The sequence below is a fragment of the Patagioenas fasciata genome, chromosome 1, assembly GCF_037038585.1.
Source record: "Patagioenas fasciata isolate bPatFas1 chromosome 1, bPatFas1.hap1, whole genome shotgun sequence".
Taxonomy (NCBI): Eukaryota; Metazoa; Chordata; class Aves; order Columbiformes; family Columbidae; genus Patagioenas; species Patagioenas fasciata.
In genome coordinates, this window is record NC_092520.1 from 18,788,677 (window position 1) to 18,849,624 (window position 60,948).

The 60,948-nt window shown below is 40.2% G+C and overlaps 2 protein-coding genes across 3 annotated transcripts; both read left to right on the forward strand.

The window, feature by feature from the left end:
• Positions 1-6,083: 6,083 nt before the first annotated feature.
• Positions 6,084-18,359, forward strand: RAB39A (RAB39A, member RAS oncogene family). The gene is made up of 2 exons (XM_065831558.2): positions 6,084-6,680; positions 15,120-18,359. The coding sequence occupies exons 1-2, from the start codon at positions 6,358-6,360 to the stop codon at positions 15,544-15,546; spliced, it is 750 nt and encodes a 249-aa protein (XP_065687630.1). The 5' UTR covers positions 6,084-6,357; the 3' UTR covers positions 15,547-18,359.
• A 6,946-nt stretch (positions 18,360-25,305) lies between these two features.
• Positions 25,306-58,083, forward strand: CUL5 (cullin 5). Of its 2 annotated transcripts, XM_065831547.2 has the most exons (19): positions 25,306-25,659; positions 31,681-31,790; positions 34,073-34,172; positions 35,547-35,723; positions 38,746-38,887; positions 39,949-40,094; positions 40,171-40,251; positions 41,440-41,533; positions 44,303-44,433; positions 45,148-45,255; positions 46,057-46,121; positions 48,253-48,385; positions 48,910-49,041; positions 49,693-49,816; positions 50,564-50,739; positions 50,858-51,019; positions 51,685-51,803; positions 53,128-53,251; positions 54,430-58,083. In XM_065831547.2, exons 1-19 carry the CDS (start codon positions 25,636-25,638, stop codon positions 54,622-54,624), a joined length of 2,343 nt encoding a protein of 780 aa, XP_065687619.1. In that variant the 5' UTR covers positions 25,306-25,635; the 3' UTR covers positions 54,625-58,083. The 2 variants fall into 2 exon arrangements, with proteins under 2 accessions (XP_065687619.1, XP_071659907.1); XM_071803806.1 differs by lacking the exons at positions 25,306-25,659; positions 31,681-31,790 and adding an exon at positions 31,854-31,927.
• Positions 58,084-60,948: the final 2,865 nt, after the last annotated feature.

Genomic DNA, 60,948 nt, shown 5'->3' on the forward strand with positions numbered 1-60,948 from the left:
CCCTGTTCTGCAAACACATCACATACAGATGAGACCTTCAGCCCCACCAGTCTAGCTTAGACCAGTTCTATACCAGTAACCCCAGAGGAAGAGGTAACTCATTCTTAGTGATTGACATGCTGGGCCTATGGATGACAGCTTAGCTTCTGTGTGTCGCAGTTCTTGGGCTTCAGCTTCTACATGGTACTGGATGACTACATATGGTGGTTGCCCCCAAAGGGATATTGTCTTAACTATTTATTACTTTTTATATTAGATCACTGATATAAGCTGTCAACGGCTCTGCTAACCACATAGCCTGAGGCCAAATCTCTTTGACATCCTCCATACCTGAGGCCAATTAGGAGTTGCCACTGCAGTTTCTGTAACCCTCCAGCCTCCCACCCAAGTGATTTACAAGAAAAGAAACATTACCTGTGTTCTCAGCTCATACTGGTTTCATCTAGTCATAGTCCAAGCTTGGCTGATGTGGTCACAGCTCGTTTGTCTGGGCAATTCCTCCACGCAGTCTAAACTCAGTGGCATCTGCCATACGCGGAAGATCATTTAATGTTTGCAGACAGTACAGGGAGGCTTGTCTGCCTGTCCTGAATTAGCTCAGCAATTACATTTACTTATCAGTGTCTTCTCTGTCCTTTGTGAAGCCTGCAATGGTTTAAAGCATGAGAAGAGTTGCAGGCACTGGATAGGACAGAGACATTGGGAAGGCACTTAGAAATAATACCCCTGTTAAGAAATTATCAGAGATTGCATTTGGAGCAAGAGTGGGAATATGGAAAAAACAGATGACCATGACAGTGGGCAAGAATTGTAGGGCTCCTGCAGAGATGCAATGCTTACAGAAAAAAAGTACCTCTTTGATCAACATGCTCAAAGGGTTCGTGGCACAAAGCTCAAGGAGTGTTCTTTATTAGCAGAACTCTGCATTGTTTCACACACCAGCATTTCCCAAACAGAAAAGAGATGTAGGAGATGGACTTCAACACAACAAAGAATGCAGAGAATCCTAGAAGTCATTCCAAATGACAAATGGAAGAGTGAGGTGAAAGACTGACAAACAACGAAAAGGAAGGCATGAGAACAAATACTTCACTTGTTTTACATAGTAGAATAAATTGCCATTTTGTGTTTGGCTCTTAATCTCACCTAAAGGCAACCTTAATCCTGGTGAAAGACAGATTCTTACGGAGTTCAGGCATTAACTCTGAAATGTCAATATGCGTTAATTCAGTTCAGTACATATTTTAGTGGAGCAGGTTGCAGGTTCCTGTATTTTCCTGACACTTCACTCAGTTAGATATGCTTCTGTAACTGTGGCTATCTAAGATGCCACCTTGGATGTCTAAGATGGCAAGATTTGCAGAGATACATACCATCTCTCACACTTGGAGTAAACACAGAGGAAAATACAATTATTGTTGTACATCTGACCTAGACACAGCAAATATCAAGCTGGGAGTGGTTGCTCTGAGTATAACATAATATTACTAACACTTTGGGGGAGGAGCTTGTTGGCAAAGAGGGGTGAAACAATGATGGGCCTGTAGATCAGATAAAGGTTGTTTACTTATGTGGAACAAGGATGGCTTAACAGTTGATAAGACATGAGGAAAAGTATAAAAATATTTAATGGTCACAAAATGTTTATTGAGTAAATTCTCAATCCTTGACTTTTAATATTCTGAAAAATTATGACTTTTAGTTCCCAGGTTTGTCTTTGAAGTTATGTTGTAGGTCCTTCTGGAAGATCAGGCCTGAGGAGTTCAGAAGTTTTTCTTGTCCCAGCTGAGTGTTTCTGTTTTTCACTGACTGCCTCTGTGATTTCATTCTGCTGTGGAGTAGTTTCACTTGCATCATCTCCATGGAGCCATTTTAATGCCTCATGAACAAAGTGTATCTGTAATGTACGATCCATGGATTCTGATGACTCAGCTGTGCAGCTTTTTTTTTTTCAGTGTTTATACTGATGTTCTACCATGCACGTATCTATCTCAACAACATAAGGAACACCCTCATCAAACAAGGACATCTTCCAAGAGGTCAGAGTGTACTTTTGAATGAATGACCACATTACAATATAGAAACTTAGGACACTATAAAAATACCCTCACCAACCATTTATTTGTTTAAATCTATATAGAAAATCACTAATAATACCATAAACTGAGAGATGCTTATAACTCCTACCATGTTTTCCTAGAATAGTCCTTTTTCCTTCACCAGTGAAGAGCTCCAGATGTTCCAAATGCAGGATCAGAATAAACTTTCAGCAACAAATAACAAATGCAGTAAGGTGATGCTAAGCAATAAACACAAAACTTTCCAACACATTTCCCTTTTCTCAGGGCTTTTTTCACCATCTTGCCAGGTGAGTATTTGCTCTGTACTTCTTTGCTATCCAGTCACTTCTTACCACTGTAAAACTGGCACATGATGTGGAGCTGTAGCTACAGTCACACAGTGAACTCGGAGGTGAACCCTGGCACCTGGCTGCAAGATCAAGAAGTTGAACGTGGGCAGTTGGAACATCCCATTGCTCCTGTTGCCACTGGTGAGGATTTCTGTGGACCATGGGGTTAACAGGCCTGGTGTCCTACAGGTTTCCTGTCCTACCCAATCGCCTTTGGTGTCTGGGGAGACACGAGATTTTAGTGCTGTTCTGCTACTCAGGTACTATTTTTATATATGTGCATGAAAGAAGTCTGCGGAAGAAGCATTACCAGAATGTTGTTTAAGAAATGTCCTTTCCCCCATCAGGTGAAACATACCTGGCTTGATGACGTCTTAAAAGAAGGAGAGCCATTGCTCATTAGTAGGGAGTATCCCATCTCCAGTATTGGTCTATCAAAAAAACCCATGATACCTGGCAGCATCTTCCAACAGCTTACATCATATTGAAACTTTACCTGTGATAAAATGAGTTTCAGTATCAGCCTCCAGAGCAATAGCATAGCCAATTATAACTGGCATGGAGGGCATCTTGTTTCCACACTGGTCCCTCTTAGGTTCTTGGGTGGCAGCAGAAAGCATAGTTTCTCAGTCTCAGGCTTATTGAGGTTGAGAATCAATTACTTTTGTCCATGATTCTCTAAACTTCCCTGTAATCACATGCGCACATTATTCAAGAGCACTCTGGTCTATGTAATCCCTGGTGAAGTACACACTTACTGAAGGTTGAGGAAAATCCATGCCAAGTTAAAAATGGGAAAAGAAATGAGGAATTTTTAGAATCCACAGTCTTGGATTTATGGCTTAGTGCAGTCATCTAGCTAATAATGCAGTAGATTTGGAGGTCTGGGTTTGTTTGGCTTTTTTATCATTTCCCAGAATTTAGGTTTGATTCACCTTTCCTGAGAAGAGCAAATTCAAGCTGCTAGTGCCCCAGTGGTGAAAACTGAGGGAAAGTCAGGTTCATGTTGCTGCTTTTACACCTCTGCTTTAACCGTTCCAGCTCCTGCTTTTGCGTACTACCTGACTTTGATGGCTTCTGACTGCTGGTCAGAGATCTTTGTGATGGACTGTGTGCTGTCAAGGCCTCTGTGCTCACTGGTAAACTAACAAAAACTGCATAAGTCCTTGTTCACTCCACAGCAGACATGAGAAACGCAGGTTCCCTAGGTAGCATTTAACACGTGACACTCAAAAGCTCCCAAATGAAGGTATAAAGCTGTATTTGGATTATATGTGGATTTGTATACTACTCTCATTCTACAATCACAAGCTTAGCTAGACAGACCAGACTCTGGAAGCCAGAAAATATTTGCAAACATATTCAGCTCAACTGTAAATGCCACAGGCAAATTGACTTTGCTCACCTGTTAGGAATGAAATGAGCTGTGTAACTCGTTAGTGTGAGGTTCTTACAGCCCAGATGTGCACTGGACAGCAATCTGCTGTGCATCTAAGCTAGTGAGCACATACTTGAGGCTTAGAAGACCTGTGGGTGTTAGCCAGGGTGGTGATCCACGCACTAATCTAGGTATTATACAGTGAGCAAAGTCCACTTAAAATTTTGCCCTATTCACATTTGGCAAGTATCAGAGCTACTAATATCACATACCTCCTATCTCTATTTCATATGCCAATACTTCTTGTATCTAAGTGCCACTTTTGTCAGAACACTTAGAAAAGATCCATAAAAATCATCACTTGTGATCATGTCCCATGTAGAACTGCAAGATCTGGACTGATTTTGTCCCTCTGAACACTGAGTGTACATTGCTTTATTTTACTTGTTATTCAAAGGAGCAACTAGTCAAGTACAAGCTGTTATTGATTTTTTTTTTTTTTACAAGAATAGCTGGTGAAAGTAGGGGAAGAAATGTGCAGCGTTCAGGAGGAAACACACTCAGAGACACATGCAGACACACAATCACTAAGTCCTGCAGACTGACTGCCCAGCACAAAAGGTCCCTGGAGAGCTCAGATTCTTGGAGCTGGTGGCATCCTGCAGCTTCAGCTCAGCATGCACAGCAAGATAAATCCCTCTGGCAGCTCCTGGCTGTGCCTTTTATAGAGTCCGGGCTGCCAAGCCACGTTTCTGCTCGAAGCTTCTGGGGTCACCCAGATGAGTCGTCTGAGGGCCAGCCACACTTGCACATCCCACCCAGACTCATTTTGGGGCTGGAGGACATGATCTCCTGAGTGGTGCATGCAAACCCCTCTTCTGACTTCACCCTGTCCTTGGTCAGGTGAAGGGCCAAGGTGCCCGTGGTCTCACTCATCCACGCTGTGGATCTGTACAGTCTACCCAAGCCCACAGGGGCAAACACCAGTCACACTGGTGCCCATGTAACACACTGGACTAACAAAACTAGACTGAGGCAATGAAAATGCTTGTCATAACAAACTGCCCCACAGAGTTCCCAAAGAAATGTGGCTTCAGATACGCCCCTAACCAGCCTCAGGCAATTATGGTTTTAGCTGCATCTGTGCCCGACATTGACAGAGAAAAACAGCAGGCTATATGAAAAAAGTCGCTCATCTCCTCTCCCTGTCCTTTTCACTATCAAAGTGCCCATTCATATGAGCATCCACTTGCTGCTGACCTTCTGCCAGCAACAACCTACTGCCCGGCTCCTGCAACCCACTCTGCTCGGCTCGCAGGCTTTCTGCCCGTTTCCCACACCCCAGCCCAATCTGCAGAAGAAGCTGCTGTAATTCTGTTTACCAGAAGTCCGAGGATTTCTGCTTATTTGGCTCAAATGCCATTACCAGCCATCTGAGGCCTGTTAGTGTTTGTTATCCCATGTGGTTCTGTGATTTTTAAAGAAATCTGAAGAATTTATTGCTCAGCAGATTTTTCGGAACGCAATACTTAGCTGAAGATCCCAGGGGGGCAAAGAAATTTCTCTGTCAGGCATCTCTACTGATAGAATTGTTCTGTTACTGTGTGTAAAGGTACTTCCACAAAGGCCCAATACATGCAGTTTGTTCCACCGGGAAATGAAGAGTGAACGTCCCTCTCATTTCCAGTATTAAGCCTTTTCTCAAGACAGTTTGCATGGTTCTCTCTGGGAGTACCTAGTTCACTAACTCATTTTCCTTTTCGCCACTTGGCACTTGTTGGTCTGTCCCTGCCCAGCCCCTGCCCAGCTCCCACCCCACAGACAGCTTCCTCTCAGCTCCCTGACCCGTTTTCATCTGCGGATCCGGTTCCTCTGCGCTCTCCTCGGCATTTCCCTTCTGCTCCCGCTTTCCTTTCAAATCTCACGCTTTAACAGCCCGGTTCTCTCTCATCTGATTTTCCAGGCCGGCCTGGATCCCCCTGCCCCCAGCACCCACTCTCCTGGCCCACCCCAACACTTGTTGCTCTGCTGGGTGAGCTGGATACTGGGCACGGGCTGCAGCCGGAAGGCAGCGTCCTCGCACCGGTGGGCAGCCGGCAGTCCCCCCGCAGCCCCCCGCGGTGCTCGCTGCCCGCCCTGCCCGCCGCGCCGCGGGGGAGGGCCCGTCTGGCGGCGCACATGACGGCATGGTGGGAGGCCCCGGCGGGCGGCTCGGCCGCGCCACCGCAGAGCGGGCGGGAGGTGCGGCCCCGGCGCGCAGCCGGCGGCGGGAGGGCCAGGGGCAGCCGGGCGGGGGCGCAGAGCCGGGCCCGAGGGCCGGAGGCGGGAGCGGGGCGGTGCGGTGCTGAAGGGACAGCGCCCGCGGGCACCGCCCGCCCCGCCCCGCCCGGGCAGCCAGCGGGAGCCCGACGCGGCGCCCCGGGAGCGGGGCGGGGGCACCCGGCCTCGGCTCGCCCGCCTGCCGCCGCCGCCCCGCCTGGAGCGGCCGGCACGGGGGCCCCGTCCTGCACCCGCGGGAGCGGCTCCCCGGGCCCCGCGCAGCCTCCGCCGCCGCCCGCCCGCTGCGTCGATGCCGGGCGTTGGGGCGATCGGAGCGCGGTGCAGGCTCCGGCCGCGCAGGAGCCCCAGGAAGAGCCCCAAGGCGGAGCCGGGCCAGGCCGGGGCCGCCATGGACGCGGCGATTTGGATCTACCAGTTCCGGCTGATCGTGCTGGGCGACTCCACCGTGGGCAAGTCCTGCCTCTTGCACCGCTTCACCGAGGGCCGCTTCCCGGGGCCCCTGCACTCCGATCCCACCGTGGGGGTGGACTTCTTCTCCCGGCTGGTGGAGATAGAGCCCGGCAAGAGGGTCAAGCTGCAGCTCTGGGACACGGCGGGGCAGGAGCGGTTCAGGTACGGGACCCGGGAGCTTCCCCTCCACCCTTCACCCTTCCCGTCCGCCCCCAGACCCGCCGGCCCCCGGGCACACCCCGCAGCCCCCGCCGCCCCCCCCGCACCTCAGCGTCCGACACATCTTCTGGCCCAAGGGTTTTGCCTTCGCCCCAGTGCGGCTCACTGTGCACCCAGCTGACTGCTGTGCCCCGAAACAGCCCCCCACTCTGATGCCATCCAGCCTCACCGCCGCTGCCTGCCCTTGCCCAGCACCCTTGTTTCCCACTGGCCCTCTCACCCTTCTGCCCACCAGTCCACACCCAGGAGCTTCCTCTTTCCCCACCCTTTTCCTTCACACCCACCAGGGAACAGCTGCCCTTCCCCTCCCAGCTCACACCAGGGGGTAACAAGTGGCCTTGTCGTGTTTCTCCTTCCCTCTCTGATAGTTGCCCTGAAGCCCTGGACCTAGCGTAGCAATCCTTCCTCTGCCTTTATTTCCTTCTTTTCAGCAGGAGGCCCCAGCTTCACTCCATGTTTCTTACTTTGTCATCACCTCAGAATTCATCCTCCCCTGCAGTATTTTCCTCAGCCGTAACACTCCCTCCCATGCAATCTGGAGAGACCAGGCCACCTCCCTGCTCATCCTCCTCAGCACAGCAGCACCGCAAGCACCAGTGCAGCCTTGGCAGTGTAGAAGCCGCTGGGCAACCAGCTACCGTCCCTTGTTAGTGTTTTATCTGCCTCTGCACCTGCTCTGCACTGATGGTTGCCAGGAGCCTTCACTAATACCTCTGTCATTTACAGTGTAGCTCAACTAGCTAAAATGCTGAACTATTAAATCTTCTGCTTTCCTCTCTCTGTCACAAATAGGTAGGAAAACTACCCTCTTTTCGTGCCCCAAAAGAGTCATGGTCATTCCCCAGCATACATCTGGTATTATCTCATTCTTGTGGCTCTGCTCTTTCTGTAACGCTTCCCGCTTCAGGCAAGTTGTGAGTGAATTTTAGCTTGAACTTGAGTAGCTTTGAACTTGGCTTGGAGGCGAGTGCCCATCTGTCTGTTGCGATATGTGGTACCTGACCCCCACACTTGTTATGGTGCTGCTCACAGCAGGGTTGGAATGGGTCTCTTCAATGGCAAGGATCGATTCCTTTATGCTCCCTGCCTTCTGCTGCAACAGTTGTGCAGATTCTCGCACTCAGCTGAAGAGGTGGGATTTCACTATCTTGGCAGGGGACACAAACACTTTCTTTTTTTTCAATTACGAGCATTACACTTAAACAACAAAAAACTTTCCTGGGCTTGCATGAGTCACAATTTTATACGTATTTTTGCAGGCAAGCTTCTGAAGGGAAATTAACAGTGATAATGGCAAGCTCTTAGCATTTTTCACCCTCCTTGTACATTCCAGCAAAGAATGTAAACTACAAGTAACAAGTGACTAAGAATGTATAATCTCTTTATTTTGAATTTGCTGACAAATAGCTGGGACAGCCAATGACAAGGCACTTGACTGAAAGGAATGCAAATGAAGAGAGTTTTGCATACGTTTTACATCAAATGATAGCTATCCTTTGACCCAGGAATGCTCAGGGGATATACAGTGATGAGTCATGCAGTCAGTTGCTTCTGCATTTACCATTAGTATACATCTGTGTTTTTTCTACTACCCAGAAGATACAAACTGAAGGAAGTAGCTTTAAACATCTGTGTTTGTTTTTCTGCTAAGAGTTTATTATCAGTTGGTGTACCAAATATCGTAGCATTTATTGTATAGCCTGTTTTACACTTACTCAAGTAAATTATAAATATTTTACTCAGTTACACACCACAGGTTTAAATCTTGCGCATTCTGTTCTCTGCTAATGGAGACGATTACAAATCAGAAGCAAAGATGGTCTTGGGGAAGAACTAATTATTCCAAGAAGTAATCTAATTTTGTGGAACACCAAGCAGTTTGCAGTTCCGATTTCCAATTCTGCTCTTTTTCACTTGCATTGGTACTTTAGAGGAGGTAAAACCTGGCTTTAAAGCTCCCTGGGGAGTTTCCTGCACACAGGGCAAACTTCTGGCTTCATAACCACCCCCTTCTTTTGGTCCCTGGCATTAGGGACATTCCCAGGGGAAAAGTAAAGTGTAGCACACCTGCCACCACACTCTCTTGAAAGAGAGCACTTATTTTCTTGGAGAAATTGTTTTGGAAAAATTCAGGAGGGGTACACCTTAGGTTTCTGTCTGTGTTAAGATTAGTTGTAATTTAGAGCAATCTGCTGCTTTGGCTGTGTTTCACATTGTCTGCTTTGCTATGATTTTGTTTGTTTGTTTAATTTTCCTGTATTTAAATCCAACAATATATTTAAATCATGAAACTTTAAAGGCTATCAAATGCTTGGTCGTGGTACTAAGATTGAGAGTTCATTTCAGTAACATAGGGGCACAATATTGTGGGGATGCCTCGGTTATATCAATTCACTTTTTAGTAGACTACGATATTAGATACATTCTGTTTCTAACACAGGGCTTGAAAATAAAGCATTATCCTTGTTCTTTTTGAGTAAGCAATATGTATTTTCAAATTTAATACCATGACAATGTAGTCTTTAGTCATAGTATAAAAATAAGTCTTCAAAATTAGATAAAGCTTTTAGTGAAAGTTTGGTTCATCTGGTAAAGATCAGTAAGATCATAATGAGAAAGAAAGACTGACTGATTTAAAGTCACCCTAAAGCCATAGTCTGATGTGATTAATAAATCTTCTAATTCATTTTCAGAAATAATCCTTCAGTGGCCATCATTTTACCAAGGCTTTTCTTGAGAGTATTAATTTGGATCTTACATCTTTAACCTAATATTTAGATTAAGCTAAGAGTATGACTTCTGTTCTCAACAGCATTTTGCCCTTCCATTATGGTAGTTTAGGCAGAATTAATTAGCGGAACCAGCATATACTCTACGTGGGAAGTAATAATTTACAAAAGAACTTAGGATCTTCATTTAACAAATATTCCCAATTAAAACTAAAGACTTCAAAGTTATCCTTTGGAAAAGCTTTCTAACGTATCATTATTGTAGATCACAATGTATAACTTCTTGAGAAGCAGTCTCACCTCCAGCAATTTCAAGTACAGAACCATCTGGAGGAACCTTGCAGCATTCAGCATTAAAGTGTTGTGGTTCCCTTTTAATACTTACCGCAGTCGTACCTTTTTAGCATATTCTAATAAGGAAGAACTGATTTTCTCCAACGCTTTATCTGTATTTACATTTCATTTATTACAAATGCCAATCATTATACAAAACGAGCAAAAATATTATTCATACAATTATTGTTGCTGAAAACAAATACTTAGGATGATCTTGAGGATGCCAGGACAGTCTGTATTCAACAACAGCATAGATAAAGAGCTTTGTAATCTCTGATTTATGTATATGGAGTGGGAGAGAAAATAAGAATTACCTTTTCAATAATGCTTCTGTCAATTTTTGTTACTCTCAGGTAAAGATGGTGTAATAGTTCACACATTTAGCGTGGACTGACTGGAGGCTGTAGCACACCCATCAGTGGCTGGCGTGACACACAGACTCCAGCCTGTAAGAGCAGGAGCTGCACAGACACGTAGGCTCTGGTCACCAAGTGCTTACTGTCACCTCTATTAAGGAGGAGGGTCGTTTCCTTTCATTTTGTGTAGCCATGGCAAGCTGGCAACACCCTCCTGAAATACCAGCTTGCACCTTGAAGAAAGGCCCAGGCAGACAGGTTGGTTTGGGCACTTCCGTGAGCTGTTGCTTACAGATGGGTTCAGAGTCTTCTGTGGAAGAGAAGCTGAGAAAGGAGGCAGCAGGGAAGTACTGGGCACAAAGGAATAGAAGAAAAACACAGTGTTTTAGGCAGAGAGGTAAGACATGTGAATGAAGACAGATTGCAGGGATGGATTTAAGAGTTCAGTCCCTCTTTCATTTCAAGTCATGGGCAGATTTTCCAGATTCTACATCTGGAAGAAGTTCTGCTTCCCACTTCCAACCAGCATCTCCTCTGAGCATTTTTCTGGAAGGAGATGCCAGGCTTCAATGCTGTCTACACAGTTTTAGAAAAAAGGCCTTTACTTTTTTACCCTGCTCCCACCTTGTCCCTATCTTCAGGCTTTCCCTCTTTCTTCTAAAGAAAGTTATTACTCTCTCCCTCCTTCCCCAGAGAAAATTAATCATGGTGCTGCAAGTAACACACTCCCTTCCATAATGTTAGTTTAATGTCATTAATTACCTGTTTACATGAAAAGCCATCTTCTGAACAAGAATTTAGGATCTGTAAGGGGGTAATTTGAGAAATGGAAATTTGAACATCCTTTATGAATAAGCTGGACTACATCAAATGTGACCTGTCACAAGTTCCTCATCCTAACTTGAAAAACTTGCAGGACCCTAGGGTTTTTTTTTCCTTCTGTTCAAAAAGTCACAACAATGAGGGAGTTAAAAACTTCATTTTGCTTTTAGAGTCTGATCTTGCAGCGCCGAAGTGTGTATAAATGTAGAATCACAGAATGGTTTGGGTTGGAAGGGGTCTTAAAGATCATCTAGTTCCAACCCCCCTGCCATGGGCAGGGCACCTTCCACTAGACCAGGTTGCCCAAAGCCCCATCCAGCTTGGTGTTGAACACTGCCAGGGATGGGGCATCCACAGCTTCTCTGGGCAGCCTGTTCCAGTGCCTCACCACCCTCATGGGGACAAATTTCTTCCTTATATCTAATCTTCCTCTCTTTCAGTTTAAAGCCATTACCCCTTGTGCTGTCACTACGTGCCCTTGTAGAACATCCCTATGCAGCTTTCTTGTAGGTCCCCTTTAGGTACTGGAATCATGTGAGTTGATTCCCTGCTTGTGAAAGAACACAAGAAAGGCCAGTCTGAGTAAGTCTGTGGTCCATAGTCAGATATCCTGTCTCCGATAGAGTCTTTGAATTCTCCTGAGTACTCTGCTAGCCTGTACTTTCAACTTGAGGGACTTCTGGAGACTGAAGCTCACTCAGTCTCTTGTTCAGTACTTGTTCACTGTTCCATGGAGTACAGATAAACTCTTTGCATTCAGAACATCTTTCCCAAGGAGATTGACAAGTCCACCAGCTGTTGCATGAAGAGCCTTTTACTGTCAGCCCTCCTTACCTTTTGCTAGCTGCCATGCACTCTCATCATCAAGCTTTTCAGTGAAGTTGTGCAGTACATTGACATGGCCTGTGAAGTCTATAAAGTTTTACATCTTCTGAGGAAAACCCCTTCAGCAGGCTCTGTACCATGGGCTCTGTGAACACTGACCTGTGCCTTGTGAAGAAGCGCATGAGGAACCTGTGTGAAAGACAGGTATCTCCACCATGCTAAAAAGAGAAAGTTCCTCTGCATTTTCAGAGGAGCTTGAACCCACCAGAGGGTGTTGGTGTGCTTTTGGGAAACCATCCCAAGCAGAACCCTTCTGGGCACTCACCTGGAGCAATGGTTTGTTTTCGGCTTGGACTTGAGCTATGAGGGATGGCCGGGTTGTCCCCACTGAGCAGTTTGCAGCCTGGGCAAAGCACTCAAGTCCCCAGGGAACTTCTTCAGGAACCAGGGGTAGATACACAGTGGAGTGGAGCACAACTTTCAGGTGTTGGTGTTACAGTTCTGCCTAAACCTTATTGAAGGCACTTAAAAGTCCTATTATCTTTGGCAACAATATTAGTAAGAGGTAAAAATTGCCCTTGCATATAGTTTTATAAAGCAAAAACCAAACCATAACAGAGAGACCTACCAGAGCATCTAAGTCAATGCCCTTTCATTCTTTCTAGGTGTGATACAGGGCGTAAGTGACCAGAAGTACATCCACTTCACACAGTTCATTTTCCAAATAACTCTAAGCTGTCTACTAAAAATATATGTCTAATACTTAATCTACTCTGATTGTTGTATTTAAGTCAAATATTTTGCATCTGTAAGATGTTTCAAACCTTGTTGAACAACCTACCACATTCACATGCCCAGACATTTTTCCCATTTGATGGTTTAAACTTTTTGCTTCGAAATTTTGTCGTATTTGTCAGGAATACTTTATTTTGAAATATAACTGCAGATAATAACTCACCTTAATAGTTAATTTATTCAAATATTTGTAGACCATATTTTAACAAACATCATCCTTTTCTCAGAGTTAGGCAATCACATTACATGACATCATATGTAACTTTAAAACTTTTTGTGTTGCTTTTTTCTTTTGTTACTGTTTTCAAGAGCATCTCTAGTATATAAACCCTTTTTTGTAATGAGAAAACTAATTTCAAATTATATATACCAAAATTATAGAAAAAGGACTCAGTTTTTGTGATGTACAGCCCCAAGTTACAGATGCTTTTTAATCATCCCCGTTACAGGCCATACATACACATAATTAAATATAATGGCTTAGATCATCAGCTAGTGTAAATTAGCATATCTCTGGAGAAGTGAGTTATTATACAACAGATAAAGGTACTGACTGCTGTGGTTAAGAGCCCAGTAACATATAAAGGGCTGTTTTCAGTACCCCAGTTCATAGATATATGACATTGTTGTATATAGAAATGCTTGGTAAACGACACACTGCATTTTCAATACTAACTTACTTTCTTCCCTGGCTAATGCGCTTCTTTGGCATAATTGTTTTCAACATTTTTTAAGTGAAAATAAGTTGCATTTGCTTCCACTTCTCCAAATTGATTCGCATGTTGTCACCCACTTTTGCTCTGTCTAGAACCACCTGACTTATTTTAATGTACTCATTTGTGTTTGCAGTTGCTCTACAGCAAAACAAAATGCTTGAGAAAACATGAAATGGATCTTTACAGCATCTTTATTTAATACTTCACAAAATGTGATACCTCTCATTTATGGTCTTAAATAATTCTGTGATACCATGTGTCATTTTTCATATCCAGGCTATTTTAATTAATCTGAGGGTAAGATCCTGTTTTCTTCATATTCAAACTGTTCAGAGAGATACTGCATGGACTCTATTGCTGGGAATGTAGAAAAGTTATTTAATTTAAACATTAGGGAAAGCAATCCCTCCCTGTTATCTAAATAAAGCCATTTCAAATAGCATTCGCTGTGGCTAAATGAATTTAGGTATGCCAAGGAACCTAAGCCTTATCTAGCTGTGCCCTTACCTATCTGTAATATGACTACTGCTGCCAATGATACAGTTATATGTTCAAATTGTCATAAAACACTGTATGAAATGCAATGAACTGAAAATCAGAGGGAGCTACTGTTATGGAAAGATACTTTACTGTGTACAGTTCATTCTGATTCCAAAATTTCAAGGCTGCATCCTCTTCATAATCATGGAATTAATTATTGGCTAAACTATAATTTCAAATACCGACTGTTAATAGAGATTGTTTATCTCATTTCAGCTAGAGAATACTTATGTATACACTAGCTATATATTTATGTTGGTAATGAGTGCTGGTGTCCACTCCTTGGTAGGCTGTCAGTTCCTTTAAAATGTCTCTTGTCACCTTCTTCATCCTCCCCTGTTGGTCACGATTAGAGACTTGCGATCATTTTTTTGTTCCTTTGTCTTTCTCTCTCTACATTCTAACAAACCTTTCTTTTTCTTCTTCTAGTGCATATTAATAATCTTTTCAACCAGAGGAAGACTTTCCTCCTTCCTAAATTCCTTCCAGTGCATGCTCTGGAACACAGAGGGCTCAAAGTAGAAAGTATCTGTTTCCAGTGCAGGAAGTCTCATGCCAGAAAGGAGTAAATTCAATTATAAAGAGCTTCAGAAACTCTGCATGAGAGAGACGCTGGGGGTAGAAGTGTTACTTGCCAAGGCTGTAACGTGAGTGTTTGCCCAGCTCAGTTACTTTTGGACAGTTTTGTTTAGGGAGTTTCCTTTCTTAGTCTGTTACCTGTTGGCTTCTGCAAGCACAAAGAGTTATGATTATCTCTACAAATTTTACTATCAAAGAATTTTTCTGCAAGGAATACAAAAGGAAACACTTATACCTTGGCAAGCTTAGGCTTCAGATTTCTCAAATCTGCCTACATATTTCAGTTTGAAATAAGTGAAGTGCATGTTTGTATAACACTGAAGGACTCAGACTTCAACACTAACAAGGTTTTGACAAATAAATATACGTATTCTGTTCTGTGAACACGTGGCACAGTTTGGTAATAGAGTACTTTGCAGAATAATTCAGCATTCCAAATCCACACTGGAGATGTTGGCTTCAAGAATGTTTAGAAAGTGACTTTTGAACGGAAGAAAAAAGAAAAAGCAACATTCTTGTGTGTACAAGGTAAATTAATAAATTATAATTAGTTTTTAAAAATCAAAGATATTTCATGAAGCTTATAGTAGCTAAGCCCACATTGCCACATGGAAAAGTAATCTATTTACAAATAAAGTGAAAACGTATTTTAATTTATCTTTTTCGGTTTTTTTTCCTTCGCAGATCAATAACACGATCTTACTACCGCAATTCTGTGGGTGGCTTACTAGTATTTGACATCACAAATCGACGATCTTTTGAACATGTGAAAGACTGGCTAGAGGAAGCAAAAATGCATGTGCAGCCCTTTCAGATTGTGTTCCTGTTAGTAGGACACAAATGTGACTTAGTGTCACAGCGTGAGGTTACAAGAGAAGAAGCTGAAAAGCTGTCATCTGACTGTGGTATGAAATATATAGAAACTTCAGCAAAAGATGCCACGAATGTTGAAGAGTCCTTTACAATTCTTACACGAGACATCTATGAACTTGTGAAAAAAGGAGAAATCTCAATACAAGATGGATGGGAAGGTGTCAAGAGCGGCTTTGTTCCAAATGTTGTACATTCGTCAGAAGAAGCTGTAAAGCCCAGAAGACAGTGCGTCTGCTGAATTTGTAGCATGCCAAAGAGTGCATCGGATGTTCAGAAGATGATGCGAACGTAAATAACAGAATAATAATTTTGAAACAATTCTAGATCATGACATAGCTGAATCATAGAATGGTAATTTGGTTTTTTATCCTTCTGTCTAGGTCATAACTTCATAAAACTTTAAGTGCTTTTCTTCTTTTACAGAGTACAATAACTTTGTGTGGTCTTCAGGAAAAGAAATGATATATTGCTAAAGGAAAAACCAATCCTGCAGCAAGACACTGAGAAAGCGCAATAATCATTGTGACATCTTTTCTTGGGCTTTGTATTTTGGATACTGTTTAAAATCAAGGCTTGCTAGGTGAAGATCAGATGAGCTCAATACTTTTGTTCATCTTGCCTTAGTTTTGGACAAGAAAATATTATACCTTATACTTTTTTAATGTGATTATTTACTCAAATGCAGGGTTGCTAAGGACCGTTAAAGTTTAGAATGCTGTAGAGTTTCATAGTAAAGGTAACTCTAAAGAAAGCAAGCTGAAAGATTGCTCCAGTAGCAAACGCTTTTGATATGACTATGAATACAAGCCTTACTAAAGAATGTTTTAGAAAAGATGATTTATTTGTATATGAAAATGGGAAATAGAAGCAATGAAATTTATTACTAAATATTTTCTGAATTGCCAGTGAAACTAAATGTAACATCACATGTGATCCAGCTGTTATTTGACTTGTATGCAAAACAGATTTCCTAACCACTGGAGTTACATTTTGGAGGCTGGATCCTCAGCTGGGTGATGACCATAGCCACACTGATGCCTAGGGAATTATTTTAATTTACACAAACAAATTCCATATTAGCTTTAAAAAATAAATCTACTTCTAAGTAGAAGTAAAAGTAAGTTTAGAAGTGCTGCAACCCATGGGGACCCAGGCCTTAAATCTGAATAGAGCAAGGATTGTTTTATTCTCAGCCAGCAAATGTTAGTTTGTTGTCTAAAAAATGAAGGCTTTTAAACCAAAACTGTTATGAATAGAGTGTTCGGAGAGAGGAGAGAATTTCTAAAATAATGCTTGGCTACAGAGAGCAAAGTTGGAGAACCCTATTCGAAGAAAGCAACACATAATATCTCTTTAATTACAGTAATAATCGGAGAAATCTGTGATCATGTTGCATTTTACTGAGCTTGAGGTCATCTTCCTACTCCTCTGAACATAACACACTCTAGCTTTCTACAAACTGCCCTCTATGTCTAACACTTAAATACCAAATAACTCTACTTCTATTTTATTGTAGTAGTATAACAATATGACTTGATCTCCAGAGTTGATAAGCATCTACAATTTACATGGGCATACTCATAACCTCCAAACATCAAGCCATTTATCTGCATATAAAGGTGTGTTACTGTGTTCTCCATCTTCAAGACCAGGCAACAAGTCTATCTAATCTAACTTTTCTCTTCAACAAACATATAATTGGTTTTCCGTCAGGTTATATTTATGTCCTTTTACAATCAAATTGTAAATATTCCATAGTATAGAGATAGGTTGTTTAGTTCCAGTTATTTTATTCATTTAAGGCCACTAAAATAATTGGCTTCAAAGGGAACTGAAAGGTTAATTTTTTCAATAGTCTGAGTCTCACTTGCACTGAGACAAAGTTACACTTTCATAGAAAGATACAGCGGCCTTAATATAAACAAGAATCAGCCTTAATTCATTAGCAGTTAAAACAGCTAGTTAATTCTAGTCTCAGCATGCCACAAAGTAATTGCTGTTAGTCTGATTCTCTGTTAAACTACATATGTTAGTCACTCACACCAAATCAATTTTCATTTAAGGGCATTTTAGGCCCTCTTTATGTAAATTTAAGTGACCACAAATGCCAAAAGGTAGTGCAGAATCAGGCTGTGTGCATTGACACTGATTCCCCTGCAATACCAGGCCCTTGTTCTTTATCTCAGAAGTTCTTCTCTTAGTTGTTTAAGAGGACAGAATGGGCCAACGAATAAATCAGTGGCTGGAGAGTCAACAGACCCAAAGTCTATCACTGCTTCACTGTGTGTTTCTGAGCAAGGCATTTATGTTTTCTGTGCCTCACCTGTATCTCCAAAATAGAGATGATGGTTCTTCCTCGAATTCACAAAAACTGCTGAGACCTGATACGACTGGATGATCTTCAGTCTGGACTCTTTTCTCCGTGTGCTGGGAGAGTTATAGAGTGTTTAGCACCATGGAATGTGGATACTGATTTCTTCTGCCATGCCAAAAAAAAAAAAAAAAAAAAAATTAAAACAGCTTTATAAGTATCAGGTATTGCTACTACTATGAATCTGCATTTCATTACATATTTCATTACTTTCAGGTTAAAGTCTTTTATCTTAAACTTTTCTTCCTGAATACTCCGGAGACAATGAGCTTTTCCTTCTATCTGAAAAAAATTGCGTGTGCTTTTGTGGAAGGGACTGGGAGAGGAAGGGAGCGGGAGGGAGATGTTCACAGAGAAAGAAACACTCGTCAGAACAGAGCCTTAATCATCTCTGCTGTCAGTGTCGTACCCTTAGCGTCACATTTATCACACTGGGAATAGAGCTTTTAACCAGATTCAACTGTGTAAGGAACTGGTGTTGTCAATGCAACTGGAAAAGAAGTTCACTGCATTTTCAAGTACTGTGCACATAGCTGTCTTATTAGTAATTTCTAAAAATGTAGATTAACATGTACATGCAAACATTGTCTATCTTGATGATATATTAAACCACTACTGTACTTTCTCACTACACATTTGCAGTTAATAGAGATGTCTGATAAACAGAAGATTTGCTGAAATCCATCATTTTGTTTTCAGATGCTTTGCAGTACAGTATATAAGTAACAGTTTGAACAGGCTGCAGAACGGATTATAGTCCAGTGCATTTATATTCTTTTTTTGTGCCAAGGAAGGGCAAATATTGATACCAGATTGAAATTTCCAGAAATTACAGAAATTAGAGAAATCTCATTTGGCAGCCAAATTAAGAAGTAGAAATTATTTAAGAAAACACCACAATTTTGCAAATTAAAGTTTAGTAAATCCCAGTTAGGAACAGGGAAAAACTGTTGAAATAGTGAAGAGTTTGTATTTGCATTCATAGGCCTGGCAAAAGAATGCATATAAAGTATTGTTTCGGACTCCTAAAATGTTTAAACTTGTGTTGCTTTTATTTTAAGTTTGATAAGAAAAAACATACCTTCCTCTATAATTTAAATGTTTTATGCATGAATTCTAAAGATATTTTGGCTGGCCTATAATTGCATCTGTCCTGTGTAAGAAGTAGAACCTAGCCACACACCCTGAGAACGAACCAAGGAAAAAAACTGAGGTAGTATATGCTCATACTATTTATTTATGCCTCTGCTATGGATTAGATTTACCAATCTAACTTAAAGCTGGTGACTGTCCTGGGCTCGCAGAAAATAATCCAGGCTTGACTGAGCGCCCAGGTGCTGAGACCCCATCTGCCACAGCCGAACTCTTACTGGTACCCGAGCTGCCCCATTCACAGCAAAGACAGGTGGATGCACGGTGCCCACAAACATTTCAGTCTCAGTCTTTCGGCTCCATTGTAGAATACACGCTTCACTGCCCTCTTTGTACAGAATTAGCACCCAGGGAGCGTGCTTCTTCCCCAGCTGTGGACCCTGCCACAGGATAGCAGCTCCTCCAAATCTCCTGCCTTGCCCTTCACCCAGAGCTGGCACAGCAGTCTCAGCAACCTTCATTCGGCCTTGGAGAAAAAGAAGAAGGGCTGAGGGTTTATACTCGATATGGGTGTGGAACCATACCACAAACATGCTGGACTGTTTAAGAAATCATTAAATAGTGAAATACAATTGTCAATTGCAAACATCTGCATTGCTCATTTCCCAGAGTCCAAAGACAATTTTTTAAATAAGTGAATGAAATTAAAATTCTAGAAGAGGAATCCATAAAGCATAAATCTCTTTAAATGCCTAATGGATAGGACTGCACAACAAAATAAACAGATTCTTTAGAAAAAAAAAAAGCAAAGGATTTGTGCAATGGGCCTTTGCTCTAGTACTTAACTGTATGCAGTATGCAATGCCTAAGGTTCTTAAGGATCATAATGGTATCATTGACTCTATTTAAAACTAGAAGAATTCAACCAAAAGTTCATCTGCCTGATCCTCAGAATTAGAAAATGACTATCTCATGAGTGCATGCATATTTACTTCCCAGCTCATTTCTCTCAGTAGTAATTTGATGTCTGGGTTTAGTGCAATGTTCCATGAGGCTCTCCTCTGAAAACCGACTACCTACATATGCTGTCATTTTCCCCAGCAACATTTCCTCCTCTGCGAAGCAAATACAGCTGTGGAAAAGCTGAATTTTACTTTTGAGCACAGCAGAGTTGTTTATCGTGTTTCAATGACTGTGCAAACCTAATGAAAGGAACGTGTCTGAAGACATGCCAGTTGAGCTTAATATAAAGACAATGAAGTTGTACAGGTTCCTGAGGACAATTTGCCTTGCATAATAATTAATTAATGGGAGTGTGGCAATTGTGTGATGAAAAGTAAACAGCAAACACCACCACAGCACTTGGCACAGTGTCTCCTCCCATGATTGCCCATCAGCTGCTGTGGCCAGGCAGGAACAGGGAACAGTGAGCTCTTCATGTAAGTGTGGCTAAATCTTCATGTAAACTCAAGAGGAGGAATCCAAAATCCCAGTACTGAGCTCTTAGTATGGATCACCATCTTTGAAAGCATTTCATTCACTAATTTCTCAGAGAAAATCATGTTTTAGGCTAGGCCTGAATTACTCAGGGATGGACACTCGGTGTGTAATCTGCTGAGAGGCTACTACTGCGTGGGAGCACCAACTTTCCACAGCCTCACAGGCTACAAGGGCAGCTCAGACTGAGAAGAACCCTGATTACTCTCAAAGGCTGCTGAAGGCCTACCTTGCAGCTAAAGAGCTGCTACAGAAATGTAAGAGCAGAAATAACAAGAAGAAATCCTATGCATTGTAAATTAAATCAATACTTAGGTCACCAAGCTGAAGTTTCAGTTATAGTTCAATGACTGTGATTCCTCATTGCTGGGGCCTCAAATCTCCTTGTGTGCAAACTGTTTTTTCCTGCTCCATGAAAATTGTGGAGGGACAGACTGAGCCTCCTGCAGCGATAAACTTGGTTGCCAGGGAAATAAATGCACAAGAGAAGGATGGAGAGGAAGACAGATCCCCTGCACAGCACCAGGCGAGCAGCGAGACTAACCACAGCCCGAGCTCTTCAGACCCTACGTGCATTTCCATCACTGTTATGGGACTTGTGGGATGAAGGAAAAAGAGCAAGCTGTTCCAGGACATAAGTTTAGAAGATGCAAGTCTCAATTCTGGTCAGTCTGACCACTGAAATTCACAGCAACACTGTTCATCTTATTAGAATTTTTCTTTGCCCAGTTCTCTGTGGAAAAGAGTCTGATTCTCAGAAAAACTTTTAAAACAAAAGAGAGACAAAGCTTACTGAGCACTGAAGAAGAGCAACGTATGTGAACAACTGTCAGAAGAGCAGCAAATAAAATTACAATTTTCCATGTTATGTCCTCTTTCACTCCACCATGCTTCACAGACCAACTTTAACTCCTCGAGTACACAGAATGAAAGGAACAGTAACTCTCTAGCTGTCTGAAAAAGGCTAGGAGAGGAAAAATTAGATCAGCTGTAATTCCCTGCAGTGGTTCTCTGCAGCTCTGCCTGGGCATGGAACAATGGCCACATTTTGCCTAATGCACACCACATGCTTCTCCGTGTCCCAGGAGGAATTTGGCCTCAGCAAAACTCTCCTGCAGGTTCTGCCTGCAGACAGTTGCCACCCCATGTCATCCTCAGTGTAACTCAGGGCAAAAAGTGCAAAGTTTTCCACCAAGGAAACTGTGAGGGGAATAGCACTGTTGTCTAAAAATACATCAGAGAAGAATAAACATCAGGGAGAGAGAAGTTATTTTAGCTAAAGGACAATGTTGGCTTAAGAACAAACAGGTCATCGTGAGATGCACAGGATAGCTGGTTCTGATGATGCTGAGATAACAAAATTTTAAACAACTTCAAGTGAAAGCAACAGTAATATTTACTGTCACACACAGGCAATTTCTCCAGAATGCTATTAACTGAAAGGGTGACACAAAGTCCAGATAGTAAACACCAGAAATAAAAGTGTTCGCTTTCTTGTTGAAATAGAAACAAACATAGAAGAAAGTGTTTGATGTGAAAAGTTTGATCACTGATGGTGCTTTTTTCCCCCAGCTACAGGTAGCTAGCTGTCCGTTTGTCCTTGCTCTTTCAAAAGGATTGTCTTCAGAGACTCTCATGGCACAGTTTCTGTGTGGGGTCATCGTGACTGACTCTGGCAGTTAAAAATAAGACTTTCCCACTGAAGGAAAAAGCTTAAGTTTTATTATCCCTACTGAATAGATCTAGTTTGATTGGAGAGGAGTCTAAAACTGACCAATCAACCATCAAATGTTTTTTTCCATCGTGGACTAAGTGAAGATTAGAAGAAACTATGTATGTCTGATTTGTAGCCGGTGTTTCAGGGCATTAGAAGAGAACACAGCAGCACATATTTCTCTCTGACGCAACTCATGCCAAGCAAACAGCTTTTTGCCTGGAATCAATTAACTCTGAGACATCTAGGATATTATGCACAGTATTAATTTAACCAATCATTCAAAATCTTAATGAGCTGTTGCTTGCAAATCACTGTGAACCCATGGACAGCTCTGGGATTAAGTGACATTCACTCTGTCTTTTACAATCCATGCAAAGGATATAAAACTAGAGGCCAATGCAGTACCATATACTAATCACAGAATCACAGAATCACAGAATTGGCTAGGTTGGAAAAGACCTCAGAGATCATCAAGTCCAACCCTTGGTCCAACTTCAGCCCATTTACTAGATCATGGCACTAAGAGCCATGTCCAATCTCAGTTTAAAAACCTCCAGGGACGGTGAGTCCACCACCTCCCTAGGCAGGCCATTCCAATGCCTGATCACTCTTTCCGTAAAGAACTTCTTCCTAATATCCAGCCTAAACTTCCCCTGGCAGAGTTTAAGCCCATGTCCCCTTGTCCTACCAATAATTAATATCTTCATTACCATCAGAATTTAGTAATAATCCATTTGCAATAGAATTAAAGCTAATAAAACAAGATTATGTAACACTGTGTACTTCCAAAACACCCTGAAGTGGTACTAAAATACCTCAGAACCTCGAAGTTCATAGATGTTGTAGAAATTTATAGAAAATTAATGTGTAGATCTTTAGGGGGGAAAAAAAAGGGCAGTTATTATGTAAGCCAAGCAAAATGAGATGTACTTTATTGCTAATATCAGAAAAAAATATCACTGTTTCCTTGTCTCACTGCTTCTCAGGTGTTCAAGTTCTCTTTATTCCTTGGTTAGCACTACTCGCAACTCCTGCACAAGAGCATGTTCGGGCAGAACACAAGAACTCTTGGACTCAGTACTTTCATTACTACCCCTACCAGGCTAACCCCATAAATGCTAAAGGATTGACTACAGGGTATCTCAGCACACTCAGAACAGACAAGACCATGGCAGGTACTCAGATACTGCTACGTCCTGTGTACTATTAGATTCTTGTGGCAAAAATAATAGACGCAATGGAAATTGAACAAAAAATCTAAAATAATTGAAAATAATCACATTTTAAATGGGTTTGGGAAAAGGGGGGTATTAATAAATCAGTTCATGGAATAGTGGCTCCCAGAAGTTACTGCCTCCATTACCAGTCAATATCAGGAGTGTCAAACTCATTTTCACCAGGGGCCACATCAGCCTCACGATTGCCTTCAAAGGGCCAAATGTAATTTTAGGACTGTATGAATGTAACTACTCCTACATTTATCCAGTCCTAAAATTACATTGGCCCCTTAAAAGGCAACCGTGAGGCTGATGTGGCCCTTGGTGAAAATGAGTTTGACACCCCTGGTCTCTAGAATATTTGCCTGTATTGCAGCGTCTCTGTTACTCACATATCCATAATGCAATATGCAGACTGTGGAGCAGAGTGGCTGGGTGCACAAATACACAATGGACACATTTTACTGATCCTGCTGGAGGCCTCATAACTTCAGCACTGTTATAGAATATATATGCAATAGATAGTACATAATACAATTGGATCTATATTGCATAATTATATACTATACATACAACTGTATAAATGCATGCATTATACATGTAATGAACACTATATATTTAAATATTTATAGTCTAGAATAGACAATATATAATAACAGCAAATAAAAAAATTATAGATGAAGCATTCAGAAGCTGGAAACTGTCAAACCAGGAAATTATTCAGTAACTCCTTTTTACTTCTCAATCAAGAGAAGACCTTCATATGACTATCTGAATTTATTAAGTTATTAAGGCCGCACGCCATATTTAGTCAGCATTATCAAAACTTCCATAGTGTACCGATTTGCTAAATAAGTTACTATAATTTTTCTAACACTTCAGGGTCCCAGTGCTCTATAACACGACTTTATCTTCAAATCACGTCCCCCACCCTGTGCCCCAGGAAAGACGAAGGAGTTACGGTTGTCCCCACTGGCTGGTGGCCAGGCTGACAGGATGGCATCGGCTCGCAGCTTTCCCAACCTGAAAGAAAAGCTCACTGAAATTTTCTTCAAGGCGCATTTTAGACGAAGGCTAAACGTTTTAATACAAAATTCTGTCTTCTGTAAATAAAACCTGAAAGTTTACAAATCCCTCCTGAAAGGTACGTAAACCCAAACATTTCTTAATACATAGAAAAATTACGAAAACTGGCAGGAAGAGTGACAGCGGAGCTGGAGGTCGAGTCCTAGGGAGGTGACCTGGCCCTGCAGGCTGGGGTCGGTGCCGGTATGGGAGCGGTGCTGGTTCCCCCAGTGCCGGTACCGGAGCGGTGCTAGTTCCCCCAGTGCCCCTACCGGAGCGCTGCCTCTGCCCCCAGTGCCGGTATCGGAGCGGTGCTGGTTCCCCCAGTGCCCCTACCGGAGCGGTGCTGGTTCTCCCAGTGCCCCTACCGGAGCGGTGCTGGTTCTCCCAGTGCCCCTACCGGAGCGCTGCCTCTGGCCTCAGCGCTGCCAGGGCCGGCCCGCGGGCGGCGGGGCGGCTGAGCGGCGCGGGAGCCGCACGCTGGCCAACCTCCGTCAAGTGCGGGATAGATTTATTTCTCTGCTTATAAATCTCATTACTGTGCCACGCTGAATTTTCTCCTCTCTTTATGTGGCTCAGCTTCACGGCGGTTTGCCGGGGAGAAAGTGCGGCGGGTCAGGAAGGCAGCGAGGGTGTTTGCGCGGGGGGCGCGTCTACGGCGGGGATGGCCGCGGGGCCGCCGGAGAGAGCAGCAGCGCCCTGCCGCCGCCCGCCGGCTTCCCGGGAGCTGCCCGGCGGCCACCCCCTGTCGAAGGTGCTGCCTGCCAGGGCCCGTCCGCGCTGAGCCGCCATGGCAAAGACCTTCCCACGGCAGGGCCACGGCGGCAACGAGCGGGACCGCGGAACGGGACGGGACGGGACGGGACGGGACGGGACGGGACGGGACGGGACGGGACGGGACGGGACGGGACGGGGCGGGGCGGGGCGGGGAGGGGCGGGGCGGCGGGGGCTCCCCCGCGTGGCGCAGCGGCGGCGGGCCGGCAGGGGGCGCTGCAGGCGGAGGCCGCAGCCCGAGAGGCCGCGCTCGGCGGCGGGGCCGGCTCCTCAGCGCCGCATCATGTGGGCCGGCCCCTTCCATGGAGCCGGGGCTGCTGCCGAGCGCCTCCTGGGCGGACGCCGCCATGAGGCTCTGAGGGGCGGCTGCGTGAGGAGAACCCAGCCGGTCGCGCTGCGGAGCACCCCGAGCCTGTCGCCTGCCTCGCCCCCGGGCAGGGGAGCCCAGCGCTGCGGCTGCTGCTCGTGCCGCCGCCGCGGGTCCGGGCGGGCGGGCGGGCGGCCCGGGGCCATGTAAAGCGGCAGCGGCCGGGGGGAGCCGAGCCCGGAGAGAGGAGCGGCCGCCGCCGGCTGGGGAGGCCCCGCGGGGGGATCATGGCGACGTCTAATCTCTTAAAGGTGAGAACGGGGCCTGGCCGGGCCCTGCATGCGGAGAGAGGCGGCGGGGGCCGGGCGGCCGGGGCTGCCCCGCCGCCGGCTGGGCCCTGCGGGTGGCTGGGGCGGCCGGGCCGGCGGGGACAGGCCGCGGGCGCCGCTGCCCGAAGTTGCGGTTCCCACGCGCGGGGGGCGGGCGGCCCTCCCGCAGGTGACCGGCCCTGGCGCCGCGCCCGAGTCGCTGCGGGACCAGCGGCCTCGGCCGGGCCGGCCCGGGGCCGCCGCTGCCAGCACCCCCTCCCCCCGGTCTGCCCTCCCAACTCGCGTCGTTGGGAAACAGCTCCGCGTCGTGCTGTTGGGGCACGGTGTCGTCTCTTTGTTTATTTAAGAAGACCTAGGCATATGGAAAATGAGTTTTAAGTTAAACAAAGAGTTGAAAGATGGCTTCGCGGTGGGCAGGTGTCATTATTTGTGTTGCCGCCGTATCCCAGCTTTTTTGTTAACTACAGATTTTCTGCAGAGAAGAACTCCTGGAGGCCTTTCACTTATGTTCAGCAGCTTTGATTTTGCAGTCCGATGTTTCCAAGCACTTTCCCGGTGTGTGGTGACAGATGTCAGTCACCCCGGGCTGCTGCAGGAGTTTCCAGTCTGACAGCCCGGTTTCTGCGCTCAGGACTGCCTGTCCTGATATCTGTGGCATGTGTGTGGAGAAGGCTGTATGTGGCCTTTGAGGCCATGCCAGCACATGGAAGACGGGCCTACTTTAAACAACTGTTACTAATGCCTCCAGTGTGTGTTTCTAGAATATCGGTGCAGTTAGGATGAAAGGCCTTGGGAAGGCTCTCTGCTGAACTTTGTCAGTTAGCAATTTACAACACATATAAATATAGAACGATACATGTGTTCAGTACCATGTGTTATAGTTAAATGTGATTCTGAAGGAGGGCTGCTTACATTTCAGCAATATGACCTATTTTGGGTGTATAGATTTGGCCTGAAACTGCTGGTTGTATTGCTGAGACACTCATTGTGAAGAAATGAGAAATAATTGATAGCCTTGTTTCTTCCTGGTATCCAATAAAAAGTTTCTAGTATTAAAAAAATACATTAAATTTTGAAATGGAAACGTAATTGCAATGAATGTAATTCATTTCTCAATATTTTTTTATGCCAAAGCAGATAGGTAGTTAGATTTTTAAGCAGGTAAGCCTTAGACAAAAATCTAAAATGGAAGAATCCGAGAACATTGATGAAAATAATAACATCCCTTGAGAAGAAATGTGCTTTTTCTGCAAAAGCATGGTTTTACAGCAGGGCTCAGACAGTTTATCTCCTTGTTAACATTTTAGTCTATCTCTTTGCTATATGTTTAAGGATCTCTGGAGAGACTGATGTGTGCTTTGATGAGACATGTGGTTGTATAGCCTGTAGTAGAGAGAAGACACATAGGCATGTGCAACTTGTCAGCATTCCACATCAGCTTTTTTGGAAGAGTAATAGGCGTACAGTAAGTGCAAACAGACTCAAAGGCCTTGATTCTGTGAGATGACTCTTGCTGAACCAAAACGTTTGCATTGGCTAGTCATGTTTTTGCAACTGGCCATTGAATCACTAATATTTTATATTGACAGCAAGATAAATATGTACAGTGTGTTTTAAATAGTGCTACAGAAATACCTGTTCTAAAATAGGTCTTTCAGGTGACTTGGAGTGTTTTTGAACACTGTAACTTACTAGTGAGTGAGTTTTCCAAAGACAATGAAGTGGGAGTCCTGCATTACAGAAGGAAGTATTGTATAGTGATTTGACTTTGTTTATAATGATACCATAAACCAATGCAAGAACTGGAACTAGTTGAGGTCTTTTGTTCCCAGATTGTGCTCATTGGAGTGCTCTTAGAGAAGCAAACTGTTGATTGCAGGTTAGTGTTGATTGGCAGTGCCTCATGCTGTTTGAGGCTGTGAAACTTCTGCTTTAATGTTTGGGGAAGCAAAAAAAAGCAACATCTCAGTACCGTAAAAAAGATAAGAAAGGAGAGGTGTTAAAAATCTGTGAGGTTTTTCCCTATCTTCCAAATAAGCCTGCATAATCAAATCTAAGTTAGGTTTGGACAGGTCTGGTTTTTGCTAGGCTAAACAGGAACAAAGGGTTTTCTTCGGTTTTCCCTCATCGTTTGACTTTCTACATAGCTGAGATAATGAAGTGAAATATTCTTTTGTTATTCTAACAGATACTAGCTGAATCTAAATCTGACTGACTGTTGTGATTTTAAAGGCCATTGTTTAAACTGCACTGGTGCATAATTTTCCTAATGGTAAATTATTTTTTTGATGAGGAGCATATTCCCAGAGAGGCTTCTTTACATGCAAAATTGGAATGACCATCGCTGAATCCCGGTGAGATACAACAAATTGCAATGTGATGAAGGTATTGAGGTATTTAGTAAGAGCCAGCTGTTACGTGGTAAGCCAGTGCATACCCTACTTGTAGCAGAACTGCTCTGCCGCATTGAGGCCATCACTTTACTGTGGGTGACAGCCGTTACTAGGTGAGTCCCCTGGAGTTTTTTCTCTCAATGTACTTGTGGCCGTGGCACTTCTAAAGTGGGGTACTTGGTTTCAGGGGATGTGTTGGACTTGTAAGCTGTTCCCTTTGCGGTGACGAGATGGTCTAAACCAATTCATTCATGTGACATGAAGATACATGAGGTTTTTTTGCAGCTTCTGGAACAGAAAGCATGTCAGTTTATGGCAGCAAAAGAAAAACCTGTAGCTGTATCCATGCTGACTGAACTTGACATTTCTGTAGAGCTTTACTGGAGCTGCCAGCAAATGAAGGAGTCCATCCTTGCAAAATGAATTGCAGCTTGAGTTTGATATTAGGAGAAAGAAGCAGATTTTCTGTAGACTTAAGTGAAATGAGAGCTGTTATTCACCTTTGCCTTGGTATAAAGGAAAAGTAAGTCTAAAGAGTGAAGTTGTAGTATATATTTCAGTGGAGTGTGTGAAGTAGTAAAGTTTAGTGTTAAAATAGAACTTAAATCTCTGTGGACAAATTTACTGAAGTGACTTTTGAAACATAACATATTACATAAGTGGAGTTATTTTTCCAAGTATTAAATTTTAAACTCCTGTAATGGTTAGTTAGCCAGAGTACAGCAATCAGTTGGAATCCATGTTATCAGAGAAGATTTGGTAAGTGGAGTAATTTTATTTTGTCAAAGCCATGACTTACCTTGCTGCTTTCTTTCCCTTGGTAACTGTGGTTTGAGACAACAAGATGGGAAAGAAAAGTTACCGAGGACACGCTGCTCAGAAATTGCATAGATTTGCAGGTGGCTCAGCAAAGTAGGAGATAGGTTCCTCGTGTTGTCTGGGTCACTGGCGTATGTGTGATTTTGCTAACAACTCAGAATTGCCACTCTTTGACCTCCTCTTCTATTATAGAATTTGGTTTTCTGGTGGACTAATAGGGGTAGAACTAATTAATGTGAATGACACACAGTAGGTGGTACTGTGGACTCTTTCTTCTTGTAATTTCAGTACAAAAGCGTAAGGTCACGGAAGCCTGAGTCCATCTAGAAGATTTTTAATTGTTTATTGAACTTAAAAAATACTTTAGTTGAGTGGGATTTTTTAATCAATTTTATTTCCTCTTCTGCTTGATTTATAAATAAAGGATGAAGTGTAGAACAAAAGCAAACAAAAAGAGTTTTACTCCTATATATAGGAAACAATGTTCTAAACTTACCTAATAGCATTTTCTGTCAAGCTTTATTTGGGGAATTATTTTACGGAGGTACGTGTTCGTTAGAAGCGGACATGCAGTTCTTACAACTGAAATGATGTTTTATGTGTGCTGCTTAGCATGAACTAGGTAATCACAATCTAAATCAAATGAACACAGTGTTTGCAATTCCCCCCATGTTTTACAGGGAAAATAATCTTATCCACAAAGATATAGCATTTGTTTTTGATGCTCAGCTGTTTTCAGCAAAGGGCTGAATTGTATGTCTCCAAAAATGGAGAACAGGCTTCTTACCTCTTCCAGAAAACGTATGGGATCTACTCTGAAGTTTCACTCCAAAGGAGAACTTTTGAGGAAGATGGTTTTACTTATTTTGTAGTGCCTTTTCTGAAACTTCTAGCTGTTCAGTAGCTGGTTTTTCAAGTCCATTACCTGCAAAGAGGGACTGGGAGCAGAAATATCTGCAAGTAGAAACTAATAATTTTCACAGGACCAGGAAAGATTAGAGCAACCCATCAAAGTTTAGGGAATAACTGTAAAGCCAGCTGTATGTGGGGGGAGCAGATAGGTGATGATTTTCCAAGATTTGGATTAGTATTTATTTTTTTTTTCTTTACAGTTGAATAGAACAGGCAAAACTTGAAATTGGAAAACGTTTTTACTTCCTTTTTTATGTTGAAAGAACTAGAAACTTTTCAGGCACTGCTTCTGTCAAATCTGTGTTCAGTACCTACTGCAATGGTTTGATAATGCTGTGAGGCTTCCAAGTGCTGTTGCTGTAAAAAACAGTTACTGTGATGCCTCTTGCATCTTTGCAACTTGAAGATGAGGCATCTTTACACTTGAGAGCAGCAGGGGATAGTTTCCAAACCGTGCTTATGCTAAATATTAAATAGCAGATTTCATTGTAAATTTCCACATAGAAATTAATCAGAAGGAGATGGCTGAGAGAGTGTGGCATGCTGCTTGGGCTTGTTTATCTGAAGAGATGTTAGTGGCAGAAGAGTGCACTTGTCAGAATTTTAAGTAGTTGGACTGTATTATTTGCTGTATTTGAAGTGAATTGTGTCAAATACGGTATTACTAGCCAAGACAATGATCTGTTCAAAAGTAAACAGTGCATTGGAACGTAGTACTGCAGATAATTCAACCAGTAGTCTTTCCGCCACAGAACTCTTGATAAATTTTTCTTTAATTGCAGGTTTTTCTTTTTAAAATGTCGAGCTGTAAGCAAATAGGATCACAACATAAGCAATAAAACAGTTGTTTTTCTCTTGAAGTTTTTGTTTAGTTTTGTGGGGGGTTTTGTTTGTTTATTGTTGCTTGGTTTGGTTTATTTTTTTAATTATGAAAGTTAGCCTTTATACTGCAGTGAGATTTTTCAGAATAATCAGAATGATATGGGAGCATTTCATTTCTTTCTCTCTCCTCTTAATTTGCATCATAAGTTTGAAAAAAAATCACCTTAGATTATATTTTTTTCAGCACGGTATAAATATTTTTTATTTTTATGAATTGTAGCCTTACCATAAGCCAAACTGCTTATGGCCAGTTAAACCACAGGAAGGGAGTCTGTGATACAACAGCTCCTACATTACGCTGCTTCCTTCCTCTCTCTTTGCTACTGATGCCAAATGCACAGTGGAGAAAAAAGGTACATGGCAGCATCCACAGGTACTATTCCTGATTCTAGGCTGTTGGTTTGGTAACGGTAATTCATTCAGGGTGGGTTTGCAACTCTGCCTCCTGACTTTCGTTCCCTGTACCTTGGTTGGGGCGATGAAGCTGAGTGTCATTCATGTTGTCCATGTATAACTTTGTTAACAGCTGAAGAATGCTTGCTGGAACTTGTTGCATTGTAGGTAACACAGTGAATAAAAGAAGTTGGCAATCTACTTCTTTAAGAAACAAATAATAGCTCTGTCACTTTTAGAATAGTACTGTGAGAAGTGTTGTTTGGCTATGGTGGTGTAGAATCATAGAACAGTTTGGGTTGGAAGGGACCTTCAAAGCTCATCTAGTCCAACGCCCTGCCATGAGCAGGGACATGTTCAACCAGATCACGTTGCTCAGAGCCCTGTCCAGCCTGGCCTGGGATGTCTCCAGGGATGGGGCATCTACCACCTCTCTGGGCAACCTGGGCCAGTGTTTCACCACCCTCATTGAAGCTCAGATGCCAGCTTAGGAGAGACACCTCTGAGAAGAAGGTATTTTTACATTAACCGTAGAAACTGCTATCCTTAAAGATAACTTTAAATAAGAAACTGTGTTATTAACAATATTTTTTTTCCCTTTTAGAACAAAGGTTCACTTCAATTTGAAGACAAATGGGATTTCATGCGTCCTATCGTTCTGAAACTTCTTCGTCAGGAGTCTGTCACAAAACAGCAATGGTTTGATTTGTTTTCGTGAGTAATCTTTTAGTATCTTAACATCCTTCTGCATATTTAGAATACAGTTACGGTACTGCTGATACAGAAGTCATGTATGGCACTGACTGTGGGAACACGTAGAACAAAACTACTCATTTAAGTTTTATTAAGTGGTAAGTGTGCCTACATCACTATAAATGTGCAAAAGTAGAGTTTTGCTGAGATTCAGATTTTTGCAAATAAGATGGAGAAAGAACAGCAGAGCTTTTGACTTCAGTTGATCATAGGAAATAAGTTTTGTACCTACCCACAACTTTTTGTTAGAATTAAAAATGTTTACTGCTTTGGCAGTAAGTTCATTTAAAGGCAGTTTGCTGAATGCTAGATTATTTTGATTTGAATGGCTTTCTTCTAAAATAACTTAAGAATGTTACTGAAGTAACAGGGTAATGCAGTTTAACTGGTATAATTTGAATAGTTTTATACCCTGAGAAAAATATATATAATATTTTTCAGACAGTGTTTGCATTATTGTATTTTCTAAAAGCCCTGCCGTTTTCCTCCTTCCAAAAAGCCAGTAGTTGCTTCCTGTTAGGTGATTATTTTTTTTCTTAAAATATATCATGTGACCTTTGCCAACATAATATGGAAGTGAGTTACAACATATACATTGAAAGTATATCTAAAGTAATATTTGTCTCAAAAAAGTTATTTTCCCTCATGTACAGTTGTAGCTTAAATCTGCAGTCTCTCCTTCTGCTTTTTAAAATCTGTCACAAAAGTGTTTTATGTTGAAACGTAGTCTTGTTGCAGTCTGTATCTTTATTGCTCTTTTTGGTGAGGATGGTGCAGTGATTCTTTTTACACCCATCTCACTGCACCTGTCACACTTCTCTGCCAACCAAAAGAAAATGTAGTTTATCATGTAAGGAGTTTTAATATCTTGTAATGTCTTAGCTATAGTAGTTGGCAGAAACATTATATAGTTAAGATACAGATTAGGTTCTGAGTCATTGCTTTCATTTTTAATAACTAGTTCAATAATTCTGCATTGGTATTGAAATTTTCCGTTTGTTATTTTTCTTCTAGCTGAATTATTGAACAGGACTTAAGTAATGTTATGGCTGAATTAAGGGTGTTGAAGGAAAGGATCCCACTCTCTTAGGTTGCTATTTTTGGACAGTGCTCCTTGTTAAGCTTTTAAATAAAAATTCAAAATCTGTAGGTGTCTTCTGCCTGCCCTTTGAGTATAATTATCCAGTATTGCTTTTTTCAATACTGTCAGAGAACAGTGGTATTCTAAATACAATAACACCTTTTCTGCATGTGAACGTTGCGTAAGTCTCACAAGTTAGGAAGACTTCGTAAATCATGGGCCAACACCTGTGATCTGGGCCAAAGGAGCTCTACCTTCTAAGTTTTGCCTTTTCAGTTAAACTAAAAAAGATGCTTTTGTATTGAAACAACTGTATTGATTTAATAGGAACACGGCCATACCTTTAGATTATATAGTTGCTTTCCCGCAAAGATGTGGCCTTATTATTAATAGGAGGAAGACCCAGGGGATGGTAAGGAGTCAAAAAAGTCTTGCTAGCCCACGTTTTATATGACTTATGGTTAGGACTGTAACTTGCTTTATTTAATCTTTAGCCTGGTTGTCAGCTAGGAAAAACAGGAATTTATTTGAATGTTGACTAAAACTCATTAATAGAATTTTGCTTTGTGATGCTGTTTGGTAGCTTTTCTGCAGTAGGGTTTCACTTTAGAAAGCTACTCATCATGAAATGTTTATGTGATCTTATTAAACTAAGTAAAACATCTTTTAAATTACCTGATGCCTCTGAGCTCAAATTTCTCACAAGGAAGGTCTGTTTCCTTTGCAGCACAAGGATGTAATAGTGCTTTGATCCTGAAACTGTGGGTGAAGGCTGCATGTTAATGAATAATATGGGCTGAGTAGTAATGCTTCTACTGGCAAGTGATTTCTGTCTTTGTCAAAGAAAACATTTGTCCTTAATGCAATAAGAATAATTGATTAGATACTGAAATCAGAATTGGCTTCTACATCTCCTTGACCACAGCCTTTTCCTAGATAGGTTGCTGTTTCTTGCTTCCAAGACTTTCTTGCAGCTTCAATCTCTTCTCCAAACGTGTTTTCTTCCTTCTCACTGGGATCTAACCATGTGTTGTTTGACAGTGATAGATAAAAGCTGTACTAATTTCTTAGGCATACTTAAGTTATGACTGTTTAAGCCTCATACATTACAGCATTAAACTTTGAGTAGCTGTAACTAAAAGATGGATAAATTATTTTTTAGAGATGTACATGCAGTTTGCTTGTGGGATGATAAAGGTCCAGCAAAAATCCATCAGGCTCTGAAGGAAGACATCCTTGATTTTATTAAACAGGCACAAGCAGTAAGTTCTTAATGTTTCATAACTTCTATTCCTATTTTTAGAAAAATAACCAAGTAGTTCTGACTTTCATTGGATCTAAATGCATTGCTTTTTTGTTTGAAATTCTGTGATGTTCCGGAGATCATAATTACCCTGCAAACTTCTGTTGACTAAAAGACTTAGCCGTGAGCATTTGCCTTTGCTCATTGTTTTCTCACAGTCCTTGAAACTCGGGTGGGCAAGGGTTTTTTGTGTTATAAAAAACAAAACAAAACAAAAAAACCAACCACAAACAAAACAACCCCCCAGCATTATTTTTGTTTATCCAGCAGTACTTATGGAATCTTCTTCCACTTGAAAACTTCTTGAGGCAAAATTTTCTATAAGAAATTACTGTCTGGAAAAAAACCCAGTTTGTCTAGCTTCAGTGCTATGCTGACATATTCATGGATGCCTTTAAAATAAGCCATATGTATGGTGTACTAGAAATATCTGTGCTATTGACTTGGCAAGCTTAACTGTCCAGTTTTATGGGCTTTTACCCAAGTGACTGAAGTTGTCAATAGATTAAAAGAAAATTTTTGTGTTTGTAAAATGTATAGCAAAAGATGTTCCCTGTAATAAGGGGTTCAAAAAGAGGGGGTTGTTAGGAAATTAAAAATAAAATAAAAATCCTGTGACAGAAGTTTGGAAGGGAGAAAATGAAAGTCTATAAAATCTTTTAGTGAAGAGATGTATGCCACTAAAGCTTTGCTTAAGGGAAAATAGTTTATTATGGAGGCCTTTGTATAACCAGGCATATAAATGTTGATTTTTAAGTTCCATCAGCTTGCTTGTGTACATGCACAAATGCTGTGCTGAACTAAGGCCTTCTATATGGTCTGCATTGGTTGGTGTTTGAGTGGCATCTTTTTAGGCATTATGACAGCTATTGTTCAATGTAGTTGTAGTTTCTAGGCTTTAATAAAATATACATGTTAAGTAGGTACTGGGGTCTAATGAAAGAAGATGCTGTTGCATAGTGTATAACATAGTCCTTACAAGTTTGGGGTTTTTGTGTTTTTTTAGGTATGGTTGTACCAGTACATGCCTTTAGACCAAAGGTTTTAATCTTTTTGACTTGCAGATGGCTTAAAACAAAGAAACAAAAAAAAGTTCATTTGATTACCTGATTGCTGTTGCCTTTCATAACCTTTTAGAAATGATCCATGTGCCTTGGGTTGATAACCACTTCCCTAAAATAAATGGCACTTAAATATGTAGACTTTCTTATTCTGATATAGCTGTATGTTTGAATTCTCTACAAGCAGTTATTTTCAGTATAAGCAAAGGCAATCTGTATTTTGTGCAGATATTTCTTTATAAATTACCTGCTCTTGTCCCTGCCTCCTCCAGAGAGTGCTGAGTCATCAAGATGATACAGCTCTACTAAAAGCCTACATAGTGGAGTGGCGCAAGTTCTTCACACAGTGTGATATTTTGCCCAAGCCATTTTGTCAGTTAGAGATCACTTTAATGGGCAAGCAGGGCAGCAACAAGAAGTCTAACGTAGAAGACAGTATTGTTCGAAAGGTAAGTGACAGATTTAAGAGTTTTGTTGTGCGCTGTTCTGCCTACAGTAACAGTACAGAAGGGATTCTGTAGCTGAAGATGAAATTGCGCTAATAGTGTAATATAATGTTATCATTTCAATGGGAGGGTCAGAACAGCATTGCAATAGTTTAATTCTGTTTCTCTAGTTTTGCTTTGGCTATTAACAGTTCAGGTGATTAAGGTACTTCCTCGTTCGGCTTTGGGTGTGTTTGGGTTAGTGTGCTTGTTTAATTATGACTTGAATCCTGGGGCAGGAGGCAGTTTTAAATTCACCTACTGTTTCTATACTTGTGAGTAGCAAGAGTACTTATATATATGTGAGTAGTTTTTGTACTCCTAGCTTATTTCTCTAGGCCAAGATCTTAGCTAGAGCACATCTCTGCATTTCACAAATGACCATTTATATGTTGTCATCTTAAGTTAAATATGGCCATTGATCTCCTAATTTCCCCTTTTTCCTCCGAACTCTCATATCAGTGAAGAGATTGGACACGTAGAATTTTGTGAATGTGATCCTTTTACTCTTTCATATCAAACAACTAAAGTCCAGAGTTTTGGGTACGGAGTGCTCAGTGTTCTGAGTCACATGAGTAATGGTCCTTGAAATGGCATTAGTCTTTTATTATAAGAAAAAACAGAGCATATCAGTTGTAAAGTGTTAAGTCCTTTAGTTTAATGTCATTCATTATCCCTTTTCATTGCAGAAAGTATCTGTAGGGAAATGAAATGTCTTCAGAAATCTTTCATTTGGTACTGAAGATCATTGTAACTGTGCCCCTGTCTCCAGGATGGGAAGAACAAAATAGTTCAATTGCATTAATTTGGGCAAGCGTTTTTTCCTGACCCTTGTATTTTGACATCTGATCCTCTATACCCCTTGAAGAAAAGGAATAGAGAACAACGACGAGAGGAATCAGTGCCTTGTTACCTTTTTTAGTTCCGTTGTTTGTTGAAGACATGAACTTATTAGATTCTCCAAGATCTGGCAAACTTGAACTCTTAACTCTGCTGTATGCAAAAGGCAGGAGAACTAAAATGAAAGAAAAAAAAAAAAGGTGGAGTGGAGAAGGTAGTGAGGAGAAACTGGGAGAAAGAACTGGTGTCTAACAACTCGGATTTTGTTCAGGATTGAACCTGATGGAGATGTGTCTTGTCTCATCTGCAGCCCAGTTAGGACCATTTCATGACTGGGACATGAAAGCCAAGAGTCCCCAACCTACCTTATTATTTCATATTCGCTACTGAAGGTCACTTCCTGTTTCTGGCATCAGTCTCTAGTTTTCTAAAAAGCACCTTCTGAAAACTTTTCCCATGCTTGAGAAGTTCTTCATGCAGTCACTCAAAATTATATCTGTGTTTTCCTTCAAATATCTCCACAAAAGTTTCTTATCCATAATGTCTAAAAGCAGTTTGACCATGACTAAGCTGTTAATGTGCCTGCCAGATTGCTTGACATTATATGACTGTTTTCTTCTCCACTTTCTCCTCGTTTCAGCTCTTGTAAACCAATTCTATAATTGTACAGTGCAACCATAATGTGCATATCAGTGATGATAAAAGAATGAAAAAAGTAATCGAGGAAGCATAATCAAGCACATCTTTGTTTCTGATAATGTTCCAGTGTTTTAAACAATAATTCTCTTCCAACACATATGACTTTGGTGTCAGAAATGGAAATTTAGATGAAATAGAGAAACAGTTATGGAGAAGTTAGGAATAAAGGATGATGAACTTAACTCTCTCGAAAGGCTATGTGACTCTTATTAGATGCTTGCTGTGTTAAAATCTAAAACTTACAAAGCAAGAGTGGACCAAGACCATCTGATCTTTACTATTAACTTTGCCATGCAACTGTTGAGTTGTCCCTAAGGCTGATTTTTTGTAAGCTTATTCACAGTCATGAGGTGAAGTTTGAATTGATGGATTTTGATTTCAACCTGCTTTCCCCTGCTAATGCAGGCTCACAGTTGGCATGCTTAAACTACATTTGTAGCAGTTACTGTCAAGTTTGAAGATACTGTTAAGTTTGAGCTTTCTTCTAAAGCAGTGAAATTGCATGAGTTGGATAGAAAACATTAACGTTGTCTTTTAAGATTTGGCATAATGTCATTAGGTGTTCAGTGACACACAGAAAGAGCCAGCTCCAGTGTCTAAGGGCAAAATAAATGACCACAGTAACTTGAATTCTAAGGGAAAATAAGTTTTGGAACTAACATATGGCATGCTTTGAGTATTTACTGCTGAACAGCTGGTGGAGCTTAGGTGGACATAAGTATGTCCTGGCCATGCCAGCTTTTTGTGTTGCTCAGCTGCAGCACGCTGGCTCTGGTGATCAGGTGTCATGCAATACCTTTGCAGCAGTGTCAGAAGCAATCTCACACACACAAAAGTCACACAATGGAACATGAAGGGACCCTTGACTGATGAGGATTTTGTTTGGAACCTCCATAACTAATTTTAAAATTTCACAGTGCTTAGATGAGGTTTGGAGTTTTTTATAAATTATGTATGCTTTACTTGCATATTGAACTTTCATGAATCTCAAACCATCATTTTCTTCTTTACATAACCATGATGTTAATTGGGGTTTTGATTTTGTTTAAGACTGAACCTGCTAAATAGCAAACTGTATTTGGATGTTTGGCTCCAAAGTACCCCCTGATACTGCAACTCCTGACGCATTGCATTGCTGGAAAAGTTACTTGACTGATAACTGAGAACTGTAGAAATAATACATAATTATTGAATTAATATTTGAATCAAATACTGCTTCCTCTTGCTGTCCAGTTACATAAATTAAGGTTAGACTGTAAGCTGAACATTACTTCTATAACAAGTTTAGAGCAAGATATAGTTCTAAGGTAGCTGCACTGCTGTATATATATAACCTGAAAATTACATGATAAATTGCTTGATTTCTGTTTCTGATCTCTCGTATTTCTTTTGGACAAACATAGGTCTGCGTTTCTGACAGGATATTTTTTTTCTTCCCGATACACAGCTCATGCTAGATACGTGGAATGAATCCATATTTTCAAATATAAAAAATAGACTTCAGGACAGTGCAATGAAGCTAGTTCATGCTGAAAGACTGGGAGAAGCTTTCGACTCTCAGCTCGTTATTGGAGTTCGAGAATCATACGGTATGTCTTGTGCACACTGACCTCTCTTGCCTCCTCGCTTTAATAACTGAATTTTCATCATACAAAGTTGACAGTTGTGGTAGGGCTGGAATGATTATCTCAGCATTTTGTATTGATTTTTTTGGTTGTCGTTGATATGTGATGCCAGTTAAATTCTGTTTAAAATCTTTAACATCTAATTGGTTTAGCTGTGCATCAGTTACCACAAAATCAGTGTCTTCAAAGAGCAAACTACTTTTTGACCTTTTAGGGTTGCAGGTATAACTTTATGTCTGTGCTGCTTTCTGTGCTGTTTCTGGTTCTTCAGACAGAAATGCTGAACAGGCTGCATCTCAGGACTCCCACTCTTTGCAAAACAGATCTGTGTATCTGAAACTTTTATGACATTTCGGTGTTGCCTGCTGCTGCTTCAAAGCTCTGCAACCTGTTGAATTAAACTTGGGGTTAATACTCTCTCAGATGGCTTTACAGATATCAGTTCATTTTTTTTTTAAGTGGATTCCATTTTAGGACTTTATTTATTTAATTGTAGCAGGTGAGAGGAAGGTGGAAACTTTTTTCCAAATATTGCAAAGCAGTGCAGTAAGCACACTGTATCCCTTCTTGTAAAACAGAAAAATAAAAACCAACTTAAAAAAAAAGTCTGAAATGAAGACTTTGGGCTTCTAAGAACAGTGTCTAAGAAAAGCCATTTGCTCAGTCACATGGAGAAATTTTCACTTTATTAGGCATTATGCCAAGCTTTTTCTTTTTAATTTTTATTTTTTCCCCTTTCCAATTTTGCAGTTGTATGTGTATTTCTGGTTACCATGTTTGAATGTCTAAAATGCTGGAGATAAGTGTGCACTTCTTTCCAGTTCCCTATAGTTAACCTAAATGTTTTTGGAGCAAAGACTGGATGATTTTGATTATCCTTAGGGATCAGAGTGCATTTATAGGATACTACAAATTGTTCAGTGCAACCTTTTAATACAAAACTCAGTTTAATGGGAGAGATTTGCTTATTCTTAGCCATGTACATTTTTAAGACTTTAGAGTAAGTTTGAACTTTCTCTTTGCAGTTAACCTTTGTTCTAATCCTGAGGATAAACTTCAGATATATCGGGATAACTTTGAAAAGGCATATTTGGATTCAACAGAGAGATTTTATAGAACACAGGCTCCTTCTTATTTACAACAAAACGGTGTACAGAATTATATGAAATATGTAAGTAAAAATTCTGTTGTAAGGTTGTTCTAAAAGTCCTAGTACTTAAAATGATTGCTTTTCTACTCTTGCACAGGCAGATGCTAAATTAAAAGAAGAAGAGAAAAGAGCACTACGATACTTAGAAACAAGGCGTGAATGTAACTCTGTAGAAGCAGTAAGTATAATGTGTAGATATGTTGATGTATTATATTTATATAGCATTATTACATTGCAGTTTTGATTTTTTTTGTGTGTCTGTGTTACAGTATTATTTGTTAGCGGTAGATTGATATGAAACTGTTGATTTTATAACCATCCATTATATTCTTTTCTTGCAAAAATCTGTGTTATTTTCCAATCTGGAAATTTACAATTTCTAGAGATGTTTTAATAGTAAATGTAGATCAAAAGTTCAGATTGAAGGGCAGGTTTTATTTGATTTGAGTTTTATTCTTTCATTTTGAGTCAGGTGCTTAACAGTGGATGAGAATGATGTTTGAAAATAACTGCCCAATCTAGTAGGTAAAGGGTATCTTAGCGCTCATTCAGAATACCTGGAAGAGTTATTGCTCCTTGCAATCAAGAGGAGCAGTAGAAATTTCATTAACGCTGTTCTAGATTTCCTCCTAGGCTGAAATGTGGGCATTTAATATAAAGGATGTTTTTTTCTTTTTTTCATGCCCCTCTACCCCTTGAGCAATATTTTACATAGTTCAGATTCTTGAGTAAGGTTTAACTGCAGTGAATAGTTCATGATTCTCTGTGTTCAAATTGGTTCAGGAAAGAACTTATTTTAAATAAATACCTTTTAAATCTGAATTTTCTGCAGTGGATCAAAATGTATTTTATGTCTTCTGTTAAGCTGTAAATCATTGATTTTGCACAGATATAAATTGTAACTCGTGTAAAGAGGCTGACAAAAGAGAGGTGGTTGTGATACGTCCAAGCAGTTTCTGCTCTAGATCCAACCACAGTGTCTTGTTCAAGCCAACCAGCCTTGTCCAAATAGGGTGTGCTGGAATGAGAACTGCTCTGAGCTCTTGGATGTACGCTTGGAAACTAAGTAGGGTAGTTGATGTTCCAAAAGTGATGGCTTCCTTGAAGGAAAAGAGGTGACAGAAATATTAAGCTCATTACTGGTTTGGAAGAGAGTTTACCACTTCTGCATTTTGAAGAAATACGTTCCCTGTATAGATTTTATTCAAACTACGTATATTTTTATGAATCAGTGAATGAATTAATCATTTTATAGAGCATAGTTTGTGAGAACAGGCTAGATTTTGTGTCATGGCAAACTTTAGACAGATCAGAGTTTAGTGTTCAGATGGCTAAACGAACTAATTCTGTATTTAATATATTTCAGCTAATGGAGTGCTGCGTCAATGCCCTGGTGACATCTTTTAAAGAGACTATTTTAGCTGAATGCCAAGGCATGATCAAGCGAAATGAAACAGAAAGTAAGTGAAGCTTAAAGAACAGTGCAGGATGAACTCAGCATCGGCTGCACAAAAATAGATTTGTTTGTAGATATATCAAATTACTGTTTTTAATAGATGGTGGCAGCGTTCCATAGATAAAATATTACTGCATGTGGGCAATTCTAGCCCACAAAAAATTACCATCATTGGTTACTGGTTTTTATATCGCTTCTGAAATCTGTATGTACAATACCCTAATTTGAATGACTGGATAGCTTTCATTTTACTTGAAAGAAAATGCTATATTGTGCTCTGTTTTCTTTATTTTTCCTACAACCTATTTTCCTCATGTTGACCAACTCTCGTTTATGTTGCGTGTGTGTTATTTTCTATTTCGATAGTTCAGATCCAAACACTCCCCCTACATTCCACCTCCACTACCCCCTCTCCCCTGGAAAAAGAAAGTGAAGCATTTCTTTACAAAGCTGTTTTTCTGAAAAGCAAGGAGGCATTTTGCTTATTCTGATTATTGGTGCAGGACCAATAGGTCAATGAACAAAATCTCTGCAAGTTTTTAATCTGTTTTTATAGCCAGTATGTCACTGTGAGTATTGCAAGTTAGCTCTGTATGCCTTTTTACAGTTTTCAAAAGTTTTCTTTAAACTCTGTTGCCATAATTTGAGAGGTTGGTGTGATTCAAAAGTCTTATGTTGGTCCTGTATGATAAATTAAACAAGTAATTAAAATGCAATAATTCATGTAGAGAAATTGAAAAAAAATAAAAGCTGAAATCACAGGTTAATTTTTTTTGAAGTCTCAGTATCCTGCGGCCAGGGAATATTTACTAATGTCTGTATGAAATTTTAATTTCTATGCAAATATGGAAACTTTTTAATGACTTAGAATGGTGTAGAAAATACTCACTTCTAAAGCTAGCATTTCAGAAAATATTTGACCTCAAAACTATGTCATACTCATCTGTTCATTTAGCAGTGTGATTTCTGGCAGTAGTCCAGAGCTAAATCTAGAAAGCCACTAAACTTCTTATGAGTATATGTTACAGCCTTTGGGAGAATACAGGAGGCTTATTTAAATGCAGAGCTTCAGAAGGGTTCATCTGTAGCATCCGAAACATCTTTCTTTAGAAACTTGTTGAAATATTCACACAGTTCTCTCTTTCCTTGTGGCTACATCTGCCCCATGATACTGCCTGGCTGCAAAATACTTCTGTTTAGTACATAAGAACTCAAGCATCTCTTTCAAATACTTTTTTTTCCTCTCCTCCTATACCTACCTGTGCTGTTTAAAATGTTTTAATGAAGGATGCAGGTGCACATGGTTTAAAATGTACTTAAAGTCTGGAGCTCTACATAGTAATATATACATCTGATAGTATTATCTGCTGTACTTCGCTTATACATGTGGCTTTCTGGTATTATTCGCCCCAAAGTATTTAATGATGTTTCCTTTATTAAACCGTATGTGACAAAAAAGGGCTGAGTTTTTGGCTATGAGCAGCGCACTACTGTAAAATAGTACTCAATATTTACATACCGTGCAAAGGAAGGCAGGCACAGTGTTTTCCATCAAGGATGTCGTAACTTGCAAACAGGCTTCAGAATTGGCTTAGTGCGTTTTTTGTTTGCTTATAGTATTGGGGGTGGGAGGCCTAAATTTTATTCTTGAAGTATTTCATGACAGAAATAAAAAGTAAACTTGACTTTTTTGAATACAAAATGAAAACAGAACTTGTTTAAGTGCCCCAACAACTACAATATGCATTTCTTTTGCTTTCAGTGTCCATAATGTGTTCTGAGAGAAATTCCAGTGGAATACTCCTTTTGGTTTTGTTACTTTAATATCTGTCTTTGAAGAATCTGGGTGGTTTTTGTTCCTGCAGTTTTAGGGATGCACCTGAAGTCTTTCTTTGTCATTATTTATTAGGAGAAATCACTGATTTTTTTTTTTCTTGAATTATTCATGCTATCACTAGTTTACAGAAACAGCTGTAGAACCCTTTAATGTGTCATTTTGTTTCCTTTTTTCCACCATCTCTTCCTCCCTTTCACCATTTTTTAAAGTACAGATGAAAAGATCTAGTAAAAGTCGAGCGAGCTTTTTGGATTTACCCTGTGTAATGTATGTAAATGTAAACTGCACTGAAAATACCTCTAAGTCTGTTTTTCCTGGTTCCTGAAATCCCATTTTTGAGCCCGTTGTGAGTTGTCTCTAGCATTCTTGCAAGCTCTTCTTGAAGGTTGTTGGTAGTTTCCATTCTTTAATTTGCATTGTTACATTCTAAAGGGATTTTTTTCCTTCTGTGCATTGTTTTTCAATTCGGTTCTGCAACAGTAGTTGTGATACAGAAGTTGATAACATCTTTTTCATCCTCTGTGGTGACTGGGTCTTGCAGGTGTTGCTGGCAAAGGTGTTGTGGAGAAAACAAAGACAGGGCCTCTGGCTTTTATCTCCTTTCACTCTAGATATAATATTGAGGAACAAAGCAAACCTATCAATGTATTTTTTTTTTTCTATCAGAAAAAGAATCGGAGTCCATGATCAGTTTGTTCTGCTTGTGATATTATATGCGTAAGCAAATACTACATTGCAATAAATATCTATTTTGCCTACAGAAGGATCTCCTTGTGGGACCAGAATTAGGCCAGTATTCAAAACATTTTTCCTTTTAAGGGATTATCTGTTCTTTACATACTCAGTGTTCCACTTGAGTTATCCCTGGCAGAAATGTTGTATTTGTTTTTATACAGGTCTTTGACTGGTGGTTTCAACAGTATTTGTATCTTTCAGAGTTGCATTTAATGTTTTCACTGATGGATAAAGTTCCAAATGGGATAGAGCCTATGCTAAAAGACTTGGAGGAACATATTGTTAGTGCTGGACTTGCAGATATGGTAGCAGCTGCTGAAACTATTACTACTGTAAGTGTATTGGCTTTTAATAAAATAACAGTGTGTGGGACATACATGTGAATAGAAATAATTCTTGAAGATTTTATGTTTAAACATCAAAATTTGATCCACTGAAAGTTTTAAATGTCTTTAGAATTTGGTTTTTTTATTCCTTATTTTCAGTTGTAGCTTTAAAACGTGAATCTCATTTGCAGTAAATAAAAGATGACAAATTGTGTGAGATACTGATATAGTAGGACTGTGTTAACGTCTTTAAAAGGCATAATCAATTATCTCAGAATTCTGACTTCCTGATGAAGTTTGATATTTGCTTTCAATCTGAGAGTGTTTGTTCAGTGTGGAAATTAAAGTTATTTTCTCACTGTTCTTTTTCAGCTTTTTATCATCTTTTTCTCTGGGTCTAGGAGGTCTGAGTATCTGCAGCAATTAGGATGTGCCTTTTACTGGTGCTTGAAAACTTCTTTAAAATTTATAAATTCTTGTACAGTATTGGAAAATTTTTATATACGCGTATGTATATTTGTATATTGGAAATACTGTCCCAAAAGTCTCTGTGAAGGCTTCCATGCTGTAGAGCTCTTCAGTACAGAGAATAAAGATAGAATGCTCATTCTTAGTGGCTTGAGGATACTACATTATTACAGATTAGGGAATTGCATGTAAGCTCACACTGAATTCTGTGGAGCCTCATTTTTTGATTTGATTTGATTTTTGCCTCTCTAGGATTCTGAGAAATATGTAGAACAATTGCTCACACTATTTAATCGATTTAGTAAGTTGGTTAAAGAAGCTTTTCAGGATGATCCAAGATTTCTCACTGCAAGAGATAAGGTGTGTATTTCTGCCTATCACTTGGTTTTGGTTTAAGAATTGTTGTAATTCATATTATGATGTCTCTGAAATCCTTGTGCTCATTTACTATTAATCTAGGAGCTGCTCTAACTCAAGTAAATAGACAGACTGAAATATTGATGAAACTTACTACCAACTGATTAACTTTTAATTTGTGTTGTAGTTGTGCATAAAGTTGCAATGATGTTCAGGTTTGTAATGTTGTAGAGTACATCTGAAGATGATCTTTGTATTGAGCACCTTAATATCTGATGCAGTAGTACACAGGGTGTTTCAAAAAGATGAACCCGGTTTGAAATCACTGTATCTCTGCAACCATGAACTATCAACTGTCGTCTCAATGCTGTCTGTACAGCAGGTGGAAGGAATGTAGAGCATTTATTAAAAGGTTACTAAAATTTGATAGCTCATTAAACCATTTGTAAATTTTTGTGTAGTTGTAATATATTGGAGCCATTTTTTTGAAACACCCTGTTTAGAATTTACTGCATATTTGGGTGTAGTCTCATTACTTCAGATACGCAACCTGCTCCATGCAGTCCCTTCCCAAGTTGTTGCGTAAAGGAAAGTAGTATGTTAATGGAAAAGAAGAAAATGCAAAAGATCAGTTAATGGCAAATTGAGCCATAGCGTTTGAACTCTCAAATTGAACATAAAATCCACAAACTTTGGACTACTATAAAAAATCAGATTAATTTCAAAGACAGACAAAATCTTTGTGATTTGTATGTTAAAGAAGTAAGGACTGAGTAAAGCATTTATAATCTAATTATTTTTCAGGCATACAAAGCAGTTGTGAATGATGCTACAATATTTAAACTTGAATTGCCATTGAAGCAAAAGGGGTAAGCCATATAAACTTTGTGTGAATCAAGCTTTTAAAATTGTTAAAGATTGAGCTTCTCTTTTAAAATATCTCTTCAAAGTAACACTGTATTTAAAAGTGCTTTGTGTTCTTCACTTGATGAAATTTCAGATTGTTTATCAACCTCTGGTAAGATGCTCTTCACATGACAGTGATTAGTGAATAGCAGCTGGTTTAAACTCAGGTTTATTTGTAGTAACTTGGGATCTGTTCTTTTATAGTAAGGAGTCAATTTGTTAGCTGAATTTACTTTCCTGGGTTATTAATTCCGAAACTTGAGTTGTATAACTCTGCCACAACTTCAGTAGAAGTCCTGGGGGAAACTGAGGCAGTGATCTTTATGGGATTAACTGTGACTGGTGAAGGTGGAACCACCCACATCTTGTGCCAACTGTGAGTGTGACCTGTCTGGGTGTTACGTTTTTGTTTCAGTGCAGGATTAGCCAGGTTAGTTTAAACCCTTTCTAGTAGATTAAGCAGACCTGTGTGACTCAAGGAAAAAAAAAACGTACTTGCAGTAGCCACTCTGCTAAGTCAGCCAAGAGGAGGTACCAGTCAATTAATTGATAGCATTAATTGATAACATTTAACACGTGATGTGCCACTTGAATAGGAATCTGTATGTATTTAGGTGGTTGGGATTACTTACATATAGTTTGTAGCCTGCTTTACTATGGAAACGAAGTTTATGTAGCTGGGCAGCCAGCTTCTCTTTCCAGTTACTTCTCCTTAGGAATGGATGGGTATAAATACTTGCTCAGCATTCCGGTTCTTACTGTGTTTGGTTTTGTACTAATGGTCAGCCTGGACATAGATTAGCCTTGCTGTTCTTTTATTATTGGGGGAACATGTTCACAAAAGAATGGATATGTGCTTTCTATAGATGTAGGCAAGGTAGAGGTGTTTTTTAGGTAATGTTTTCCTTTCCCCTGGGAGCATCCAAATCAATACCCATTCACACTGTTACACTCCTAAAGCTAAACCTGCCTAGTGATTTCTTAGAAACCACCATGATGGCAATGGTTCTCTCTTCAGAATTCTTCTTCCCAAGGTCTTTCAAGTTGTCTACAAATGCAGCCTGGTTTAAGTAAAATGAAACTTCATGCTGTTTAACTTGTGTTATTAAATTCAACATAAGAATATGGAATTTGGTAATTTGTCATTGCTGCCAGGATCTCGAAGACTCCTCCTCAGAAATACCTGGGACCACACTGATTAAATAATGTCTTGTAATAACCAAAAGACTAGAGATCTGCTTTTACTCCAAACAGTCTTTAGGAGGGCAGAAGACACTAGCCTGCAAGCTGCTACATGAATTAAAAAGGTCATCTGAAGAGTTTTAGCACTGTCTACACTAGTTGATTAGAGGGTGAGAAAATGAGCAAGAATGCTGGGTTCCTGAGCGTCCCCACAGCTACTTACCTGCTGTCTGACTCGCTGCCTTTGATTTGGGCCCTAGAGACTAGCAACCAAAGTGGTGCCATCTGCCTGGAGAAATAGGGATTGGTCCTTGGCGCTGTTTTATTCACTGGTCTAGACACAGGTTCAGAATATGACCTTGTGCATGTGTGCTTTGTGAAAAGCCACAGTCTGTATACTGTAGCAACTTGTTCAACTGTAATCTGCTTTTAATCCCCAGACTGTTTATATCTGTTAAAAATAATTTTATCCTGTTGGGTTTTGCAGTCTGTAAAATGTAGTGCAGGAGACTGTTCTTGAGACTTTCATTTGAGCATATGGACAAGATGAATGAAGCATTTCACTGTAGCATTTGTTACTTCTTTACTGGAACACTTCTTGCCATGCAATATTTAGTTGTTTCAAACTGTAGTTTCAACATAATCCTTTGTTGTTAGAGTTCTAAAATTAAAAGGAGTTGGAATGATCAAGCTGTAGCAGCTGCCTCAAAATGTTTGGTAGGTATTTATTCTTTCAAGAAGAAAATGGAGTTATCCTTAATTTTTTGTTAGTTTTAGCAAGGATATGAATTCAGTACCGGCATCCTTGCCAAGGGGGTCAGGAAAGAGTGCTCTGTCTTGTTAACAGTGTGACTACTCCAGAATAGCAGGATTCTGTACAACTTGAAGATACATTGTTCTTCTTCTATTTAGTGTTGGATTGAAAACACAGCCTGAATCCAAATGCCCTGAGCTTCTTGCTAATTACTGTGACATGTTGCTAAGAAAAACACCACTAAGCAAAAAACTAACCTCTGAAGAAATCGAGGCAAAGCTTAAAGAAGTGGTACGTTTTTGCTTTCTACTTCCTGATTATTCTGACAAATGAATTTATTTACTTATGTGGGACAAGGCTTTGCTCTTCAAAAAGTTATGTAAGGTGTAATAACAGGGAAAAGAGTTTATTATGCTGTGAAGCATGTGTGTTTAAATCTTGTAAACCATGCAGCGTTTCATGTCTCTGTGTCAGTTCACAAAATCAGTATGTTACATTAGTGCCTATATCAGACTGTAATGTATTGCAGTAACTAATGTAAGTCTAGAAAATAATGCAGGAGACTTTCACATATGGTGTCAATGCCTTTTTTGATTTAAGAGAAAGTTCTCAATGGTTGACAAATAAAGCAATTGGAGGTGTGGTATTATCAAAGATTCATAGCTGATGGCTGTGATAGTATTAACACAGTTGCTTTAATGGAACATCAAGTAGCCTTTTCCTCCTATGTAGTCTGCAGTGGCATTAGATCAGCATTCAAACAGTTGTCTGACTGACAGTGCAAATAAATGTATTAAAATCTACTTTTTTGACAGCTTTTGGTACTTAAATATGTACAGAATAAAGATGTTTTCATGCGATATCACAAAGCTCACTTAACAAGACGCCTGATACTAGATATATCAGCTGATAGTGAAATTGAGGAGAATATGGTGGAATGGCTCAGAGTAAGTAGCCTGGCATCTTTCTTACTTTGGTTGTGCCTCTTGCTTGTGGTATTAATTCCCACTCTTGAACTTAGATATTCTTGCTTAGGTGAGTCCTGTCTTAAATTGCAGGCCACTCAGGACATCTTACACTTCTGTTTTATTGCAATACTTTGTGCAAGTAAAACAGTTTAGCTCTTTAAGAGAAATGTTGATCCTAATAGTGGTAGTGATAGATTTTAAAATCTTTCACATATGATTGTCTGAAGGCTTCGTATATTCTATATGCAAATGAGCAAAATGCAGTGTACTTATTGTTTAGGTATCTGAGTAATTTGAGATGTGTTCTAACTGTGAAATGTTATGTAGAGAAGAATATTATTTGCATGCCTTAAACATTCCTTCAGATCTCAGAATTCACTGATTCCGTAGTGCATGCATACATTCTTCAGCACTTGGATTTCTTTAAAAGAATCATCATATGCCTTTAAGGGATAACTACTGAGGAACTTTACAAAAAACTGTATATTGCATTGCAGATTAACTGTTACTGTAAGGTGTGTACCTGTGTACTTTAATGGTCTTCATTTTTTGAGTTTCCTATTTAAAAAACAAAAGTTTTTTGTTCATAGCTGTCTGTGTCATAGTTTAGCATTCTGTTTGTTTATGCAGGAAGTAGGAATGCCAGCAGACTATGTAAACAAGCTGGCTAGAATGTTCCAGGATATCAAAGTGTCTGAAGACTTGAACCAGGCCTTCAAAGAAATGCACAAAAATAATAAACTTGCTTTACCAGGTATTGTTTTCAAATGATTTGCTGTTTTTCTCTTAGTGAAAAATAATTCTGTTGAATCTTGAGTTAAAAATTGTATGGACTGCAGGTTGAACATAGTCTTCAGGGCATTGTTGCTACTACACTGGAAGCGTCTGTAGCCTCTGCTTTCTCTTACAACTGGCACCGAAGCTATGTCATTCTTTAAGTTATTGTGGGTTTTCATTATGAGCAATCGTGTACATACAGACTCCCTACTCTTGGAGTTAAATTCCAAGCAGGGGCTTGAATCGGTATCAACCAGGTGAATGCCTGAACTACCTGTTTCTTTTATGCCCTCATCATTCTTCATGAGTGCCTCATGCTGTGCTCGTTCTCTGTCTGCCAGCAGAAGAGCCTCATGCATGCCATGAAGAGCTTAAATCCCATTTCTGAAATTAGATTTTACTGATGAGAGAGGCTGAGAAACATCCAGGTTTGGACCTGCTACTGCTGAAAACCCTCGAGTAGTGCTTGCAAGCATCAGCTCTAAAGCTGCACGAGGGCTTAAATTGCTCTGCAGAGGCAAGCTAAAAAAACCAGAGATTTCAATCAGTGTTGCTGGCAGAAAGCCAGTGGTGTAGAGTACCGTAATGTTTAAGTAGATAGACGCTCTGCTACTTTCTGAAAATTCAGTCCTCCATAAATGTATTCAGAGGAGGAAAAAAAAATGCATTTTGTTTATCTGTCTGTTATACGTGGAGATTCATAGAATCCAATATTGTCTTACAGCTGACTCTGTGAATATTAAAATTTTAAATGCTGGCGCCTGGTCACGAAGTTCTGAAAAAGTGTTTGTCTCGCTGCCCACGGAATTAGAAGATCTCATCCCAGAAGTAGAAGAGTTCTATAAAAAGAATCACAGTGGTAGAAAACTGCACTGGCACCACCTCATGTCCAATGGAATTGTAAGCGTATAGTTTTCAGTGTATCAGTCTCAACAACTATACTTTCTGTGTATTTATAATAGTAAGAAAGTTTGTGATTCAGAAAGGCTTGTAAGTAAAATTGTCATTCTGTTCACAGATAACATTTAAGAATGAGGTTGGCCAGTATGACTTGGAGGTAACAACATTTCAACTCGCTGTGCTGTTTGCGTGGAACCAAAGACCCAGAGAGAAGATCAGCTTTGAAAATCTTAAACTGGCAACTGAACTCCCTGATGCTGAACTTAGGAGGACTTTATGGGTATTTCCCTTTCTCTTGAAAGAGATTTCTTCTTGATTTTTGTACTTCGAAATACTGGATTAGTATTCTTACAGCACTGTCAGATAACACTTTGAAATGTGAATGGCTTTCTTGCTAATTAATCAGTTGTAATGCTGGCTCTTTGCACTACTCCTAAGCACACACAACCTTTGCATTAACATGTTCTCTCTGCCTAGTATTGTGTAACTTAAGCTTGTGGAAACAACAAGACCTTTTTGACCATATGCTGCCTAAAGTACACAGTTATGATTGTGGTTTGTGGAGTGGGACTGGTCTAATTCTAGGAAATCAGTGGCACCCGATAAATATATGTTGCTTAAAAATAACTTCAGTTTGCTCCAGCAGACTTTTAATTATTTAGCTCAAGAATAAAGAGAGAAATCATGTAAATCAGACTTAACACCGCTTCCATAGCCATGAGTTTGTGCGGTTTACTTCTTTGTATGATTTTACTTGTGCTGCCCCATTTCGGAAGGAGATTTGGTAAACTGTGCCCCCTTTGTTTTTACTAGTATCTTTGTGCTGCCCTCTAACAGCTCCACACAAGGCTATGTGGAGTGAACTATGTTCTTAAAAAGTAATTGTTTCTATTTAGAAAGTCTGGTGTTTTATTTTCATTCTTTCCCCTCCCCTTTTCTCTGTAGTCTCTTGTAGCATTTCCAAAGCTGAAACGTCAGGTTTTATTGTATGAACCTCAAGTCAATTCACCCAAAGACTTTACAGAAGGAACCCTCTTCTCGGTGAACCAGGAGTTCAGTTTAATGTAAGATGATGTTTGAAAAGTAAAATAACAATGTACTATTTTATAATTAAAGGAATTCACTTTAAGTTAACCTTCATCCTTAAAAGTTTTCAAGGTTCAACTAGACACATGCTTTGCTGCCCTCTCCTCGCTTAATTTTGGCAACAGTCATGCTTCAAGTAGGTGGTTGGGCTAGATGACCTCCAGCAGCCCCTTCAGACAAATGTTTCTATGATTCTGATTTCTGTGAAATTAAATTTCTTAAACGTAGGGGTGAGGTGCAAAATTGGAGGCTTCGCTGTCTTCCTGTTGCTAATAAGCCTATGAAATTTTACATGGGAGGGAACAGCATGTAAGCAGAGCACTGGTGCTGTATTGATTATTACACACAGAGTTTCAAAAACAGTGTGATAAGTTAAAAAAAGGAAGTGAAAATGCTTAATAATACGGTTTGCTGTCAAAAGCTGGGGTTTTTGGCATGGCTTTCACCAGAGAGTGTCTACTGAAGTGAGAACTGCAGTGCTCTTTTACTGGTGCTTTAAAAACCTTTAGAGCATAAGATACTATAAAGAGAGAATATCTAAATCATATATACCACATTCAGCATGTTTTACTTTGGGTTGTGCCTCCCTCTATTATCAATGATTATGATTAGAACTTGCTGCTTGCTGGCAACCTCAGATTCAGGGCCTCATTCTCAGTAGCAGCTGCACATCTGGATCTGTGAAGAGCAAGAGGTGATGAATCTGCTCTCCTGGGGCTTCATTTCTTGCCCAGGGCCATGATGTTCCTGTCATCAGCATCATGAGTGAGAGGGCATGACAGAAGAGACAGGCTGTACAGAAAGTTTGTGGGTAGCCACTGAAGAATGCCATCAGCTTTTTGCTGTCTTTGTTACAACAGCTGTTATTTGTCTCTTTTTTCTGCTAGACAGACAGTTCTGATGAAAAACAAGCTAGTCCCATTTCCTGAACTTTGTTTTAAAAACTTCCTCTAAAGAAGCCTAGGCTTATATCATTAAACTGAAATATATTTCTGTGGAACTTTATTCTTTAAAATAGTACTGGTGATTTTTCAACTTTGGACACTTATCCGTTTCATCTGATGGATTTTTTTTTTAATGATGCTAGTATATTCAGGTTTATTGTGCGGAGACATTGATGTTGACATTTGATTTGTCAGCCAGCTATCTGATTCTATGATTCTGTCTCACTACTGCCATGCTGATAGCCTGTAAATATCTGATATCTGATTGTACTCCTTGCTGCTGTCATTTGAGTTTAATACGAATTCCTTAATTGAAAATGCATTTTGTGCTTATTTTCATACAATACAACTTTTTCAGAAAAAACGCTAAAGTTCAAAAAAGGGGCAAGATAAATTTGATTGGTCGATTGCAACTTACTACAGAGAGAATGCGGGAAGAGGAAAATGAAGGAATAGTCCAGCTAAGAATATTACGAACCCAGGCAAGTAAACTGCCAGAGGAATATACAATCACCCTGTTTCTTCTGTTGTGTTAATCACTGCTGCTTGCTGCCCACATTTGGGTGTTGATGTACGGAATGAACTCTTTTGAATCCCATTGGAACTTAATTTTGCTGTTTGGCTTGGATTCTTTGTGAATACTGGGTTTTGCGTGTGTGTGTGTATGTGTGCTTGTAGTTATCAGCCTCCTGTTCTGAAGTACCAAGCCATTGGTTTTAATGAGGACAAAGCAGTTCGTAAGCATGTGGTGAAGACATGACAGTGTGGTGGGTGGCAGCAGACGGTAAAGTTGACTGACTTGAGCCACCAACATGAACAAACAGTATTGTTGATCTTGAGATCGCTCCAGCTATGCTGTATGAAGAGAGTCATCTCAGAGATGGATCACACTTTAGTAATAGCAGTATGACCTGTTAAGAGGCCTTCTCTTTAGAGGGGAAGTTTTTGAGTGCAACTTGGATGTACAAACTGCAGCTTCTGGCTTTGTGGTTCATTGTCCTTCAGTCAGGTACTCATGTCAGATCTTTTCAGCTGACAGTTCTAAAAAAATAAAAATGGGGGGTATCAGAGATCATTACCTACAATGGAATCTCAAAAATCCCATATTACTTTCAGGTGTCTTCTATCAGTCAGATTAGATTCCAGGCCAGGCACATTGTGAATTTTACCACCTGGCTTAACATCTTGGCCATACTTGCAGCAGAAGGATTAGTGCCTGGTCGTATTTATGAAATGAGAACTCCTTGTGAGTTCCAGTTTGACAGTAAGCTTGCATTTCATGAGGTATTCACAACGTATATCACAAGTCACCCTGGAAATGGCGACTTCGGCTCAGAGATTGAATGAACTTTAGGTTTTAGAGTGTAATTCACACTGAAGATACAAGATATAACTGCAGATGCTCCTTTGACTGGACTTGTTCATGTCTCTTGCATCTGGCCAGTGTTCCGTTCTTTTGCTTTGTCAGCTTCTTCGTAAAAGCAATTCAATATCTACTTAGACTAAGAAATGCAACATATATCTGATTTTTGAGGAAAAAAAAAATAGATTTCCTTGCTGTTTTGCCTTACCAGGAGCCCCCTATTGATGTTGTGTTCACTTTGTCACCTCACCCAGACATTTAAAAAAAATCTTTCTTTTTCTTTCTTTTTCCCTCCAGGAGGCTATCATCCAAATAATGAAAATGCGGAAGAAAATTACTAATGCCCAACTTCAGACTGAACTAGTAGAAATATTGAAAAACATGTTCTTGCCACAAAAGAAAATGATAAAAGAGCAAATTGAATGGCTTATAGAGCACAAATATATCAGAAGAGATGAGTCGGATATCAACACCTTCATATATATGGCGTAGTTCGAGGACTCTGCGGGATGCTGAGAACATCAATGGAAGGGTGCTTGGACAGTCAGCTACACCAGTTTGTGCTGCAGAAGAACTTGTTTTGACTTTCGTTACATATTAAAATCCCTGCCTTACCGTACAGAGGACTATATTTTGCCAATCTCATTCAGCTAGCATGATGGCATTCCCTTCATGTTGCACACTTTTAACAGCATGCTGTTTTGTGGGAAACTTGCATTCATGAAGAGCCCATTGTGAACTTCTTAAAGTAGATTTGATTTATACCCACCAGGAAGAATACAGGTTTGGGTTTTTAGATGACCAGTACTTGCACAAGGAAAAAATATTCAAATATTCATGCACTGAGGAACTGCTATTAGTTTTGTTTTGGGTTTGGTTGTTTTGTTTTGTTTTGGTTTTTTAAATGCAATTAGGACTAGAAGTAGCACTTTCACTTCTGTGTTTTGGATCAACAGAGTAATGTACTGTCTGCCTTTGATCCTTTTTAGGTAATAACATTTGAGAGACACAAACACATGCATCACAACTCTTATGTATTTGTTACAGTTAAAACCTGTTGACTAGAGCAGTGCTTCAATCTAGTAACTGGATTTTAATAATTGACACATAAGTGACATAAAAGTAATTCCAAGTCATGGGTGATATTTTTCCTGAAGCAGGAGATCGTTGTTTTTAGATTGTTTGCTCTAAACAAGTGGATATACGTTATTTGTTACCTTATTTGGACGGGTGATTTGCTAAAATCCTTTTTGAGAAGGTAAAGTTTTCTTGAATTATGCTTCATTCTAAATGCAGTTTTCATGGGTGGGTCTCTTACACCAAACAGAAATATTAAGTGTATTTCCTTGTACATTTAATATTTGTATTCCGAAAAGTTGACCATATATATCTGAATGCATTAAAGAGTAATTGATGCACAACTCCCCCAGAAAGAAAATAACACTTGAAGATTCCTGTACTAATTCTTCATTGGTAACTTTATATATACGTGCAAGGTTAACCCAATTGGACTGGTTTGTTCCTTAGAAGTCAATATCTTTATATGAAAAACAAACCCTCTGCTTTTTATTTTGAAACTGGCGGGGTAGGAAATACTATTCTAACAAAAATGGTAAAAAGCCAAGGAAAAATACTTTGTTTAGTGTATGCAGAGAGAGTGCCAAATACGCATCAGGAATTTCAACTTTTTCATGTTACCTCTTCTGTTTTCAATCATCTTAAGTAGTTGTTTGGCACTGCCTGTCTCTCTGCTGCTCTGAAATGTCCCATCATGTACTGGACTGATAACACGAATCACTGGAGCAGGGTGCCTATCTTGGGACGAAAGGTAAGTTGTGCTTTACACAGTTCTGTATGAATACTCGTCTATAAATGGCAAGTGTGCGATTTTTTTTTTGTAATTAACCTGTTCAAGTATGACATCTAAAGGTCTCATCTTCTTTGATGGTTGAGAGGGGAAGAAGATACAATTAACTTAGTCAAAAAGGAAAACCTTCCAGTAAGTTAGAGGAGTTTTGCTTTCATATGGTTGCAGTACAGTATAAAGCAAGAGTGGTTTAAAAGCAAACTCTGCAGGAATGGCTGTTTGCACCCTCAAACAGGCTGCATGCTCTGTTACTAACGGAAATGCCGATGTGACTGTCTGAGAACGGTGTGTACTTGGACATTTATTTGAGTAAGAAATTTTTGGTAGTGAGAGTTTCATGAACAAGAGATGGAGAGAAATTGCGACTTGGCCAATTACAATTGATTGAAATCCCACAGCTTATGTGACATGCTTTTATTGATACTCAAAAGCAGATGCTGTTTAAAATATTGCATCTTTTATGTTGGGCCTGCGGTTTTGCAATTCAGAATCAAAAGCAAGTGGTGCTCTGTGTAGTTAACCAGAAAAACTATTTGGACAGTAGAAAACAAAGTTCTAATAAAAAACTTTGTGCCGCAAGACTTTCAGTCTTTGTAACTTAAAAGTAATAAATGCTCACTTGGGATAACTGAGGGAAAACACGACAGTCTGAGCGCACTTTTCAACATAAAAAATTCCAGCCCTTAACCAGACAAGAGCAGGTGTGAAATTGTCGTGCAGAAAGAGCTGCTAAGGGGAGTAATGCTGATTTTGAAGCCATTGATTTAGAATTGAGAGAGATGTTTAAGAGACTGCATCTCAGATACAACTGCTTAGAAAGCTCGAGTGTATGTGGAAAGCAACGGGTTGCTGAAAGCTAAGGAGCTGCACATTTTCTCCGCTAATAAATACAAAATAACACAACCTCAATGTTATCTAGCTATTTCTCAACACCCGGGATGCAGAAATATAATTTGTAATGTGGTAATGTGCCTATGACATGGTCATTTTTCTTTAAATATATATCGGAAATGGATGTCGGGTTTTTTATTAAATCTGAGACTCACACCAGCAAATTTGTTCAAGATGCAGAATCACGTTTAGCATCCTTCATCAGGTCACTTTCACCAATATGCACTTAAAACTAGTATCACCTGGGGCACAAGGAGATACCTGGGGTAAACTTCTTTTGGGGTGGGTAGAGTTCAGATCTAAATGAAAATGAACTATTCTTCACTTGCAATATGGCAACAACGCACTTTTAAGGCTGCAATTTTTAGCTATGAATATATATGTCCAAAGACCTACCTTAAAGAGGTGCTGCATCTGAAAAACACGTTGCCACACACACTGCCACGGTGAACAGCTATGGAATGAAATCTGGTGTAAAAGGGGGGGGAAATCACTCTTATTGGGCTTAATTTAGAAATACTGTTAAATCTTTCTCTGTCCCAGCAACTTGATGAGGATCTCAGTTTCAATTCTGAAGTCTTCCATTTTCCTCTTCCCACAGTTGGTGTCCCTACCTTCTAGTCTTACTCATCTATCTTTCGTTTGTTATGACTGTAATGCAATTACATTTCCAAAAGACAATGTGACACTCTCGTTTTCACCTTTTTAAACTTAATGTTCTGAACATTCACATGTTGCATTTATTTGCATCGGGATGCCATTGTCCTGTAAAGTGCAAATTTTAAAAATACAATTGGCAAAAAGATTTGATAGTTTTACAGAAAGATTTGCTATCTTAAACTCAAACTGTTTTCTATTTTCATGTAAAAGACCGGGATGCTATCTTTGTAATTCTTTGAGGTCATATTTGTGAAATAAACAATACATGAAAGCTTTCCTGTCATATACACTATATGTAGTCTGGAGTGTTGAGCAAACTTGAGTTCCTGAGTTGTAGTATCTATCTGCGTATGGTATTTACAATTTTGAATGTGTGCCACTACCAAGATAATAATGCTGTACAATTTTGAATGGTGGTAGTTTCTGTATGGCAGTCCAGCTGAACTATTTTGATGTACTGCTTAATTTTTGAATTTTATTTTTTAAGTTGTATAATTTATTTTCTTGCAAAATAAAAATGTAATATAAAAGACTGCTCATTTAGCCAAGGTACTTTGCTGTCTTCCCCTGCAAAATTTTTAAGTTGAATTCAGGTGCTACTCCTGAAAAAATACCACTGTAAAAAGTTTGCCTGATTGCGAGTTCCGGAGTCTGTTACAATCCGAGTACTCACAAGAAGACAAAAACCCAAGGGTAAAGATTTCCAGTCCTTCTCTTGTTATGATTTTTCAAGTACTTGAGGTAATTTGTAGAGCTATTTAGTCTTCCAAATTCTATTTAAAGATGAGCTTTAGTCTTTCAATTTAAATTTACCAAAGTCAGCCATGCCAAACGTGGCTGGGGTGCCTGACTTTATGGCGTTTTTCGAAAGGGTTATGTCTCTGTACCTTACTGGGATGTACTTGGATTGCTGAATGTTTTGGCTGAGTTGTCTCTGAAATGACTTGTAATTTTTAAGTGTCACTGAAAATTACTGGTGGTGTCATCAGATTGTTGGGAACTTCATGTACCTGATCCTGCACTAATCACACAGTGGTGTGGGAACGGTGAATTGCCTGAGAGGGTGATTTTAACATGGTGTTTCTTCTCTGATTGTCCTTGCCTTTAAATGTGAATCTCTTTTTACATGTTGGCTCCTTTGTTCTTTAAGTGCACCGGTTAATATCAGTGTTGTGTGCTTTCTGGTGCATGCAAAGGTTACAGCTATTTCTGTGGAATAAGTAACTATTTTTGAGTGACTGTTCAGTGTGTATGGCAATTTTCAAACTGGCAGTTGTCGCAGGCAGAACTTTGATAGCAGCCTGCCGTTATTGCCATACCTTTTTTTCCTGTTAGGGCAAAGTGTAGTATTTCACAACAATGGTTTTCCAGGTGGAGCTGTTCTCTAGACATAAACCAGGTACCACGGGAGTTGCTTAGCTGCTTCTATTCTACCAGTGTAAATCACAGTTTAGGTAGAATCAGTGACCTAAACATGAAAGGTTCTAAACCTGCTTCTTCTGATAAACTAAGAACTTGGATTGCTTTCTTGCTTTGTGTTGTTTGTAGGTATGGCTCCTGCATTTCATCCTCATTTATTCTGGTGATGGAGATTAACTCTGTAACTTCTGCTGGATGTTGTGCTCTGAGTCCTACAGGTGACCTGAAACACCTGTAAGAGGGAGTGCTTGGGGAACATGTGGGCTGCTGCTCTGACCTGCTGATCCGAAGCACAGGCAAAGCAAGTCTTACTTCCCAAGCTAAGGAAGAGCATCACAGTATGATTATTTTTAATGGTCTGAAAGACTGAAAACTGAAAATTAGTGACTTGGAAGTTAGTACATTATAGCTGTTCTTGGTGAGAAATTATGCTGAAAGAATTAAAGAAGGAAATGCACTATGGTTTTCTTTCTGAATGCTTTTCTAAGACCACAGTCTTAATATGTATGTACAAGTCAGGATTTGCCATCTATTGCAGTCAATTATTTCTGCTAGTGAAGGCACTAAGGAAATTACTATACCTCCTGCATTTTTTGCAGCAGGCAGTTGGAGTTTAGCCCAAGCTGTGGTAAATATGGAGGATTTATTGCCCCAAACCAGTCTCGAGATGTCAGTGAGCTCCCTGGCCCGGGTGACTTTTGGCCATTGCTTCTGGATGAACAGAGTTGAGAAACATCTGCTGGCCTTCTGTGTCACCTAGTGCTGCAACCAGCCACAGGGCCAGGGGGTGCCAGCAGCTTCTGACCAGGTTCCACACCAAAGGGTATAAAGGAATCCAAAATGCCACGTTGCTGGGGAAGCTACAGCGTAAACTGGGAGAGAAGAACTCAAATGGGGATGTCACTGAGCTTTACAAAAGCAGAAAGGCAGAGAGCAAGGCAGAACTGTTTTCATGGAATCCTGTAACATTAGCAATAATAGGGCCACTTGATAAAACCAGCAGAAGATTGGTTTAAAATGCTAAACGAGGACTCTTTTCCAGGGGATGCAGATCACAGGTATCAGCAGTTTCAAAGAGGGTTAGACAAATTCAAGGGTGACAGGTAATAAAGGAAAGCATGTACTCTCCAGCATCACTAAGCAGTGAAGGTGGATGCTGGGGAAGTCCAGAGAAAACAACCTGGCTCTTCTGCTCAGCCTCAAGCAGCGAATGCAGGGAGTGCTGCTCTCCCACGGTCCTTATTGAGCTCCTGAATTCTCCCAAACAGGAATTACCCCGGAAAATCCTAAAGCCCTCCTAGAGGAAAAGAGAAAACGAGGGTAAAGGGAGGCAGGGGATGAGCTACTAATTGACTAGAGGCAGCAACAACTGTAGTATGGGCAGAAGGAAGATGTATGAAGATCACTGCACCAAGACCAAAGACTGAAAACATGGGGGAGCATTCAGCAGAGCCCCCTTGTCAGTGCCCACCATCCCCTGGAGGTGCCCGAGCAGCCCATGGCCGCTGCCGCCCCGAGAAGGACAGGGATCCTCATGCGAAAGGGTCTCATCCCTCCTGCTCCAGTTCCCTACTGCCAGTGGTGGGAATGGCCACTTGGCCAGGAGGGGTAAATACACAGATTTGGGGGAAAGTGCAGCCCAAACCGCTGGAGAGGAACTCATGCACAAGGGAATGCTGGCTGCGAGGGACTTTTGGTTTACCTGCTAAAGGAAGTCGTTCTGTATTTTTTATGCTGCATTAGAGGTTTGTATCCTGAAATACATTTATTAACTCTTGGGAGGGGATGTTTCTCTTTTCTTCCCTTAGCTTCTCTGTGCACTGGAGTTCTTATGCAGCTCCAGACTAACTTTTAAACTAGTGTTATTTCAAGAATGTCTGTCATCTTGTTTCAAAACAAATAATTTTACTACAGTCCTATGTTGTATCTTCTAAATTTGCATAGAGTTAATGCTTACGTTGTTGAAAACTGGTAAATTA

Coding starts and splice junctions, on each gene's coding strand:
- RAB39A (XM_065831558.2), top strand. CDS start 6,358: ATGCCGGGCGTTGGGGCGATCGGAGCGCGGTGCAGGCTCCGGCCGCGC. Junction 6,681..15,119: donor GCGGGGCAGGAGCGGTTCAG/GTACGGGACCCG, acceptor TTTCCTTCGCAG/ATCAATAACACGATCTTACT.
- CUL5 (XM_065831547.2), top strand. CDS start 25,636: ATGGCGACGTCTAATCTCTTAAAG. Junction 38,888..39,948: donor TGGAGTTCGAGAATCATACG/GTATGTCTTGTG, acceptor TTCTCTTTGCAG/TTAACCTTTGTTCTAATCCT. Junction 49,042..49,692: donor ATATGGTGGAATGGCTCAGA/GTAAGTAGCCTG, acceptor TTGTTTATGCAG/GAAGTAGGAATGCCAGCAGA.